The sequence below is a fragment of the Gossypium hirsutum genome, chromosome A09 (genome assembly GCF_007990345.1).
Source record: "Gossypium hirsutum isolate 1008001.06 chromosome A09, Gossypium_hirsutum_v2.1, whole genome shotgun sequence".
In the NCBI taxonomy this organism is placed as follows: Eukaryota; Viridiplantae; Streptophyta; class Magnoliopsida; order Malvales; family Malvaceae; genus Gossypium; species Gossypium hirsutum.
Window position 1 is genome coordinate 25,750,263 of NC_053432.1, and position 72,089 is coordinate 25,822,351.

The 72,089-nt window shown below is 35.2% G+C and overlaps 1 protein-coding gene, 1 non-coding gene and 7 pseudogenes across 3 annotated transcripts; 7 read left to right on the forward strand and 2 right to left on the reverse strand.

The window, feature by feature from the left end:
• The first annotated feature begins 15,184 nt into the window (after positions 1–15,184).
• Positions 15,185–15,303, forward strand: LOC121207139 (uncharacterized; annotated as a pseudogene).
• Positions 15,304–15,472: 169 nt separating this feature from the next.
• On the forward strand, positions 15,473–15,591 carry LOC121207135 (uncharacterized; annotated as a pseudogene).
• A 181-nt stretch (positions 15,592–15,772) lies between these two features.
• LOC121207129 (uncharacterized) lies at positions 15,773–15,891 on the forward strand (annotated as a pseudogene).
• Positions 15,892–21,868: 5,977 nt separating this feature from the next.
• On the reverse strand, positions 21,869–21,975 carry LOC121207246 (small nucleolar RNA R71). Its single transcript, XR_005902337.1, has one exon. It is a non-coding gene; the product is annotated as a small nucleolar RNA R71 (small nucleolar RNA).
• A 7,063-nt stretch (positions 21,976–29,038) lies between these two features.
• LOC121207146 (uncharacterized) lies at positions 29,039–29,157 on the forward strand (annotated as a pseudogene).
• A 180-nt stretch (positions 29,158–29,337) lies between these two features.
• LOC121207157 (uncharacterized) lies at positions 29,338–29,455 on the forward strand (annotated as a pseudogene).
• A 465-nt stretch (positions 29,456–29,920) lies between these two features.
• LOC121207184 (uncharacterized) lies at positions 29,921–30,040 on the forward strand (annotated as a pseudogene).
• Positions 30,041–30,678: 638 nt separating this feature from the next.
• LOC121207180 (uncharacterized) lies at positions 30,679–30,795 on the forward strand (annotated as a pseudogene).
• A 2,074-nt stretch (positions 30,796–32,869) lies between these two features.
• On the reverse strand, positions 32,870–45,397 carry LOC107888745 (probable transcriptional regulator SLK2). Of its 2 annotated transcripts, none has more exons than XM_016812935.2 (10): positions 45,273–45,397; positions 43,695–44,696; positions 43,249–43,380; positions 42,905–42,953; positions 42,105–42,319; positions 41,950–42,018; positions 39,587–39,687; positions 39,146–39,239; positions 38,990–39,059; positions 32,870–34,028 (listed from the first exon to the last, which is right to left on the reverse strand). In XM_016812935.2, the coding sequence occupies exons 2-10, from the start codon at positions 44,589–44,591 to the stop codon at positions 33,130–33,132; spliced, it is 2,526 nt and encodes an 841-aa protein (XP_016668424.1). In that variant the 5' UTR covers positions 44,592–44,696; positions 45,273–45,397; the 3' UTR covers positions 32,870–33,129. The 2 variants fall into 2 exon arrangements, with proteins under 2 accessions (XP_016668424.1, XP_016668423.1); XM_016812934.2 differs by lacking the exon at positions 45,273–45,397 and adding an exon at positions 44,792–45,204.
• Between the last annotated feature and the right edge of the window lie 26,692 nt (positions 45,398–72,089).

The following is a 72,089-nucleotide window of genomic DNA, read 5'->3' on the forward strand; positions in this document are numbered from 1 at the left end:
GTAGTCTGAGAACTGACTAAACCTGTTCTGATACCACCAAATGTAACGCCCCCACGCCAGAGACCGTCGCCGGAGTCGAGTATGAGGTGTTACTAAGCTTAATTTAACATTTTTAGAACTTTGGATTATTTGTTTCTACATTCACAGCTTTTAAGCTACTTGCGTCACAGTCACAATAAAAATCATATCTCGAGTTACGAAACTCGAAATCAAGATCTGTAAATTTTCCCTGAATCTAGACTCATATACCTATCTACTAATTGTTTTATAAAATTTTTGGTTGGGCCAATTAGTACAGTTTATTAGTTAAAGTTACCCCTATTTCAGGACTTGACTGGTCTGACCTCTGTTTACTACAAACCATATTTCTCTCTGTACAAAATTCATATCAATATGAGGTTTGTTTCTACTAAAACTAGACTCAATAAGGATTCTGAGGATATAAAATAAACCACCTAATTATATCTTTACAATTTATGGTGAATTTCTAAAGTAGGAACAGGGGATTTAGAAACTGCTATGACCCTGTTTCACTAAAATTCAAATATCTTCTAACATATAATTCCTTTACCTGTTTCATTTGTTTCATGTGAAACTACACATAATAAGCTTCAATTTGGTATGTATTCCATCACCAAATTAAATTGATATGATTTTTAGTAAATTTTCAAACTCGCGTTAGTGTTGCTGTAGTATTGTGTTTATGGCAAATTTCATCCCTCTTATGAGTTTTTATGCACTAAGTATCTTAATAATTTTCCTTAACATCAAACATAATCTAAACTTACCATTTTCATAATTTATCATTATCAAATATTTTCTCAACCATTCTGTCACCATATGATAAGATCATTTACACAAAATAAGTATATTGCTATACATGCCATACTTAAATTTACAAGCCATTTACCAAAAATCTTCCTGATAGTGTGACTGAGCCTTCGACCTATCCCGACTCCTGAACTGGCTTGTCCAAAACTACAATGAGTAAGAAGGAGGGAGTAAGCATAAATGCTTAGTAAGTTCATATGTAAATAATAAATAACATAACAAACAATCAAACTAATCAACATTAGCATATATCATCAACACACTTATCACATTTTTTAATCATTTTTCATCATCTTATTACCTTATTGTGGTTGTAATCAACACTCAACCCGAGGGTTAAATACATACCTGTCCAAAATATCCATTTCTCATCACTTACCAATACGTCTCTTTTCATCTCAAGTATTCTTCCATTTTAGTAAAACTTTACCCGTTGAACACATCGGAATATAATTCGGATACATGGATAATTTGCATATAAGTGCCACATATTCAATCAAGCAATCATGTAACCCGCCCATAAGCGAACTCGAACTCAACTCAACGACCTTGGGCGTTCGCATCCATAAGTGAACTCGGACTCAACTCAACGACTTCGGATGCCTAGTTACATCTCACGAACTCGGACTCAACTCAACGAGTTCGGACATTCGCATCCATAAGTGAACTCGGACTCAACTCAACGAGTTCGGATGCTCAACCATCCTAGTGACATGTCACTTGTATCCTAATCTATTCCTAAGGTTCAAACGGGCTTTTTCCCTCGATCTCACATTTGCCGTCTTCCATGGAATATTGGAACCGATACTCGGTAGCAATTCATATTTATCAAGTAGTAAACATAATATGCATATTACTCAACATTAACCACAAAGCATAATATTTCACGATTAAAAATCAGCATATCATATAATTAACATTAATAACTTAAAAATAACATTTATGCTACATTATTTACACATGAACTTACCTTGGTACCAAAATACAAAGATTTTGCAATTTAGTCCACAATCTTTTCTTTTCCTCGATTGAGGTCGATTCCATGTCTTTCTTGATCTAAAATAACACATTTAGCTCATTTAATACTCACATTATCAAATTAATCCTTAACTCAAATTTTGTAAAAATTACAATTTTGCCCCTAAACTTTTGCATATTTACATTTTTGCCCCTAGGCTCGGGATTAAACTTTATTCCTTATTCTTATGTTTTACAACATGCTGATCACTTTTCTCTTCTATGGCAACATCAAATTCACACTCTAACATGTACTTGTGACTATTAGGTATTTTTACCGATTAAGCCCTTTTACTCGTTTTTGCTTAAAATCGAGTAGTACAAGTTGTCTAACATAATTTAAAACCCCATATTCTATCATAAAACATCAAAATACACAAATTTCACCTATGGGTATTTTTCCAAATATAAACCCTAGGTTGAATTATTGCTAACATAAGCTTAATCGAGCTACTGGGATTCCAAAAACGTAAAGAACATTAAAAACGGGGCTTGGAATCACTTACTATTGAGATTGGAAGCTTGAAACAAACCCTAGCTATGGAGAACCCTTGAAATTTCGGCCTAATGAAGAAGATGGACAAAAAAATTGGCTTTTAATTTTGTTTTTAATTCATTTTAAAAACTAAATGACCAAAATACCCTTACTACTAAACTTTCCAAAAATTCCTTCCATGTCCTAATTTTGTCCATGAACTTAAAATTGGTCAAATTGCTATTTAAGACCTCCTAATTAATATTTCAAAACAATTTCATACTAAAAACTTCTAGAATGCAAGTTTTACAACTTATTCGATTTAGTCCTTACTTTCAATTTAAGCACTTTAGGCATAGAATTTCATCACGAAATTTTCACACAATCATGCAATCATATCATAAACATCAAAATAATTGTAAAATAATTATTTCTATCTCAGATTTGTGGTCACGAAACCACTATTCCGATTAAGCCCTAATTCAGGATATTACACGTGGGGCTAGGCCGTGTCCTCCACACGGTTGAGACACACAGTCGTGTCTCTACCCGTGTGTTTACTACCATGCATTCTGACTTAAAATTTTAGGTGCAGGGGACACACAGTCGTACCACATGCCCATGGAGCTAACCGTGTGTCACACACGACCTAGACACATTCTCGTGTGTCTACCTGTGTGGACCCTTTTTAGGCTATAATTTCAAGCCAATGGTCACCCTCATCATTTTCTCACATATAAGAACCCCAATTGCATTTAACACAACCCGAAAATACTCAAAGGCTATCATATGAATCTATTGCATGTTAACCCCATCTCCTCGGTTAAGTACATGCTCAATTATCCCCTTTTTGGTATTGAGGATTTCCATCCCATTGAAACACATTTAGACTTGGCTCATTATTATAATTCATTGCCAATTATGGCCTACTATCTCCAATTGTTTTGGCCCCATTACAAATGCCTATCTACGAAATCCCACATTCAATCATCATAAGAACATTTTTTTAACATAAACATGCATGGTTGGTAGGTCATAACCTACAACAAAATTGAGTCATGTCTTATGGCCATATGCAAAAAGGATAAGTTTAATATTTACGCCTTTACATTGGCCAACCAAATGACACACATAGCAAAATAAACAAAAGCCCTACACATGCCATTAAAAAAATAAAAGTATCTATATACCAAAGCTAGACAAGATGATAGTGTGTTGATTCTCCAACCGTCTTCCAATCTCTACGAATCCTTGAGCTCTGTAAGACAGGGAAAAGAGAGGGGTAAGCATTTACATACTTAGTAAGCCCGAATAACTGGAAAGTAAACTTACCGATTAATTAGCATAGAACCATGTTAGGCAACCAATCCAATAAATATAGAATAGCCTCCTATTACATACACTCAAGCATCAAGTTAGTCCCATAATAATTCATCATGTAATTTATCTTAAATGAGCTCATCATCCAACATTTTCATTTCTATATCTCATGTTAATCCTGTTGAGTACCTTGAAAATCCCGATGGATTATCCACTCCACGAACCTCACATCTTACGGCGGGATTACTAGTCCAGGCTAAATGCCCCGTAATATATGTGACAACCCGAATTAGGGCCTAATCGGAATAGTGGTTTTGTGACCACAAATCTGAGATAGAAATAATCATTTTATAATTATTTTGGGGTTTATGATATGATTTCATGATTTCATGAAAATTTCGTGATGAAATTCTGTGCATTTCGCGCTTAAGTTGAGAATAGGGACTAAATCGAATAAATTGTAAAACTCATTTTTAGAAGTTTTTAGTATGAAATTGCTTTGGGATATTAATTAGGAGGTCTTAAATAGCAATTTAACCCATTCTTAAGTTATGGACAAAAATTGGACATGGAGGGGATTTTTTTGAAAGTTTAGTAGTAAGGGCATTTTGGTCATTTGTATATTAAATGAAATAAAATGGGAAAAATAACACAAAATTGGTTATCATCTTCATTAGTTGCTGCCGAAAATTGCTCTCCTCCATAGCTAGGGTTTCTTCAACTTTCAAGCTTCATATTAAGTGAATTCAAGCCCCACTTTTAATGTTCTTCACATTTTTGAAATCCTCGTAGCTCGGTTTAATTATTTCTACCATTAGTTCGAATTAGGGTTTATGTTTAAAAATTTACCCATGAATGATAGGCATGTATTTTGTTGTTTGATGGTAGAATATGAATGTTTGAAGTTAGGGGAACGATCTTTTCTAAGCGATTTTTAACGAAAACGAGCAAAACTACATAATCGATAAAAATACCTATCGTTAATAACTATGTGTTAGAGTGAGAATTTGATGTTGCCATAGAAGAGAAAAATGATCAGTAGGTCATTAAACATAATAATAAGGGCTGAAATTAAATTTCCGAGCCTTGGGGAAAAATCGTAATTTTGTAAAAGTTAGGGGGCAAAAATTTAATTTTTGTATAATGTGATTTTTGGATTAAAATAAATAGTTTGAGTGTTAAATGAGCTAAATATGTTGTTATAGATCAAGAAAGGTGTGGAATCGACCTCGAACGGGGAAATGAGAAAGTTTTGGACTAAATTGCAAAATTCCCATATTTTGCACCGAGGTAAGTTTGTATGTAAATAATACATTAATTTCATTTACATTTTTATATTTCAGCCTATTATATATATATTAGCTGATGTTGAAGTATAAATAGACTATTGAAAGAATGGAAATAAATAATAGAGAGAGAGATCCCGGTTGAACATTCGGAAAAATCGAATAAAATAGAGGGAGCGTAGCTAGGTCACATGTATGGTGCCGAGTGCACATCATGTGTACAAGAAGGCTACGAGATACTATATAGTAGCTAGGTCACATGTGTGATACGGGATGTATCCCATGTAGAGAAGAGAGCTACGTGAGAGATAAATGTAGCTAGGTCACATGTGTGATACGGGATGTATCCCATGTAGACAAGAGAGCTACGTGAGAGATAAATGTAGCTAGGTCGCATGAGTGATTCCAAGTGAAGGACACCATGTAGACAAGAGAGCTACGAGATAAATCGGCTAGGTCGCATGAGTGGTACTAAGTGTTCACCATGTGTACAAGAGAGCCGAATTAAATGAGATATGATGGTGGGGCTGTGTGCTGAAAATATCAAGTATCGAGGATTATTCCGAATTGTTCAACGGGATGGTTTTGTGGTGACATTGTAGTCATAGACCTACACTTGTGATGTATGAAATGTGATGAAAATGATTTGTAGTATATATATGTAAGTTAAAATGAGGTTAGTATAAAGAATGTGTGAAAGAATGAAATTAGCATTAAAACTGTTTTGGACAGTAGCAGTGACGTGAATTTGAAAATTCACCAAAAATAGAAGGAATTTAATTAGAGGTTTAATGAGATGTGAAATTAAATCTTAATGAGTCTATTTTCATATAAAAGAAACATAGCAAGCAAAGGAATTCTATATTTTGAGATATTTACAATTGTATGAGACTTGTTCAGGATGACTATGTAATCCCCTATTTCAACTTTGAAAAAACATTAAAAATTTTACAAAACAAATTAAGGAATATAGTTTATATGCATAAATTCCTTATTGAGTCTAGTTTTAAATGAAATAGGTTTCATGGTTATTTGAATTGTGTACTGAGAGAAATTCAATTCGTAATGAACAGAGGTCAGATCAGTTGATCTGTGTAACAGGGGAAACTTTAACTAATAAACTGTACTAATTGGCTGAACCAAAAATTCTAGAAAAAAATTAGTAAGAATTTTTATGAGTCTAGATTCAGGGAAGTTTTACGGATTTGAATTTCAAGTTTCGTAACTCGAGTTATGATTTATTTAGTGATCATGATGCAGGAAGGACAGCTTGATCAAATTGGAGTAAACAATAAAATTAAAAATATGATATAATTGAGTTATGTTGTAAACATACTACATTTCTTATTTGTTATTTATATACTTACTTACTAAGCTATAAGCTTACTTTCTTTTCTCTCATTTGTCTTATAGTGTCGTCCAGCTAGCACAGGAGTCAGAGATCGTAGAAGATCCGCCCGCACTATCAATACTCTTGGTATCTGAACTCAACATTTTGAAATATGGCATGTATAGCAGACTTAGTTATTTTGTTACGTGTCAAAATTGTCTAGGTTCAAATTATTACTTATAGTATCAAACTAATCATTTTGTACGAAGCCTTTGAAGTTGGTTTGTATTGTTAATGGCATATGTTATAATGATCAAATTGCACGCCATATTTTTGTTGGGTTTTGTTTAATAGTATATACTATAATTTTTTAATACCTCGTACCCTGTTTCGACGACGAATACGGGTAATGGGTGTTACATTTAGTGGTATCAGAGTTATGGTTTAGTCGGTTCTCGGACTAATAAAGTGTGTGTAAAAGTCTAGTTATACATGCCATAAAAATATTGTGATAGTGTGGTGACTCCTGATTATTCTAAACTGTGTTTTGTTTTAATATAGTAATGGATCCTGAAGGAACTGCGGCTGATGATGCTGCTAGTAATGCGCCGGCTCCCGCACAAGGGACCGCGCCTGTGGAAAGTAGACCTGAGACATTGAGACAGGGAGATGAGGCTCGGGATGCCTTTCTCCAAATGATGAACAATTGGTATACTGAATTTATTCGAGCAAATCCAAATACTCAATCTCCTGCACCCCTCCTATACCTCAGACGATTCCTGTAGCTGCTCAAGGCATAGATTTGGTAAGAATGAACAAGCCTCCGGTTGACAAGATTCGAAAACAAGGGGCCGAAGAGTTTAGAGCAAAGGTAGATGATGATCCTGAGAAAGCGGAATTCTGGCTTGAAAATTCTACCCGTGTTTTTGATGAGCTCTCATGTACACCCGAGGAGTGCTTAAAGTGTGATGTATCACTTTTGAGAGATTCGGCCTACCACTGGTGGAAGACTTTGGTAACAGTGGTGCCAAAAGAAAGAGTTACTTGGGATTTCTTCCAGGAAGAATTTAGAAAGAAATATATAAGTCAGCGATTTATTGATCAAAAACGGAAGGAGTTCCTTGAATTGAAACAGGGCAAGATGTCTGTGGCAGAGTATGAATGCGAATTTGTGAGACTCAGCAAGTATGCCCAGGAATGTGTGTCCACCGAGGCCATTATGTACAGAAGGTTTGAAGATGGGCTAAATGAGGACATTAAAGTGCTTGTAGGAATTTTGGAGTTGAAAGAATTTGTAGTATTGGTCGATCGAGCTCTTAAAGCCGAAGAATTGAACAAAGAAAGAAGAAAAGCTGCTATTGAAGCTCGAGATGCCAGAAAAAGGCCGATAAGCAAGCCATTTCAATCTCAATCAAAGAGGTCCAAAGAGACAAACCCTCGAATGACAGTTTCAACTGGGATTCACACAGAGATCGTGGTAGAGCATATCCGGGGTCTAAAGCTCAAGCTACTTTGGTGGAAAGTGTGGGTAATGTGCGACCTAGAAAGCCAGAGTATCAGCAGTGTGGCAGGCAACATTATGGTGAGTGTTGGGGAACCGAGCAAGCTTGTTTCAGGTGCGGTTCTCTCGAGCATTTTATTAGAGATTGTCCGGAGAAAGTTAAAGAAGAAAGATTTCAGAGTGCTAGACGGAATACCACCGCTAGCAGAGGTAGACCACCGAGAAATACTGGAGGTGGGACTAGCAGTAAAACTGCGATGAAAGATTCAACGGCAAGATCAGAAGCTAGAGCACCTGCTAGAGCTTATGCTATACGTGCCCGAGAAGATGTATCATCTCCCGATGTCATTACTGGTACATTTTCTCTTTATGATCTATTATTATTGCATTGATTGATCCCGGGTCCACTCATTCCTATATTTGCATGAATTTAGTATCTAATAAAAAGTTACCTGTTAAGTTTACTGAGTTTACGATTAAAGTGTCGAACCCCTTAGGCCAATATGTGCTAGTTGACAAGGTTTGCAAGAATTGCCCATTAATGATTCAAGGTCACTATTTTCCGGCTAATTTGATGCTGTTACCATTTGATGAGTTTGACGTTATCTTGGGAATGGACTGGTTGACATTGTATGATGCCAAGGTAGATTGTAAACAAAAAACACTATAGTTGAAATGTGAAAATGGAGAAATTTTGTGGGTTGAAACAGATGAATCAAATAAATTGCCTATGGTGATTTCGCACATGTCTGCACAGAAATACATGAGGAAAGGGTGTGAAGCGTATCTAGCTTATGTAATGAATACTGAGTTGCCTCAACTGAAGTTTGAATCAGTACCGATAATCTGTGAGTTTCCAGATGTATTTCCAGAGGAATTGCCTGGGTTGCCTCCGAACAGAGAGATAGAGTTTGCCATTGATTTGTTGCCGGGTACTGCACCGATCTCAATTGCTCCATATAGAATGGCTCCGACTGAATTAAAAGAATTGAAGGCTCAGTTGCAGGAGTTAACAAACAAGGGATTTGTGAGATTGAGTTTCTCTCCCTGGGGTGCTCCTGTATTGTTCGTAAAGAAGAAGGATGGTTCAATGAGACTTTGCATTGAATACCGTCGGCTTAATAAAGTGACTATAAAGAACAAGTACCCATTGCCGAGGATTGATGATTTATTCGATCAGTTAAAGGGGGCCACAGTGTTTTCAAAGATCGATTTGAGGTCTGGTTACTACTAGTTGAGAGTTAAGGAGTAGGATGTGCCGAAAACCGCCTTTAGGACAAGGTATGGACATTATGAGTTTCTTGTGATGCCTTTCGGCTTAACAAATGCTCCAGCTATATTTATGGACTTAATGAATCGGATCTTTTGGCCATATTTGGATAAGTTTGTAGTAGTGTTTATAGATGACATTCTAATTTATTCTCGGGATGAGTCTGAACATGTCGAACACTTGAGAACCATATTGCAGATTTTGAGAGAAAAGAAATTGTTTGCTAAGTTCAGTAAAAGTGAGTTCTGGCTTCGTGAAGTCGGATTTTTGGGACATATAGTCTCAGGTGATGGTATTTGGGTGGATCCAAGCAAGATTTCTGCGATCGTTGATTGGAAACCGCCCAAGAATGTATCCGAGGTTAGAAGCTTTTTAGGCTTAGCCGGGTATTATAGACGTTTTGTTGAGGAATTTTCGATGATTGCCTCTCCTATGACTAAGTTGTTGCAAAAGAATGTTAAGTTTGAATGGACTGATAAATGTCAGCAGAGTTTTGAAAAGTTGAAAGCACGATTGACTGAAGCACCAATTTTAATACAGCCCGAGCCAGGAAAGGAGTTCGTAATTTATAGTGATGCATTATTGACAGGCCTTGGATGTGTGTTGATGCAAGAGGGTAAAGTGGTAGCTTATGCTTCGAGACAGTTAAAACCGCATGAGAAGAACTATCCTACACGTGATTTGGAATTGGCCGCTATTGTCTTTGCCTTGAAGATTTGGCGACATTATTTGTATGGTGAAAAATGCCGAATTTTTACTGATCACAAAAGTTTGAAGTATTTGATGAATCAAAAGGATTTGAATCTGCGACAGAAGAGATGGCTTGAATTATTAAAGGATTATGATCTAGTGATTGATTATTATCCGGGAAAAGCAAATGTGGTTGCTGACGCCTTGAGCAGGAAATTTCTTTTTACTTTGAAAGCCATGAATACGGGGTTAGCATTGTCTGATGATGGGTCAATCTTAGCAGAGATGAGGGTTAAACCGTTATTTCTCCAGTTGATTTGTGATGCTCAAAAGAACGATAGTGAGTTGCGAACCAAGAGAACTCAATGCGAATTAGGCTACGACTCAGATTTTCGAGTTGGACCAGATGACTGTTTGATGTTTCGAGACAGGATATGTGTACCGAAAAACGATGAATTGATTCAGAAAATATTACATGAGGCGCATAGTGGCTGTTTATCAGTTCACCCTGGTAGCACAAAAATGTATAATGATTTAAAGAAGTTGTATTGGTGGCCAGGTATGAAAAGGGACATTTCTGAATTTGTAACCAAGTGTTTGATCTGTCAACAAGTAAAAGCTGAACATCAAGTGCCTTCAGGATTACTTCAACCGGTAATGGTGCCTGAGTGGAAATAGGACAAGATTACCATGGATTTTGTAACTGGTTTTACCTTTAACTCCTAAAAAGAAGGATGCTGTCTGGGTAGTGGTTGATAGATTAACAAAGTCAGCCCACTTTATACCAGTACATACCGATTACTCACTTGATAAATTAGCCGAATTATATCATGCTGAAATTGTGAGGTTACACGGAGTACCTATGTCTATAATATCAGATAGAGATCCGAGATTTACCTCGAGATTTTGGAAAAGTTACAAGAAGCTTTGGGTACAAAATTGAACTTTAGTACCGCGTTTCATCCACAAACAGATGGTCAGTCGGAAAGAGTAATCCAGGTACTCGAGGATATGCTTAGATGCTGTGTCTTAGAATTTGGAGATAGTTGGGAGAAATATCTATCTTTGATTGAATTTGCCTACAATAACAGTTATCAGTCAAGTATACAAATGGCACCGTACGAAGCCTTGTATGGTCGTAAGTGTCGGACTCCTTTATATTGGACCGAACTTAGTGAAAAACAAATTCACGGAGTTGATCTAGTTAAAGAAACCGAAGAGAAAATAAAAGTAATTCGGGATTGCTTGAAAGCTGCTTCAGATCGACAAAAGTCATATGCAGATTTAAAAAGAAAAGAGATTGAATTTTAGGTGGGTGATAAAGTGTTCTTGAAGGTGTCACCATGGAAAAAGATTCTGAGATTTAGCCGAAAAGGCAAGTTGAGTCCGCGTTTTATTGGGTCGTACGAGATTACTGAGAGGATTGGACCAGTGGCATATCGGTTGGCCTTACCGGGAGAGTTAGAAAAAATTCATAACGTGTTTCATGTATCAATGTTGTGATGTTATCGTTCTGATCCTTCACATGTGATTTCTCCAACAGAAATTGAGATTCGACCGGATATGACCTATGAGGAGGAACCAATAAAGATTTTGGCTCGAGAAATTAAACAGTTAAGAAATAAAAGTATAGCCTTAGTGAAAGTATTGTGGCACAGAAATGGGATAGAAGAGGCTACGTGGGAACTCGAGGAAGCTATGAGGAAACAGTACCCGAACCTCTTTACCGGTAAGATTTTCGGGGACAAAAATCTCTAAAGGGGGGAGAATTGTGACAACCCGAATTAGGGCCTAATCGGAATAGTGGTTTTGTGACCACAAATTTGAGATAGAAATAATCGTTTTATAATCATTTTGAGGTTTATGATATGATTTCATGATTTCATGAAAATTTCGTGATGAAATTCTGTGCATTTCGCGCTTAAGTTGAGAATAGGGATTAAATCGAATAAATTGTAAAACTCTTGTTTTAGAAGTTTTTAGTATGAAATTGCTTTGGGATATTAATTAGGAGGTCTTAAATAGAAATTTAACCCATTCTTAAGTTATGGACAAAAATTGGACATGGAGGGAAATTTTTTGAAAGTTTAGTAGTAAGGGCATTTTGGTCATTTGTATATTAAATGAAATAAAATGGGAAAAATAACACAAAATTGGTTATCATCTTCATTAGTTGTTGCCGAAAATTTCTCTCCTCCATAGCTAGGGTTTCTTCAACTTTCAAGCTTCATAGTAAGTGAATTCAAGCCCCGTTTTTAATGTTCTTCACATTTTTGAAATCCTCGTAGCTCGGTTTACTTATTTCTACCATTAGTTCGAATTAGGGTTTATGTTTAAAAATTTACCCATGAATGATAGGCATGTATTTTGTTGTTTAATGGTAGAATATGAATGTTTGAAGTTAGGGGAACGATCTTTTCTAAGCGATTTTTAACGAAAACGAGCAAAACGGCATAATCGATAAAAATACCTATTGTTCATAACTATGTGTTAGAGTGAGAATTTGATGTTGCCATAGAAGAGAAAAACGATCAGTAGGTAATTAAACATAAGAATGAGGGCTGAAATTAAATTTCTGAGCCTTGGGGAAAAATCGTAATTTTGTAAAAGTTAGGGGGCAAAAATTTAATTTTTGTATAATGTGATTTTTGGATTAAAATAAATAGTTTGAGTGTTAAATGAGCTAAATATGTTGTTATAGACCAAGAAAGGCGTGGAATCGACCTCGAACGGGGAAAGGAGAAAGTTTTGGACTAAATTGCAAAATTCCCATATTTTGCACCGAGGTAAGTTTTTATGTAAATAATACATTAATTTCATTTACATTTTTATATTTCAGCCTATTATATATATATTAGCTGATGTTGAAGTATAAATCGACTATTGAAAGAATGGAAATAAATAATAGAGAGAGAGATCCCGGTTGAACATTCGGAAAAATCGAATAAAATAGAGGGAGCATAGCTAGGTCACATGTTTATATAGTTTATATGCCTAAATTCCTTATTGAGTCTAGTTTTAAATTAAATAGGTTTCATGGTTATTTGAATTGTGTACTGAGAGAAATTCAATTCGTAATGAACAGAGGTCAGATCAGTTGAGCTGCATAACAGGGGAAGCTTTAACTAATAAACTGTACTAATTGGCTGAACCAAAAATTCTAGAAAAAAATTAGTAAGAATTTTTATGAGTCTAGATTCAGGGAAATTTTACGGATTTGAATTTCAAGTTTCGTAACTCGAGTTATGATTTATTTAGTGATCATGACGCAGGAAGGACAGCTTGATCAAATTGGAGTAACAATAAGATTAAAAATATGATATAATTGAGTTATGTTGTAAACAGATTAGATTTCTTATTTGTTATTTATATACTTACTTACTAAGCTATAAGCTTACTTTCTTTTCTCTCCTTTGTCTTATAGTGTCGTCCAGCTAGCACAGGAGTCAGAGATCGTAGAAGATCCGCCCGCACTATCAATACTCTTGGTATCTGAACTCAACATTTTGAAATATGGCATGTATAGCAGACTTAGTTATTTTGTTACGTGTCAAAATTGTCTAGGTTCAAATTATTACTTACAGTATCAAACTAATCATTTTGTACGAAGCCTTTGAAGTTGGTTTGTATTGTTAATGGCATATGTTATAATGATCAAATTGCACGCCATATTTTTGTTGGGTTTTGTTTAATAGTATATACTATAATTTGTTAATACCTCGTACCCTGTTCCGGCGACGGATACGGGTAAGGGGTGTTACAATATAAACTCATGGAATGATGTCAAGATTACCAGTCCAGGCTAAATCCCTTATAGCGACAAACACCCTTAATGAGCTCGGATCTGAATTACCAGTCCAGGTTAAATTTAAACCCTAATCAGATTACCCGTCCGGGCTAAATCCTTAATGCACACGTATTCTTCAGAAGGCTCGATCATTCAAGGAACACCCGTCCGAGCTAGATCCTTTCTATATTCAAGATCAACGGATTACCCGTCTGGGCTAAAACCTTTTATGCAGCACATGCAGGATCTCAAGTCACGTAAGCCATGGTTTATCAATCGAGTTTCCCTTTTAACTTCAACTATGACATTTATCATCTTGTCGTTATTATTATCAACACATTTCATGGATTTTCATGCCATCACTATATACAATTATCACACATTCATAAAACATGCATTTAGGCATATTATGGGTTTATTTTAAGTTATTCAAATGTACCTGGTATTTATGTCGGTTTCGCATTTCGGTTACTCCGAAACCTTTTATTTTCCTTGATCGACCTCCAAAATTTGTTCCTCGAGGTTATTGAGCTTGAAAATGTTGAAAACCCTAGCTATGGAGGGCTTGAGAATTTCAGCTGGTACAAGGGAGAAGATGGCTGATTTTTGCCTTCATTTTCCCTTTTTATTGATTTTATTACCAAATGACCAAAATGCCCCTCCTTACTAAACTTCCAAAATTTTCCATGCATGCCCATTTTTGTCCAAAAACTTAGAAATTGGGAAAATTGCTCTTTAAGGACTTCTAATTAATTTTCCAAAGAAATTTCATACAAATTGCTTCTAGAATCCAAGTTTTGTAATTTATTCAATTTGGTCCTTCTTTTCCAATTGGATGCCTTACTCATAGAATTTCTTCATGAAACTTTAACACATGCATATTTTCATATTCTAGGCCTCATAATAATGATAAAACAAATATTTCAACATCAAATTTGTGGTCCCAAAACCACTGTTCCGACTAGGCCCTTTTCGAGATGTTACACTAATTACTCAAATTCATCAAAAATTCCAATACAAAACATATTAATCCAAAACATATCTTTCATAATTCATCAACTAACATCACAAAACTCAATTATTCATCAATGGCATAACTCAAAATATTCATCAAAATTAGAAATTCAAGCATGGGCTTTGTACATTACACTGCAACGATCTCAAAAATGTAAAAATTATCAAAAACTGAGCTAGTTAAATACCTTGATTAAGATAAACAATGGTCGAATATGGCTTTCTTTTCCTTTTTCTTTTCCTTTAGCTAATTTCAGCTACCAAAAAATGAACATGCATGGCTTTTATTATTTTATGATTTATATTATATAACATTATTATCATTTTACCTATTTAACCTTGGTTATAAAATAATAAACCATCATAAACCATGTCTTTAACCATCCAACTGATTTAGTTATGGCCTAATTACATTATAAGTGCTTCATATTAATAAGACAAGTTCAATTAAACACTTTCATATTTAACAATTAACTTTTCACTTTACGGGATTAAGCCCTTTTTACTAAATCGGCATCCAAACAGTAAAATTAAAACACGAAAAATTAACACATATAAATTCACACAAAATAAACACAGAAAATAATTTTTAAATATTTTTCTGACTCGGGCTATTACAGATAAGGGGTAGCCGTTATATAAATAGATTGCGAAAGGGTTGACGGGTGTAATCATACCAACACTAATGCATCGGATCCCATCAGAATTTCGTAGTTAAGCGTGCCTGGATGAGAGCAGTAGTAGCATGGGTGACCTCTTGGGAAGTCCTCGTGTTGCACCCCTCCCATTTTATTTTATATAAATTTTTTTGAACATTGTTTAACTAATTAGTTATTTGCGTTTTGCGAAATAAATAATTTGAAACGTTATTTGGTTGAATTTGCATTCAAATTCATGGCGCAAGTGCAATAAGGGGTAACGTTTATATAAATAGATTGCGCAAGGGTTGACGAGTGTTATCATACCAGCACTAATGCACCGGATCCCATCAGAACTCAGCAGTCAAGCGTGTTCGGGCGAGAGTAGTACTAGGATGGGTGACCTCCCGGAAAGTCCTCGTGTTGGACCCCTCCCATTTTATTTTATATAATTTTTTTATTTGCGTTTTCTAAACATCATTTATTTAATTAGTTATTTTTGTTTTGCGAAATAAATCATTTGAAATGTTCTTTGGTTGAAATTTCATTAGAATTCGAGGTGCAAGTGCGATAAGCGGTAGCCTTTATGTAAACAGATTATGCAAGAATTAACAGGTGCGATTATACCAGCACTAATGCATCGGATCCCATCAGAACTCCATTGCTAAACGTGCTTGGGTGAGAGCAGTACTAGGATGGGTGTCTTGCTGGGAAGTCCTCGTGTTGCACCCCTCCCATTTTATTTTATATAATTTTTATTAATTGTGTTTTTTACACATCATGTATTTAAATAGTTATTTGTGTTTTGCAAAATAAATCAATTGAATGCCATTTGGTCAAATTTGTATTCAAATTTGAGGCGCAAGTGTGATAAGGGGTAGCCTTTATGTAAATAGATTGCACAAGAATTGACGAGTCCGATAATACCAAAACTAATGCACCGGATTCCATCAGAACTTCATTGTTAAGCGTGCTTGGGAGAGAGTAGTACTAGGATGGATGACCTTTTCGAAATTCTTTGTGTTGCACCCCTCTCATTAGATTTTATATAATTATTTTTATTTGCATTTTCTAAACATCATTTATTTAATTAGTTATTTACGTTTTGCGAAATAAATCATTTGAAACTTTATTTGGTCGAATTTGCATTCAAATTCGAGGCACAAGTGCGATAAGGGGTAGAAATGTTATTTGGTCAAATTTGTAATTAAATTCGAGCCGCAAGAGCAATAAGGGGCAGCCTTTATGTAAATAGATTGCGCAAGAATTTATTGGTGGAAACACAAAAATTTACACACTTTTTCATGCCCTTTTTAACTTAAATTCATGTAGTTTCCATAAAATTCCAATTGAAAAAGAATTAATTTTTATAAAATAATTAAAGTGTACTTAAAATATGAACATATTGAATTTTAATTAATTTTATAATTAATTTTTGGTGAATTTTGGTTATTTTAAATATATTTGCACAAAGGGCGAAAAATGGCTCGGCAGACATTGCTAGAAGCACAAAACCGAGAAGCAATTTGAAGTATCAAGGTGAACTAATTTTCAGCCTAAGACGGTCCAAAATTATGTGTATTAACTCATAATATAATTAATTTTAATTTCTATCCAATTTAATTTGGGTTAATAAATTATTATTAATAAATTATGAAAAATGGTCCAGTTGAGCCGAACTGAGTGAACCGAACCGAGTAATGGACAGCCCAAAACCACCCATGTGCTGTTCCAAATAATCTTATTGGCTGATTATTTATGTAACACCCCAAACCCGGCCTGGACGTTATGACCGGATCTGATGCGCCACATCGAAGCGTTCAAAACATTCCGTATTACTTAGTTTGGAAAAACTTAGTTGGGGTTGTAAAAGACACTTTTAAAAGTAGGTTAAAGTGAATGGAAGCTGTGCACCAGGTAGGAAACCAGGAAGGAGAGGAGGTGAGTCCGTCGGACTGCTTAAGTACCAAGCTCCCTTCGGATCCAATCCTAGACATGCACACCGCCATTGCCACACTCTAACATCTCATATAATTTGGAGAAAACCGTTTGGTTATGTCCATCTTAAGAAAATGATTAAGGTTGAAAACATTTGCTTAGCGGAAGTCTTACTTGTATTCGTGTTATTTTGAAATCACTTAATGTTTTTGAAAACGCGTCCTAGAGCTAATCTATCTCGTTAGTTATCATAGATCTGTTTTATCATAATAGAATTAAATAATAAAGAAACAACCCAAACCATAAAAATAATTAGCGGCCTTATTACAAAAACCCAAAAACATAAACGAAAAATATGGAAAATCTAGTTCACCAGAAGAAAACAAATTTGCAGAAAACGTGTGGCATCTCCGAATCCCGCCCAGCTCCAAGTCCACCAACTAGGGCTCACCTGCAAGGATGGAAGAGGAAATGGGTGAGTTTGGGAAACTCAGTGCATACAGAAACCCATCCAAAGCCCAAATCAACTCGAGCCCATTGGGCCTAAGCCCTATTTAGATAACAGTACACAGTGGACCGAAGCCCTTTTCAGAATACAGTAGCAAGGCCTTAGCCCCTTTTTACATAACAGTGTGGCCCATAGGCCCAGTTCAGTAACATAGGTAACAATAGTAGTAATGCATGCAAACCCATCTGGGGAGACTACTCAACCCACCAACCGCTACACTGCCCCGTACCAGCCCTACACTCCATGTGGGGAATATCTCAACCCACGCAACCCTACACTCCACAGTGGCAGCAACGCTGCTCAAATATCAGTAAGTTGAGGCAAAGCCTCCAGTACGTGGATGAACCACTTTCAATACTTCCTCCATCAATACCCCAATCCCATGCAACAGATATTAATAAAAGCATATCATGTAAAATGCAGTATTAATCAATCATGCAGTTTAGCCAATTTAAACCTTAGGGGTATATCGGTAATTTTGCTCTTTAGGGGTAATTTTCGTAACTTAGCAACTACACAAGCTACTTCAGTAATTTTCAACAGTTTTATGCAGTTTGGTTCCACCATCTAACTAACATGCTACTTTGCCCCTCTCTTACCCATATTGGTCCGTAAGCCCATTGGGCCCAGTTTTGGCCCATCGAGGCCCTCTTTTCCCGAAGTACGTTCAGTCATCACACAAACTTACTTACCACCTTGCGATGCTAGATCTAACAATTACTCCACGTCTTGAGAGCATTCGCATACTCACAAGCCCATGAAATGCCAGAATTTTGGTATTTTGGCTTTTTGCCGAATTGAACTAAGAAAGGGTGTTCAGTACACACATGATTCGCGACGACTGCTACTGAGATCTCTTCTGATGTCCTACAATTGATTAGCATAGTTCTTATTTACAACCCATAATCACTAAACCCACAACCTACTTATCCATGATCGAACCATGTCCCTAAAAGCCTTTGAAACCTTACCTTTTTGCCAAAATCGATAGCTAGCTCCGAATTCGATTGCTCCAACAACCCACGCCTTCAATCCAACACTTAAGAAGACACTAATCATTGACAGAAAACATCAGTTAAAAACCCTTGGAGCCACATGCCCAAATCGACAGCCTCCCTAGATTTTAGGGACTTCGGCTTTTCCTAACTTTGTAAAATATGACAAGATTTGAGATGATGAACACTTACCCCTTACTCCTTTTTGATCTCCACGCAATCTGATGCAGATTTACCTTTCAAACGACGGTAGAACTCGACTCCCGGAGTTTGGAAGTTTCGGCTATAAGCCCCCAAATCTATGGTTTTTCGGCTTTTGGGTGATGAAGGAGATGACAATATGAAACTATAACCTGGATGTAGAATTGCCGACAGGTCTCTAGAGTTTAGAAAGAATAATCGTTGATTAATGGAAACACAATGTTAAAGGGTTTGGCTTTGAAGAAATCGGTACCTGTAATGTGTGTTCAAGATTTCGGCTTTTATGGATTCGGCAAAAGTATTGATGAACAGCAGAATTGATGAATGGTTTTGAAGAAGAAAAATAGAAAAAGAAGAATAGGGGAAGTGGTAGTTTCGGCTAGAGAGGAAAAAGAGAGAAAAGAAAAACCTGAGCAGAAAAGAACGGCACCACTCAATACCCTAGGTGACGAAATACTAACCTCCTAACCCTCTGCCGATTTTTCCCCCTTCAATTCCCAAAATTTGGCCAACTCCTAACCTCTCTCCTAATCCCTTAAATCTCTCACCTTATCACTCCTTAATCCAAGCGTTTAGACTGATTCAAACTCTCCTCTAGCAGAATCCACTTGGACTCCAACACTTACGCCTCTAGCACTTAAAAATAAATGCATCTATTTGTCAACACTGGGAATCAATCCCATGCCTCCCTCAAAGCACCACACGCCACCTTTTTAGGAGCCTAGTGGCGTCACCCTTGCCACTTTACTAAGGCTCTTTTTGTGATGCAATTTGCCCATATCTCTATACAAGGGCCATCTAGCCAGAACCCCTAACTCCTAAGTCCAAAAGTTCAAAAATTCAACCAGGTTTTGACCAACACATGGGCCTTCCATAAAGCCCATTTACCTACTCAAAATATTAATTCGACATCCAAATACAAAATTTTAAAAATCTTTACAAAATATTGAAAAATCGCGAATAAATCCGAAAATCAGGATGTTACAATTTAGCTTGCAAAGAGGCCCTTGAAGACATGTTCAAATAGCATTCAAACCCTTCCACAAATGGTGGCTTTCTAGATTTGCCCCCAGCTTAATTTAGCAAGTTTGAAATCATCAAACTTGCCACATGTGTGGATGGCCAAGGGAGGGCTCTTTGGATGCTAACTTTAGCTATTTTTAGCGGCCCTCTTCAGTTATAAAAACCCCCTTAAGTTGATCATTTGAAACACACCTCATTCATTCACATCTCTTCTCTCCTTTCTCACTTTCTCCTCTCATTTTCCCATTCAAAGTCCCTTGCTCTCTTGCCAATTTCTCCTCTTGGAAAGGGGGCATTCATCAGCCATTTTGGAGCAACATTGAAGTGTTCATATCAACCTTGATTGGCGAGGACAACAGAAAGCGAAGACGGAGCAAACTAGTCAAGCCACGGAGAAACACTGAATTTGATTCTTGTTTCCTATCTCCTTAATTTTTTTTGTTGTTATGATGAACATATCTATGAATATTTATGTTGTTGGAATGGTTAATCTAATCAGCTTAGATTGAATTTAATTCGTGTTGGCTTGATTTCATTTCATCTATTTAAATTATTAAAATTGTGTTTATGCTGTTATAGGCCTCGGTAAAATGCTTGATTAAGTAAAATCATGCCTAAGTTATTCTTGCATTATGATTGTGAAGTAACTAATGAATTATTTATTTAAACGGATTGAAATTGTAATTAATGGACATAGTACTTAATCAGTGCATGTTTGTTCTTCTAAGGTAGCTGAAGGTTAAATTAGCATTGCATCTGGCGATACACTTGCCTTGCATAACTTGCAAGATTATTGTGGTTTAACTGTTCCAAGGTAAGGATACCTTGTTACCTCACATAGTCTTTTATGTTCTTATTAGATTTAATTAATCATTTGAATTAACATAGGAATATGCATGAGATTAGTTCAATTTAATGAGTATGTATGTGCAATAACATGTTTGCTTGTTAAATTCTGTTTAATCATTTGAATTGAAATAGTTATATGTTAAGAGATGAATGGATTTGTGTAGGTGAGTATGTTCATAAGTTAGGAGCTGCCGTGAATTTTTTCGTAACAACATAAACATAAGTTTAATAATTCTAAGTTAAAGAAATGTAATTAATCCAACACAATTATGTCATCATCATTAAATCAAATTTTCAAATCATGCATTAGAACTTTTATTTTTATTTAGTTTAAAATATTATTTTTCTTAATCACCCTTTTCAAAACAAAATATTTTTCTTCACCAAAGTGTTTTAAATAGCATTCATTAATAATTCTTTTCACAGTCCCTGTGGGTACGATAACTCGACATTTACTTGTCACTTTATTACTTGTTGCGATTGTGTACACTTGCACATTTCTGTCGTTCCAAGTTTTTGGTGAGGTTGTCGAGGACTTTTTTAAAAAAGATTATTTGTGAAATTGTTAATTTTGCATTTTGGTCTATTTTTTCTGTTAAATTTTAATTGCATTTTTTGTGTGTGTTTGTTTCATGTGTTTATGAGTATTTATCAAATCATTGACTTACTCCCTGTAAATCCTGAAATTGGAAGGACTTTCTAACAAAACAGAAGACAAGCGAACCATAGAAGGACCAAAGATATGAATTACAAAATTCCAAACCAAAATCCAGGAGGAACATTCGCTTATAATACTCACAATCCGATCATTGTTGCTGATGATAGAAACTGTGCCATCCAACAATATGCCATTCCTCTATTCAACAAGCTCAATTCGAGTATTAGGAGACCCAAAATCGAGGAACAACAATTCGAGCTGAAGCCGATCATGCTCCAAATGTTGCAAAATATGGGTCAATTTAGTAGGATTCCTACTGAAGATACACATCTTCATCTTTAGCTACTCATGGAAGTGAGTGACTCATTTAAACTAGTCGGGGTAACTAATGATGCCTTGAGACTAAGATTATTTCCATACTCCTAAAGAGATAGAGCACGAGCGTGGTTGAACTTCCTGCTGTCCGATTCCATAACTATATGGCAAGAGTTGGTTGAACGTTTCTTAATGAAATATTTCCCTCGATCTTTAACCGCCAAGATCCGATATGAAATCACTTCATTTCAACAACTTGATGAAGAATCTTTATATGAGGCATGGGAGCGGTTCAAGGAGTTACTGCGAAAGTGCCCTCATCACAGCATTCCTTGTTGCGTTCAAATGGAGACGTTCTATATTGGTCTCAATATTCATACTAGAATGATGGTGGATGCTTCGGCAAATAGAGCCCTTCTTTCTAAGTCTTATAACGACGCTTACGAGATTATTGAAAGAATTGCCAGTAATAAATATCAGTGGCCAACCGACTGAGCAGCCTCAAAAAGACGAGCAGCAAGAGTACATAAAGCAGACACACTACCTTCTTTGGTAGCCCAGGTATCCTCTATGTCTTCTATGCTTAAGAACATAGATGTTAATGGTTTCAATGGTAATCTGACAAGTCAGCAATTGAACCAGTTCGATAATATTTCTTGTGAATACTGTGGAGATGGCCATTTCTTTGAAAATTGCCCATCGAATCAAGAGTCAAATTATTACATGGGAAATTAGAATTGGAATGGTCCGCAATCAAATTTTTACAACTCTTCATGGTAGAATCATCCAATTTCTGCTTGGAGTAATCAGTGGGTGGACCATAGTGACTCTGTTATGCCATTTCGACCAAATTATCCGTCAGAATATTCTCAACTAGTGCAACAACCGCCACCAACTGAATCTTTAAGTGATCTTGAGAATCTGCTAAAGGCATACATAGTGAAGAATGATACCACTTTAAGAAATCTGGAGAATCAAATGGGTCAGATAATCGATGAACTTTGAAATAAACCCCAAGGTATTTGGCCAAACGACAAAAAAAATCCAAAAATTTTGGGCAAAGAACATTGCAAAACGGTCTCTTTCCTAAGTGGAAAGACATTGGAGCCCAATGTGGTTGAGGTTCAAGATGAGCCTATTCTAGCTCAATACAAAGAGGAAGTTCAACGAAATGTTAAAATTCATGTATCACAGAAGTTAGATTCAGTGATCCTTGATAAGATAAACTCTAAACCAGTTAGTTCTAATTATCTAACACCCTTGTCAGATGCAGAAAAATTTCCACGGAAGAGTTGTCTGGTTAAAGCTAAGATTCCACCATTGTCATATCCTCAACGATTCCAAAAGTAGCAGCGAGATACTCAATTGAAAGAAATTTCTGATAACAAGGTGACTTTTAATGACTTCGTTGCTGCTAAATCCCCAGATGTAGTTGAAGACTGTTCTGCTATTTCCAAGATGGAATCACTGGCTTCTACAGAGTTGGAGCTCAATTCTATAGATGATCCGTTAGAATGTATTCTGCTAGCGGATTCACCAAGTGATGATGAAGACGAGAATGTTTGGCTGTTAGAAGCTAAAACGAAGGGATTCACTCAGGAAGTTCCACTGGAATCATTGGAGTTATTATCTCGGGAGTACACACAACCAAAAATGTTGATTGAAGAGCCAGCCAAATTGGAACTGAATATTTTGTCTCCTCATTTGAAATATGACTATTGGGTTTTTTTCAACTTTGCTTGTCATTATTTCAATTTAGTTCACCAACGATCAAGGCAATTGTGATTTTGGAAAGGCACAAGAAGGGTACTAGATGGATTATTTCATAAATTTGAGTCACCGGTTGGAGGATTTGTAGGAATTACAAGAAGTTAAACAAGGCCACCAGGAAAGGTCATTACGGCTTTTCTTTCCCTAATAAGATGTTGGACAAATTTGATGGGAATGAATATGATTACTTCCTAGATGATTATGGTTGGTATGAAAATGGTCATTTGATACCACCATGGTTAATAACGATCCTAAATAAAATAAAGGGACTTCTCTTCACTTTCTCTATCATTATTTTAAATCTTTAGTTTTTTTTCCTCATTTGAATAAAATGGTAGACTTAGATAAAATTTTCTTTAGTTTATTACATTAATTAAGACTCTGTCTAGAAGATTAGGACTTAAGCGGGACCATCCGTAACCCTTCTAGTCTTTCTTGGGAGTTTAATTTAATGTAAATTTTCAAAAAATATTTTTTCTAAGTAGCCCAAAGAATTTAAGTATTTGTTTTGTTAAATAAAGGGTCAACTTTTAACCCAAGCACTAATTTCTTTGAGTTTTTATTTTATTTTAGTATAGGAGCTTAGGATCCAAAAGGAGCTGCCATTGGGCTCAAGACACTACTAAGAAGGGAAATATTCAACCCTTTTCCACACAAATCTATAGCCCTTACCTTGCTCCACCACAACTCCCAAGTAGCCCAAAAGTGCGTCTCACTTAACCCCTTAATGTTGTATCCCTTAACTCCCTGAATCACCACCCCAAACACCTTCATTCGAAGTCACCAACTATCACACCTAAACTATCCTTAAAACTGTCACCCTCTTCAACTCTAAAGCTACCCTCAACTACTCACCCACCTGCCCAAAATTGAAACCACACTTTTCCTAAGTTTGACACTGAGAGTCCCTTTATTTAGCACCATTCCACCAAATGAACAGTTTGGTATAATGGTTATGCTGCAACACATGTAGTTGCAGTAACAAGATTACTAGAGATACTCAATAATATCGGATAACTCAATCAGAGATGCATTTAAATATATATATTTCATAACCCGTTTATTTTTGTGCATGAATTTCCAGACTTTATACTTGAACCATGGACTCCAATGTCGAGGAAGGAAAAAATGAGTCAGATTCTAAAAGATCTACGAATAAATAAAAATGGGGGATCTTTACTTTATTTCATTTTCTTTCCTAGGTTATTTAATGTTTTAGGATTAGGTTCTATTATGATTTTTATTTTTCGCATAATAAAACAAGATGTGGAAATAATAAATAAAAATGAACAACTTGCAAAGTACAAAGTATAGCAATAGATATATACATGCCTAGGAATGGATTTTAAAGAGAGCTTGGTACTTAAGCAGTCAAATTGACTCACCTCGTCTTTTCTAGACACCTACCTGGTGTATAGTATCTATTCACTTTTAACAATGAGGACATTGTTTGTCTTAAGTAGGGGGATCGAAAAATTGAAATTATTTCCACTCAGAATAAATTTTTCTTTTAGTTATGATTAGGTTATATTTTGTTCAATAATTTGAAATGTTGTTAAGTATGCTAAACTTTAGTATAAATAAAGTTTGATTATTTCAATAATTGTTATGTTAGCTTAATAATGACATAAATGTATTTTTAATAAAGCATGCAAATCATACCATAAAATTTTAGTTCCTTAGAAAAGTTAGGCATGCATGAAAGTTAAAGTCTTTAGAATTGACTTAGTAGTTTCTTGATGTGGAATCCTAGGAAGCATAGAGCGTTGAAAATGATTTAGGCAACTGTTGTTTGGACAGTTTGAGCCTTTCAAGCCAACCATGATGAAATTTTTATCCTTTGAAACCTAAATTTGAGACTATATAGCCTAATTTTATTTGAACCCTTGCAAATTTAGCCATCACTTCTCTCTTAACTATCTTAAAATTGTCCCAAACACTAGATTCAGTATTATTCAAAGTATTCTTTGAAAATAAGTTTGGGGGAGTTGAAAAGAAGTATCAAATGCTCTAAAAAATATAGTACATACAGTAAAATGCTCGAATTAAAAAAAAGAGCATGAGTTCTTAAAATAAGATGTACAAAAAAGCATGTAAAAGCATTGTAGGTAATTATTTCGAAGGTCTGATGCAAGCCGAGTCTAGGGTTTTTAGCCTAAATTTATCTATCTTTTACCTACCCCTAAGCCCAACCACGTTACAACCTTGTTAAAGACTTATTGATTCAAGTTCCAATGCTACCTACATTAATGGAGAGAAATTGCTACGTGCAACATATGAAGGCATAAGTTAAACTTAATGATTGCAGCTTAATCTTGAATAAGGGAGTAAAATTAAATTGGTAAGGGTTAACATGACTTTATTAGGAAACATTTAGTCTAATTTTTGGCTACCATAAGAATGATTGAGATTAATTTGAATGATATGTATACTTAGACAGCATAAATATTGAATTCCTTGTTCTTGAGCATAAGTATACCAAATTCATGATTGTTGGGAAGAATGTCATTCTGAAGGAGTTTTTCAAAGGTGTTTTTGAAAAATTCTTTTCAAATTTTTGCATTACTCGGGGCAAGCAATGAATTAAGTTTGGGGGTGTGGAAACACGAAAATTTACACACTTTTTCATGCCTTTTTTTAACTTAAATTCATGCAGTTTCGGTAAAATTCCTATCGAAAAATAATTATTGTACTTAAAATATGAACATATTGAATTTTAATTAATTTTATAAATAATTTTGATGAATTTTGGTTATTTTCGACAAATTTGCACAAATGGCGAAAAATGGCTCGGCAGACACTGCTAGAAGCACAAAACCGAGAAGCAATTTGAAGTATCAAGGCGAATTAATTTTCAGACTAAGACAGTCCAAAATTATGTGTATTAATTCATAATATAATTAATTTTAATTTATATCCAATTTAATTTGGGTTAATAAATTATGAAAAGTGGTTCAGTTGAGCCGAACCGCGTGAACTGAACCAACCAAGTAATGGACAGCTCAAAACCACCCCATGTGCTGATCTAAATCAGCTTATTGGCTGATTATTTAGCTTGCAAAGAGGCCCTTGAAGACTTGTTCAAATAGCATCCAAACCCTTCCACAAATTGTAGCTTTCTAGATTTGCCCCAAGCTTAATTTAGCAAGTTTGAAATCATCAAACTTGCGACATGTGTGGTCGGCCAAGGGAGGGCTCTTTGGCTGCTAATTTTAGCTATTTTTATCAGCCATCTTCAGTTATAAAAACCCACTTAAGCTGATTATTTGAAACACACCTCATTCATTCACATCTCTTCTCTCATCTCTCACTTTCTCCTATCATTTTTCCATTCAAAGTCCCTTGCTCTCTTGCAGATTTCTCCTCTTGGAGAAGGGGCATTCATCAGCCATTTTGGAGCAACATTGAAGTGTTCATATCAACCTTGATTGGCGAGGACAACAGAAAGCGAAGACGGAGCAAACTAGTCAAGCCACGGAGAAACACCGAATTTGATTCTTGTTTTCTATCTCTTTAATTTTTGTTGTTGTTATGATGAACATATCTATGAATATTTATGTTGTTGGAATGGTTAATTTAATCAGCTTAGATTGAATTTAATTCGTGTTGGCTTGATTTCATTTCATCTATTTAAATTATTAAAATTGTGTTTATGCTGTTATAGGCCTCGGTAAAATACTTGATTAAGTAAAATCATGCCTAAGTTATTCTTGCATTATGATTGTGAAGTAACTAATGAATTATTTATTTAAACGGATTGAAATTGTAATTAATGGACACAGTACTTAATCAGTGCATGTTTGTTCTTCTAAGGTAGCTGAAGGTTAAATTAGCATTGCATCTGGCGATACACTTGCCTTGCATAACTTGCAAGATTATTGTGGTTTAACTGTTCCAAGGTAAGGATACCTTGTTACCTCACATAGTCTTTTATGTTCTTATTAGATTTAATTAATCATTTGAATTAACATAGGAATATGCAAGAGATTAGTTCAATTTAATGAGTATGTATGTGCAATAACATGTTTGCTTATTAAAATCTGTTTAATCATTTGAATTGACATAGGGATATGTTAAGAGATGAATGGATTTGTGTAGGTGAGTATGTTCATAAGTTAACAAATTACCGAGTTGCTGTGAATTTGTTCGTAACAACATAAACATGAGTTTAATAATTCTAAGTTAAAGAAATGTAATTAATCTAACACAATTATGTCATCTTCATTAAATCGTGCATTAAAACTTTTATTTTTATTTAGTTTAAAATCATATTTTTATTAATCACCCTTTTCAAAACAAAATATTTTTTTTCACCAAAGTGTTTTAAATAGCATTCATTAATAATTCTTTTCACAGTCCCTGTAGGTACGATAATTCGACATTTACTTGTCACTTTATTACTTGTTGCGATTGCGTCCACTTGCACATTTTCGTTGTTCTAATTGGTGCTATCATACCAGCAGAATTGCATCGAATCCAATCAAAATTTTGTCGTTAAGCATGCTTGGACGAGAGTAATACTGGGATGGATCACATCCTTGGAAGTCTTCTTGTTGCACCCCTCACATTTGATTTTATATAATTTTTTTTTCATTTTTTAGTTTCCATTTCTAAACATCATTTATTTAAATATTTACTTGTGTTTTGTGAAATAAATCTTTTGAAACATTATTTGGTCAAATTTGCATTAAAATTCGAGACACAAGTGCGATGAGGAGGAGGCTTTCTGTAAATAGATTGCGCAAGAATTGACGGGTGAGATCATATGAGCACTAACGCGTTGAATTTCATCAGAACCTCATAGTTAAGCACGCTTGGACGAAAGTAGGACTAGGATGGGTGACCTCCTATGATGTACTCGTATTGCACCCCTCACATTTTATTTTATATAAATTTTTTAGTTGCATTTTCAAAACATCATTTATTTAAATATTTATTTGTGTTTTCTTAAATAAATCTTTTGAAATGTTATTTTTTCAAATTTGGATTAAAATTCGAGGCGTAAGTGCGATAAGGGGCTGCCTTTATATAAATAGATTGCGCAAGAACTGACGGGTGTGATCATACCAGAACTAACGCATCGTATCCTATCAGAACTCCGTAGTTAAGCATGGTTGGGCAAGGGTAGAACTACGATGGGTGACCTCCTAGAAAGTCCTCGTGTTGCACATCTTACATTTTATTGTTTTATTTTTGTTTTCAAAACTTTATTTGTTTATTTATTTGCGTTTTACGAAAGAAATCTTTTCAAACGTTATTTGGTCAAATTTGCATTCAAATTCAAGGCGCAAGTGCAATAAGGGGTAGCCTTTATGTAAATAGATTGCGCAAGAATTAACGGGTGCGATCATACCAGCACTAATGCACCAGATCGTATCAGAACTGGCAATTAGGCATGCTTGGGTGAGAGTAGAACTAGTATAGGTGACCTCCTAGGAAGTCATCGTGTTGCACCCCTTACTTTCTTTTCTTTTTTTTGCATTTTCTAAACATTATTTAATTATTTATTTATTTGCGTTTTGCAAAATAAATCTTTTGAAACGTTATAAATTTGCATTCAAATACGAGGTGCAAGTGCAGTAAGGAGTAGCTTTTATGTAAAATAATTATGCAAGATTTGATGGGTGAAATCATACCAGCACTAATGCAACGAATCTCATCAGAACTCCGCAATTAAGCGTGCTTGGGTGAGAGTAGTACTAGGACGAGTGACCTCCTGGGAAGTCCTCATGTTGCAACCCTCCCATTTTATTTTATATAATTTTTTTAGTTACGTTTTCTAAACAGCATTAATTTAATTAATTATTTGTGTTTTGCAAAATAAATAATTTGAAAATTATTTGGTTGAATTTTCATTCAAATTTGAGTCGCAAGTGCGATAAGGGGCAGCCTTTATGTAAATAGATTGCGCAAGAACTGATGGATGTGATCATACTAGCACTAATATACTGGATTCCATCAAAACACTATAGTTAAGCGTGCTTGGGCAAGATTAGTACTAGGATGGGTGACCTCTTTGGAAGTCCCATGTTGCACCCCTCACGTTTGTTTTTTTTTATTTCTGTTTTGTGGAATAAACCTTTCTAAACATTATTTATTTATTTATTTTTGTTTTTTGAAATAAATATTTTGAAAGGTTATTTGGTCAAATTTGCATTAAAATTCGAGGCACAAGTGCGTTAAGGGGTAGCCTTTATGTAAATCAATTGCGCAAGAATTGACAGGTGCGATTATACCAACACTAAAGCATCGTATCCTATCAGAACTCTGCAATTAAGCATTGTTGGGTTAGAGTAGAACTAGGATGGATGACCTCCTGAGAAGTCCTCGTGTTGCATGCCTTACATTTTATTTATTTATTTGCATTTTCTAAACTTTATTTATTTATTTGCATTTTGTGAAAGAAATCTTTTGAAACATTATTTGGTCAAATTTGCATTCAAATTTGAGGCGCAAGTGCAATAAGAGATAGCCTTTATATAAACTGATTGTGCAAGATTTGTGGGGTGCGATCATACTAGCATTAATGCAATGGATTTCAATAGAACTCTACAATTAAGCGTGCTTAGGTGAGAGTAATACTAGGATGGGTGACTTTTTGGGAAATCGTCATGTTTGCACCGCTCCCATTTTATTTTATATAATTTTTTTAGTTGTTTTAATTTAATTAATTATTTGTGTTTTGCAAAATAAATCATTTGAAACATTATTTTCAATTAGGGGTTGCCTTTATGTAAATAGATTGTACAAGAATTGACGAGTACGATCATACCAGCAATAATGTAATGAATCTCATCATAACTCTGCAGTGAATCATGCTTCAGCAAGAGTAGTACTAGGATGGATGACCCCCTGGGAAGTTCTCGTGTTGCACCCTTCTCATTTTATTTATTTATTTATTTGCATTTTACGAAATAAATCTTTTTAAACTATCTGGTCAAATTTACATTCAAATTTGAGGCGCAAGTGCGATAAGGGATAACCTTGATGTAAATAAATTATGTTGGAATTGATGGTTGTGATCATACCAACACTAATGCACCGGATCCCATCAAAACTCTACAGTTAAGCGTGCTTAGACGAAAGTAATACTAGGATGGGTGACCTCCTAATTAGTCATCGGCAATCATTCTTTCTTTTTTTTTTTGCGTTTTGCAAAATAAATCATTTTAAACATTTTTTTGGTTATAGTTGCTTTCAAATTTGAGGCGCAAGTGCGATAAGGGGTAGTCTTTATATAAATAGGTTGCGCAAGAATTGATGGGTGTGATCATACCAACACTAATGCACCGGATCCCATCAAAACTCTAGTCAAACGTGTTTTGGCAAAAATAGTACTAGGATGGGTGACCTTTTAAGAAGTCCTTGTGTTGCTCTCCTCTTATTTTATTTTTTATTTTCATTTTGCGAAATAAACCTTTTTAAACATTATTTATGTAATTCTTTTTTTATTTGCGTTTTGCGAAATAAGTTTTTTTTAAACATTATTTGGTTGTAATTGCTTTCAAATTCAAGGCACAAGTGCGATAGGAGTAGTCTTTAAGTAAATAGATTGCACAATAATGATGGGTGCGATCATACTAGCATTAATGCATCGAATCCTATTAATCTGTAGTTAAGCGTGCTTTGGTGAGTGTAGTACTAGGATGGGTGACCTCCTTCTTGGGAAGTCAACATTATTTAAATATTTTTATTTGCATTTTGTGAAATGAACCTTTTTAAACACTATTTGCGTTATTCATTTTTTTTGTGTGTTTTGTGAAAGAAATCTGTTTAAACATTATTTGATTATATTTTATTCAAATTCGAGGCGCAAGTGTGATAAAAGGAAACCTTTATGTATATAAATTGCGTAAAAATTGATGGGTGTGATCATACCAACATTAATACACTAGATTCCTTTAGAAATATGCAGTTAAGCATGCTTGGGTGAAAGTAGTACGAGACTGGGTGACCTTTTAGAAAGTCCTTGTGTTGCACCCCTATTTTTAATTTATTTCTTTTGCGTTTTGCGTAATAAACATTTTTAAACATTATTTTCATAATTCTTTTTTTTAGCAATATTTGACCATCTAAAGTTGACATGTCAAAGCTGATTGAGTATTAGTTCGATTGGCATGTGCATTGTTGCCAATACAAGAGGACATGGGTGCGTTAAAGCGCATTATCCTCCTATTTATGGTTGAGGAGGGATTATGGATAGTTCTAGACATTTTCTTGTATAAAAAAGAATAGATATGATTAGAACCTATAATGAAATTGTTCAAAAAAAAAAGTTTACATGTCAAAAGAAAACACTTTTTGTAAAAAGCGTTTTTTAAAAAATGCTTTTCTCAGGACATATTTTTCACATCTGCGAAAAAGCAACCTATTTCACTAAATAATCAAAATTTCAGCCTATATTTCCTTGTTTTTCTTGAAATCGGCATATAATCTTAATTTTCCCATATATGTCACCAGAAATTCCAATTGCTTGGTTATATTTTAAGGCTTTCTTTTGTTCTAACTCATGAGAGGATAATAATCAGTCCTTACAGTGCAAGGTAGCTCTTCCATTGCTGCAAAGTAAGAATTCATTCTAAAGTTCAAACTCACTCCCAGTCTGGTTCATTTTAAACACTTTCTATTACTCATTGACATGAAAACTCCTTACAATTTTTCAATCTATGAGTACTCTTGTCTTCAAATTGAGTTGCTAGATAAGAGCCCAGACCAAAAAAATAATAATAGAGGTTAAATTATTCGGCAAGTCAACTATAAAAGCAAGTAATTTAGTTCTAGTATATATAAATATGATGGAATAATTGCTATATATTTAAACTTTTAAACGGGATTAAAGTTAAATATTAAAAAAATTAACTTGTCAATTAAATTTTTTAAGTCAATATAAAAAAAATGAGCAATTGAAGCACTATCGCGTTTTGAATAATGTTGAATTTAATTCTGTTTTTTTTTCTTCATGTAATGTTTAAGCACAATAAACAAAATTTTCTAAGTTCAAGGTTATGCTCAAGTAAAGTTTATTTGGATTAAATTGTTCACTTTTATAAAAGATTAACTTACTCTCCAACTTATAATCGAGAGACCCACCCACCAACGAAAAATGGATGCTTTATATGAACTTTCTAGGGAATATCTAGGACAACTTTAAAATAATTATAAATACAATAGAAAACGTTATAGGAACCGTTAGCTAAGGCATCAAGCATCAGCATAACAAATTGGTGGGTGCGTTTTTCTATTGGTATGCTTGTGAGGTAAGCTGAAACGGCACATGATGCCCACTTCTTCTGTCAGAAGAAATCACTTAAGACTTTAAGCCATGCCTATAATTGAAGCATTGCTAGAGTTGTAAACTGTTTGCCATCCAGGATATCACAGCTTTTCTTCGTTGAAATGTTTAATTGCTTTAGATATTCTCATACAAGCGAGGCAAGGAATCATGAAAGTGGGGCAGTGAAACAGGCAAATCTTATATATTAATAAGAAACAAAATCTCTTCTCAAGTTCGTTCAATAGAGTACACTTGTTGAAAATGATACAAAGATCCCCAAATACCAAGTCAAGCACGAAGCAAGTGATGTCGCAACAATGCCATGTTCAAGAGGCCCGGATACTAGAAAGAAAAGAAAAATACAGCTATTTCCAATATCCTATACAATGATTTGCCCGACTCTCACCCAACCGGAAGCCATTTATTAGACCAAACTAAGTCATGCCTTCCACCCATAACTCGTATGATCATTTAAGTCACAGTTAAAAAACCCATTTTCCGTTAACTCGTGAGATATATCCGAAATAATATCATCTTGCAAATGAAGATTCTGAGGCAAATCAGGTGCTCTCTGGGAAGATACATTGTTGCCACCAGCTGGGGAAGAGTCACTGTTTGAAGCGGCTCGGTAACTGTTGCTTTGACTTGGTGGAGCCCTTGCAACACTTCCTGACATATTAGAGGTAGCTGCAGCAGTGGTGTTGCTTGCTAAGCCTATTCCATTTCTACCCAAGCTCGCATTCTCACTCTGCCCACTCCAGGACTGCTGCTGAACTCCCGTATTATTATTTGGCATCTCATGGAGCAGCTGTCGTACCATTTTATGTTGTAAAGCCTGATTACTCTGAGAGCGTAGCAGATGGTTCTGTTGAATTAAGTTATTGGCTGTTAATGTATGCCTCTGCAGTTGAGGCTGCTGAGCTAGTACATGCGGACTTGATAAGCCACTAACAGGCAGGGTATGCATGGATCTTGGTAACAATGCAGCAGGACCTTGGAAATTTGAGGATGGACTTCGGTTAGAATTATTGAAGGAAGACGAGGCTTCCTGATGAAGTGGGCTAGGCTTTGAATTCATCGAATTCTGCCTAACAAGCAGATTCTGGTAGTTAGTAAGTGCCAAAGCAGTTTGTGCTGAACTGCTTAAAGCTTCCCGACCAACTATGTTATGGTTGGTGCCTGTTTGATTGTTTATTCCAGGATGCAATGCCATCAGCTTATTGAGTATATTCCTCTTTGTTGGCAGACCCTGAACGTTGGCTAGTTGCTCCATTTCCAGCATTTTTTGCATTTGGAGCTTGGCTGCAGTGGCATGTCGAGGATAGTTTTTCAAGCCATCTGCAGATTTTGTGTTTAAGCAAACAGAACAGTTAGAACCAAAGCTGTAATGGTTCTCTCTCAATTCACATTAACTAAACTGTAGAACCACTAAGATTTTAGCAGATTAAAATTCCAGATACATGGTGATGTTAAGTCTAAAATGAGAGTAATTCGCCTCGAACATTTTCTTTTCCCAGTGGTTGCAAAATCCTAAGTGGTGAAAACAGAAGGGCTTAAGAAGTTTATTGTGAAAGAATCAGGGGATGAAAACAAAGGCTATCTAGAAAGTTCCCATGAAAAGCAAAGCATGCAAGCTTTCTCCTTAATAAAGGGAACTGTAGGAATATTCTGTAAATATTTTAGGAATATTTTGTAGATATTTTCTTTATTAAAATCCCTTATTTTAAGGGATCATATCTCCTATTTAGTATCTTTCCTAACTTAGAGTTTCCTAAAGTAGTGTCATAGGTTGTATATAAAAACTCTGATTTATGTTCTATTTAGTATCAAATACTCTGATTTCTACATGGTATCAGCTTAGGTTACGATTTCTTTTTCAACCTAGACCATGTCCGAAACTCCTTCTCCTACTTCGGAGATTACTTCAAATCCAGAAAATTTTTCTGGTTCCGATGCTCCATCAGATTCGTCTGGTCTGACTATCACCTGCCATCGATTGAATGGCAACAATTTTCTTGAAGGGTCTTGTGAAGGTAATCTGGTCATAAAAGATCCAGAAGGTAACCTTTCTTCTACTGCATTTTTCTCCTCCCAGTTAACTCCTAATTGGATCCTCGATTCTGGTGCTACGGATCATATGACTGGTAACAAGGCATTGTTTCACAATTTTTTCCATACCTTTGGTAAAGCTGTCAAAACGGCTGATGGTACCTTGTGCAAAATAGAGGGACATGGCACTGTTATTCTCAATGAACAGATTGCACTTAAAAATGTTCTCTTTGTACCAAATCTGGCGTGCAATCTCATCTCTGTTAGTAAATTGTCCACAGGCTTGCACTGCTCTGTAATTTTTAATGATCGTGATTGTACTTTGCAGGCACTGAACTCGAAGAAGATGATTGGTAAGGCCAGCTTGCATAATGGTCTCTACATCCTCCCTACCTCTCCTAAAATCGAGATCTCCAAGTCATTTACCGCTTTAGGAAAAGTTGATACTGTTATGTTATGGCACTTTCGTTTAGGCCATCCTAGTTTCCAATACCTTGCAAAATTGTTTCCTGCTCTATTCATTAATAAAAGGCCTAATTCTTTTTCTTGCAAAGTTTGCTCTCTTGCCAAACATACTAAATCATCTTATTTTCCTTCTACATACAAGCCTTCTTACCCTTTTGCTTTGATCCATAGTGATATTTGGGGCCCTTTTCGGGTGAAGAATGCTGATAATTGTAAGTGGTTTATCACTTTTATTGATGATCACAGTAGGATAACTTGGACTTATTTGCTGAAAGATAAATCTGAAACTGCTAGTGTTTTTGTGCAATTTTATAACATGGTTCTCACTCAATTTGGGTCTAAAATCCAACTCTTTAAATCTGATAATGGCAGTGAATTTTTTGCTAGGTCTTTAGGTGATTTTTTTAAGGAAAAGGGCATAGTTCAGATTAGTTCTTGTGTTGGAACCCCAAGCAAAACGGCGTTGCCGAAAGAAAAAATAGGCACCTTCTTGAAGTTACTCGTTCTCTTCTATTTACTACTAATGTTCCTAAATATTTGTGGGGGAAGCCTTATTAACTGCCACATATTTAATCAACCGGATGCCTAGTAAGGTTTTAAAATTTCAAACGCCTCAATCTATATTTTTGCAGCACTTTCCTCATTTTAAGCCTATCTCCTCCATTCTGCCACTTAAAATTTTTGGCTGCACTGTTTTTATCCAAAATATTGCTCCTAATAAGTCCAAGTTAGATCCTAAGTCTTTAAAATGTGTATTGGTTGGGTATTCTTCACTTAAGAAGGGTTATAAATGCTATCATCCTCCTTCTAAACGATTTTTCACCACTATGGATATAACATTTTATGAGCAGGATTCCTATTTCACTCAGGCTGAAATTCAGGGGAAACATGGAGTGATTTTCAGCCACAACAGGTATCTCCTTCTAATCTTCATTCTCAACCTTCAGAATTGCCATCTTGTTCGCCATTACCTGCAGATCTGTCACCTGTGAATGCTCCCATTGATTCTCCTGTAGTACCTATGACTAATTCACCTACACCCACTTTAAACACTCTTCCTGAAAATACACCTACTCCAATTGACAGTCTTCAAAAAACACCATCACCCAAACAGCTTCGTGTCTACATAAGAAAAAGAAGACATATCCCTGAGACTGTTTTGCAATCTGATTCTTGCCGAGAATTGGATTTGGGTCCAGCTGCCGAAATGGAAGAAGAAATCAGTAAGTCCACTACTCTAGATGACTTTCCTATTGCTATTAGAAAAGAGGTTAGACAGTGCACCAAGCATCCTATTGAAAAATTTACTGGTTATAATTCATTGATGCCGTCTTTTCAAGCATTTACAGCAACTTTGGATAAAGAACAGGTTCCCACAAGCATAGCTGAAGCTCTAAAGGATCCAAAATGGAGAAGGGCTGTTGAAGAGGAAATTTGTGCACTAGAGAAAAATGCTACTTGGACCATTACAGACCTTCCTCAAGGAAAAAAGGCTGTCGGCTGTAAATGGATCTTTGCTGTAAAGTATAACTCCAATGGCAGTATCCAATGATACAAAGCTAGACTAGTGGCCAGAGGTTTCACGCAAACATATGGGATAGACTTCACAGAAACTTTTGCACCTGTGGCAAAGCTTAACACTATTCGAGTACTCCTAAGTTTGGCTGTAAATTGCGATTGGAAATTACACCAACTTGATGTAAAAAACGCATTTCTTAATGGCAAGCTTGAGGAAGAAGTCTATATGCAATTGCCACCTGGCTCAAAGTCTATTGAAGGTAGCAACAAGGTTTGCAAGCTCAACAAGTCTCTATACGAGTTAAAACAATCACCCAGAGCTTGGTTCGAGAGGTTCACTAAAGTCATTCTTCAAAATGGCTACAAGCAGTCCCTTGCCGATCATACGCTTTTCATCAAGGTAACTTCTACAAATAAGAAAGCTATCCTAATTGTGTATGTGGATGACATCATTCTTACTGGAGATGATGAGGAAGAGATTAGCAATTTGAAGAAGTTGTTAAACAGGGAATTCGAAACCAAGGACTTGGGAAAGCTAAGGTATTTCCTAGGAATGGAGGTGGCAAGATCAAAAGAAGGACTTGTGATCAACCAGAGAAAGTATGTACTTGATTTACTCAAAGAAACTGGTTTTCTTGGCTGTAAGCCGGCTGATACACCAATGGAGGCAAACTTGAGATTCAATAAAGAAGATGAGTCCTTAGTAGACAGAGAGAAATTTCAAAGGTTAGTTGGGAAACTAATCTACTTATCCTTGACAAGGCCAGATATAGCTTTTCCCGTAAATGTGATAAGTCAACACATGACTAATCCTACTGAAGAGCATATGGCAGCAGCAAATAGAATTCTCAAGTACTTGAAGAAAACTCCAGGACACGGCTTAATGTTTAAGAAGACACAAGACAGAACTGTTAAGATTTTTACAGACTCTAGTTGGGCTGGAGATCTCACTGAAAGAAGATCCACTAGTGGGTACTGCACTTTTGTTTGGGGTAACCTTACAACTTGGAGAAGTAAGAAACAATCTGTTGTTTCAAGAAGTAGTGCTGAAGCTGAATTTAGAGCACTAGCTTTGGGGATATGCGAAGGAATTTGGCTACTTAAATTACTAAAAGAACTTGGCACAAATCAGGAGGATCACTTTGAAGTTTTGTGTGATAATCAATCTGCCATTCAGATTGCCAAGAACCCAGTTCAACATGACCGAACAAAGCATGTTGAAATTGATAGGCATTTTATTGCTGATCAAGTCAACAAAAAGACAGCCACTCTTTCTTACATTCCTTCAGAAGGACAGATTGCAGACATTCTTACCAAGGCTTTGCCAAAACCTGTGTTCAATAAATTCCTATTCAAGCTGGGATTATACAATGTATATTCTCCAGCTTGAGGGGGAGTGTAGGAATATTCTGTAAATATTTTAGGAATATTTTGTAGATATTTTCTTTATTAAAATCCCTTATTTTAAGGGGTCATATCTCCTATTTAGTATCTTTCCTAACTTAGAGTTTCCTAAAGTAGTGTCATAGGTTGTATATAAAAACTCTGATTTATGTTCTATTTAGTATCAAATACTCTGATTTCTACAGGAACAGTAACCAGGTGATGGCCACAATCTTTACAAATCTGATGATTTTCTTAAACAGCAAGAATGAAGCAGCTAAATATTATTCCCATGCTACATAAAAGTAGTTACTTCCTCTTTGATCTCTTAACTAATACCTCCCAATCGAATAGAAAAAATTCTTTAGAATAATTTTATTTTGTTTTTAAATAAAGCAAGTATGCCACATTATATGACAGTTATTATAATACAATTCCATTATTGCCCGTCAGTAGATGAGATGAACAAAAGAGAATCATCTATTTATGAATTTAATCTCTCTACTTTATGAAAACTGAAAAGTTAGCCCCTTTATTTTAGTTTGTCAGGATTTGGTCCTCCTACTTCTCGAAACTGAGAAGTTAGTCCAATGGGGTAACACTCTTACACCTTGCTGTTAAATAGTTAACTTGGAAATTAGCAGTTTAGCAATTTATATGTAAGAAAGTAGCAAAAATCAGTAGCAGTTAAGTGATTTAAATACAACAAATTAGCAAAAATCAGCATTTCAAGTTCACGTGTTTACCGAGCAAACTAACTTTTCAATTTTCGTAATTCTAAAAATTTAGAGGAACTAAATTTTTGTCAAGTAGAGAGATGAATTTTATAATTTATAGAAAAAATATCAAAATGTCATAGGTCAGTAAGGGAAATAGTCACTTACCAATAGGCCCAACCTTTTGTTCTCGACAAAAATCTATCAGATCTTTCATGCTGATCACAACCTCAGCAATCTATAACAAATTACACAAAAACTGTAAGGAAACTCAAAAAAGAATATTTGTTTACAGGTATTTAATGCACAAAACCAAAACTGTACCTGCAAACATCTCACATATCTTTTTGAGAAACCCAAATCATTCAGTGATTGTAACTCCAAACTCTTGACAAGCTGCCGTCCAGCCATCAGGAACCTAAGAGAGCAATCAACGTTGCATCAGTGGAACCCTAGTATCCAGGTAATAGATCTGAGTAAGATGCAACTAAAATACTCACTGAAATCGTCACTAAATTAAAAATAAATAAATAAACCAGTCTAAGCTTCTATTACTAAATTAAAACTACACCACAAAATTGAACTTTTGGGGCTGTGCCCCTCAGGCTAAATTGCACACAAGAGAGATAACTTCACACAGGTTTCTTAGACAATGACTTGGAACAACTTATCTGCTTAAAATCTTAGAGGATCTAACCAAAAGAACCAGATAAGAAACACCAATTCATGGAATGAAAAACTTCTAATATTGTATGATTAACTGACATGTTGCTGTTTGTTTGCAAATCTTGCTGAGAAACGCTGTCAGACCCGCCTTCAGAAATTGAGCTATGACATTTTTGTGCCACCTGAAGTAACCGGTTTACCTGCATGATTTAAAAGTTCAAATTATATCATGTGTCTTTAAATAACTTGAACAAAATGAGCACCTGATCAGGAAATGGAAAGAAATATGTACTACAGGAGAGTTTCGAGCAGAGATAAGTTAAACTAAAAAGCACTCCACCTACCAAAGGAATGCAATTTTAGAAATTAAAGGATCAAAAGAAAAGAAGCAAAAATGATTCACATCTTTTGGTCCTCTTAAGGAGCACATAAACTGGTTAACACAATTTTGGGCTTTCTACGTTCTGCTCCCCATTATCAGTAGATTCAACACAACATTTATGGCATGTTTGGAAGGAAAGGAACTAATGCTTTACTTGATAGAATAGAAAGAAATTTTAAAAGATGGAAAATTGTAAAGGTAGAAAGATAGAAAGATAAAAACATATATATATATTTCTTTCTATTGGTGTGCTTGGTAGGAAGAAAAAATTGAAAGAATAAGTAATTTCCTTTTCATTTATTGCTTTGTAAAATTGAAAAATAAGAGAAAAGAAAATGAAACTTTAAAAAATTGCATAATATTGAACTAACATATACCCCACTATCATTTCAATCCTCTCATTTTCTATCCTCTTATCATTCCAATTTGGAATGATTTATTTTTATGCATTAAAATGAAAAATAGTTAGTTCTCTTATTTTCTTTCCTCTCACTTTTTTCCTTACCAAGTACACTCCATTTATTTTCTTTCTACTTTTCCACTCCTTCTATCATTCTACTATTCCACTCAACCAAGCACATCCAAAAAAATAGTAGAGCAGAAAAGATTAGAGTTTTTTATCCTACAATGTTTGAATTTCTTCTTTAAAAGATAGCAGCAGAGTAGAGGTTGGGGGTGAACTAAGGTTCTGCTTGGTATGAAGGATGGAAAAGAGTGGGGATGGAAATGTTGTTAAATTAATGAAGTCACGAAGTGGGAAAGCTATTATGAATATTAACCATTTAATTAACAAATTTTCCATACTCACTCTTTTCCATCCTTCCTACCAAGCAAAGCCTAAAAGATAGCATAGCAAAGATTGGAGGCAAGCTAAACCCACCTCATTTTTTAAATTACTTCAAGTTGAAAGGGTCTGAAATGTAATTATTTTCTTAGATATGCAAACAATAGCACATCAATTATATAGTTTGCTCTACTCCCTTCTTATCTCCATTCCTAAACTAGGTAGGGAAGACTTGTTATGTCTTCACTTCTCACCTTTCAACTCATTTATTTTGTCAAGTTCAGAACACACAACAAAAGAACTTCAACTCCCTTTAATCTCTTTCATAAGAATTCAAGTACTGCTATTATTTGAGCTCCATGCTGAATGCACCTCTCTTATTACATAAATCCCCGTACAAGGGCCAACAATCGATATCAATCACTTGTGAAACATAGCTACATAACTTGCATGCAAAGATTCCTCCCATGCATTTCATCTCTAAAGGATGAACCCAAGAACATTTATATGGTGGAAATATATGCTGGTTGAGGGATTATGTTATTCAAGTGTTTATTTTATGTTTTCCTGATTTGGTTGTAACCTTTACCTATATTTAGGTTCTTTCAGATTGAATAATATTTTATTTCTCTTCTAATTATTTCTTTTAGTGTTTTAATTGGTATTCGATTTTATTAGATTTTTTAATTTAGTTATAGATACTTATGCTAGTTTCAATTAGGTTTTGGATGATGAATTTTTGAGTTTTTGAAATATTGACTATTGAGATATTCTCCCACTATTGTTCTTTGGTTCTCACCCCTGATTCTTCCACTTCTCTCTTGATTTCCTTTCTTCCTTCCACCTTCCCTCCCTCATTTTTTTATTCAATTTCTGATTTTCCCTCTAAAATATATATCTTTCCCCTACTTGCTCTACATGAAATTACCATCAGAGCCAAGCAAACCCAAGTAAAGAAAACAAGGCAAGGTTATAATAATGTCACTTGAAATTAATATAGTAAAATGTTGGACATTGTTCACAACTTCCAATTGTCCTACTCATACAATTTCTATTCTTTAAAGACTCAAGTACAACTGTATGCTCTTTAAAACCATAATTATATCCAGCACTAGCACACATCTAGTTATCTACCAAAAAGAAGAACAGAATCATCTTAAGGAACATAAATTCTCATCCAATTGCAAGGTAAATTTATAATAGCAATGTCGTTAACTTTTGATTAGTAAGGAAGAAATAGAAAAGGAGTGCGACTGAGTTAAGAGCTTAGAGCTAATAAGTTACAAATTTTAATACCTGAGGTGCAACTAAACGACGAGGATAAAGTTCTTCATGTATACGTGCACAAAACTCCCAAGACAATATCTACATAAAAGAGAGTGCAATAGGTTATTCCTAGACTAAAGCAACATAACAACTCAAAATATGGAACAATTTCCATTTATGTTAACCTTTAAGTCCTGAGTAAATATGATGCGAAGCTGACCCTCACGCACAACACGAAGCTGCTCATATACACTCTCCTGAACTGCTTTTCCATATTCCAACATCATCATCCCAGAAGGAAATCTACACTCGCGTGGAAAATCCAAAAACAGAAGCTCATCAATTACTCCACTGCTAGATTTTTTTTCATTAAGTCTTGGTAGTACTTCAAAAGTTGCCTCTGTCAAAATGATAGTAATTAGTTAGTCAAAATCAAGTCATTGGTCAAATAGTAAGTTGTCAGAGCAATTATAAGTGACTTTTTAAGTAAAAATATATATTGAAGCTGCATCACAGTGCACAAGTTCTGTAACTAATGAGACAACGTGGGTATTAGACCTGGAATCTACAGTTCCAGAGAAAGTTATGAAACCTTTCATATAAATTTCAATTCACTGGTATATAACACATTGTCCAACTGGGAGAACAAGAAATGAAAAAGCTTAAATCAAGGAAGGTTTACACTGAGAAAAGAATACCAATGATTCTAGAGCCTATAAACCTAAAAATTCAAAAAAATCATTTCCCTCTACAATCTAGAACATCAGTGCACACAAGAGAAAAGAAAAAAACAATAATCATGAGCCTGAAGGAGATAAATCTGAAAATCAATGAAAAGAAGTAATGATTTAACTGCAAATAATTTTCTCCAGTAAACACTCAGTAAGGTCTATTTCCATACCCCATTTATAAAATGTGTTTCCTACCAAAATTAATTTAAAAGAATATTGCTCTACAACAAAATAAATGCTCATAAATCTCTTACCAAATCCCCTTCCAGACTTAGACCCACAAATGTCACAATACCAGGCATCCTGAAATTTTATGTGAAAGAAAACATGTTAGAAGACAATTTAAGAATCAAAGTGACATATATTATTATTGGTATAACTTAGGTATCCTTCACGTCTGTCTGTTTTACGGTCCATGAAGATAATTATCTCAGGGTTCGTGGTTGCCCCTCCAACAATGTCATTTCCGGGGTTCAAACCTGAGTGCAATGTGCTTTACCACTACTCCCAACACTTGTAGAACGGCCTAGACTTGGTCATATAAATATAATTTTCTTATGTTACAAACTACAAAATAGAGAGAAGCATAAAGGCTAACCATAGCTGCTTGAGGGAAAACACCAAGTGCATGACTGCCAACATTATTATACATTGATAAACACCATCTTTTCTTCGCACAGGTAGAATAATACTCTGCCACAAATTTCCTCCAGTATGCAATTGTATTGTCCTACAAAATTAAGTAGACAGGATAGGATTCAATAAAAATTTGAACTATAGCATTTACCAAGTTGAAAATTTGTTAATGTCAACACAAAAGACCGTGACAGAGTTCCAGAAAGATAATTGAGCATGCACAACAGCATATGGTATATTTTTAACTAAGTTAAACATGAGAATACTTCACAATCACACCAAGAAGATAATTGAGCAGCAGATCTCCACAAAAAATGCAACCTTAATAGGAATGAAATTGTTAGCTGAAACCATTTAAAATACAAGATACTTCGCCACAAGATGCAGCGGACAAAAATTTTAACTCACGTGTGGCCTTTGCCGTTGGTGATATAGGTATTGCATTAACTGGCGAGCACATACACCACTATCAAAAGGACGCTTCATTTCAGCTACTTGTTGCATGCCCTGTTGTTGAAATTGCTGCCTTAATTGAATTTGTTGCTGCTGCAAGTGGGCTCTCTGCGAATGTGGCATTGACTGCAACATTTGTTGCTGTTGCCTAAGTCTCTGCTGCTGAATCAAATCTTGTAATCGAGGGTTTCGACCTAGCAACTGCATGGAATCCGGCCTTTGCAGCAGCTGTTGCAACATCTGCTGCTGAAGAAAGTCTTCTTGCTTGACATCTACTCGAGGTTTCTTCCGCACCTCGGATAGATCACAAGAGTCTTGCATGAAGGACCCTTGGACCCATGGACCCATGGGAAGTGAAACTTGGCCAGTTTGTGATGTGGGCAAAGATGTAGCACTTGAGGCCCCTCGAAGTTGCTGACTCTGCTGCATGTGTTGGACACTTGGTTCTTGATGACCTCCAGATGATCCATCAATGACTGATGAACCTGACATATTGTTCGAGGAAAATGACATGGGCGATGCTGGTAAGCGCATATATGAATCTGTATTGAAGCTAGAACTTCTCTGCAAGTGGGGACCTCCTGACAATACCGAATTTGCATGTGTGACCAAGGAACTAGCCCCAACACTAGGTCCTGAGTTTGCCACACTGTTCAGCACTGTACAATTCATGTCCCTGGAAACTGGACCGAGATTATGACAACCAGTTCCAGGAATTGAATCAGAAGAGTTCTCATAAGGTGAGTTCATGCGAGAGTTAACAACTGCCTGGGACTGCCCATCTCCTTGGAAGAAAATTCCAGAACTAGCAGAGGACTGGGTTAACCCTCCAGCCCCCCGAGAAGGTTCCATTGGAGGCACCGCCCCCTGATGGCTGGAGTCTAAATAGGTATCCAGAGCCAGGCCTTTCTAATAATAAATACGGCCCCAACAATCTGTTACAGAAATCTAAAAACACTGTATAATAGAAAAAAACAAGATAACAATAGTTAGAATTCCAATTGCATGTGTTCCAAGAAAATAAAATTACTAATTTTCAAACAGTATTCCACCTAGATAAATCAATCAATACTGGAAACACCTTGGAAGATTTCCTAGACTAATCCCATTTTTTAAAACTAACTTCCTTAAATGTCTCCCCACCTGCACACACAACAGATATCCCTAATCTGACCCAACTCGCTAAACCAAGAATCTCTAAGTAGAATGTTAAAACCTAAAATCCTCCCGCTAGCAATCATATCACTTTTAACACTCGCAAAATTTTAGTGTGAAAGTTGAACTAAAAAAGTGAGAGAGCCCAAGTGGACCCAATAGAATAATGCTAATTAAAGCGTTACTAACAAGTTAAAAAGGAAGATCAAGAAATAGCAAGCAAGAACCACTTCAAACAAGAAATAGTAATCTTTCCTAATTTTGAAGATCGATCAAAGCAGATTCGAGATTAAACTACTGTAAGTAAATAAAAAGGATTAAACAAAAAAACTAGAGAAAATAAATTACTAATTAAGGAAATAAACAGAAGCTACCAACCTCAAAACCGCAGACTGAAAAAAGGAAAAAAGAAATACAAAAGCAAAAGGTCTTCTTTTATTTATTTATTTTTTAAAACTCAAATTGGAAAACTGAAAAAAAAAAAAGGGAAAAAAGACGAAATGGTAGCAAGAAAGCTTTCGAGAGGCGCATTGTATACCAAGCGCGAATGACAGAATGGGAATTACCGGCTGCAACGGTAACTTTTCCTATGTAATCGAAGGTGCCGTTTCGTAATGAAGGACACGTGTCGATGATAGTCTAAACGAATTCATTGTTCAATAGTGTGGATGACGTGATTAGATTTCATTCGTTGATCTTGAGGCAGTCTACGATAGGTGGCGGGGATGGAATATTTTGGGTAGATGTCTTACTTTAATGGTTCGGTACAGATTTTTGTTTAACTCGTCAACCTTAACCGATTTCGAGCAGAAAAAGTAAGTGGCAAAATTTTGATTGGATGCAGGAAGGAATGTTTTGAGATTTGACACTGCTAGGCCATTTTTTTTATTATAATAATACATGCCATTATTTATTTTACGATTTGAGTATAGTTTTATTTAAGTTTAAATAATATTTAATTAAAATTTTTTAATAATGTCGACTTTAAAATTCGTAATTGATCTAAATGCTTAAGAAAAAAATCTCATTTTTACTTTTTCCAATTACTTATTGATTGTTATATAGGTGATTTGTGCACGTGTATTTTCAATTCAATTTAAAAAATATTTAGGTTAAACTATCATCAAGTTTTTTTTTGTTGATATGTAGTTTTCTCCTTTAAAAGTATTTAGTTGGTATTTAATTTTTTTTAACCTAGTTTGTAACATCTCTAAAACCCTTTGGTCGAAAGTAGTGTAATTTTTGGAATATACATGTTAGTTTTATGAGAGTAAATAAAATGGGATTTATCAATGTTAGTAGAACAAGTAATTGGATACTAGAGGAAGTTGAAAAGACTGATGTGTTCATAGGAATTAATCTGGGTTATCGACTAAATCATAAGGTTATGAAAAGTGTTGGCGTCAAGGTGTGAGATTAAATATATAAAATGATTAAATTGAATTGGAGAGAAAAGTGGAAAGGCTAGAAGTGCAATATTACCAAAAGTGTATAGTGACAGAGAAATTTTAAAGATTTTCAAATGGCAAAAAGGTAATTTAATTAAATGTATAATTATTATATAATTAAATTAGACAATAGAAAAAATGTTGACATAGATTCTAGCCATTGGATTTAATTGGAAATTGAGATGAAATCTCAACCATTGAATTAACATTATGACATAAAGATTTTTATATTAAATTATAATATTTTATTAATTAATTAAAGAGATATTTTATTACAAACATGAAGAAAACTCTTCATGTTTTCATGCTTCATACTCATCTTCTTTTCTTAAAAAGAAAACTTTTCTTTTTCTTACAAATTAGTCCATTTTTATCATAACCATTCAAACTTACCTTGAAACCATTAATTTTTAATAAAAATTTTCAGTGAAATTAAGAGTAAAACAACATAGCAAGGTTAAATTCAAGTGGAGAGATAATCTGTGTATGTTGGAGTAGAGAGAAAATCAAGATAAGATGAAATAATAATGTGACAAGGTGAGAATTTTATAATCAAGTTAAGTTATTGTAGAGAGTTCTTTGATGGAGAGAGGAAGCATTGCAAACAAGTGGACAAGATGTATCGAAACAAAGTGGTGAGAAAGACTAGAGTAGATCTAATAACGCTGAGCACAACGATAGGTGGTGGTTACTAAGGAGGAGAAAGAGAATATGGCTCACGATAAGACTAAGAAAAGAAAACAAGTTGAGAGAAGTTTAGAGTGAGTTTTGAGAGTCAAAATTCCAAAGTGCCAAAAGTCCCTTCACTAGTTGGGAAAGGCTCTTATTTATAGTGTTTCAAGAATAGGAGTTACAAAGTTAGTAATTAATGAGAGTAATAATAGATATTTTTCAGTTACAATTGCATTAATGATTAAGAATGAATAGTGAAAGGTTTTGTTGGTGATGGTGAATAGTGAAGAAGAATTTACTATGTTTTAAAAAGAGGGAAAAACACTTAGTGTTTCAAGAAAAGATTAAGAGGAAAAGCTCTTAACTACATCCATATCTGATCCACTAAAACAAGCTTTCTGGAACATCCCAAGAGTGAAGATAACCCAAGAACCTTACCATATTCTGAGGTTACTTCCACTTCTTCTACTTTGGTGAAGCGGTACCATGTGAAACATCTTTCGCGGAACATGTTTGAAACATAAGATGATAATTGTTCTCGGATGAGAGTTGTTTTTGAATAATAATTATTTTGACTTGTTCTAAACGCAAGTTGTTCTCAACAAAGTTGTTCTTAATGTAGAGGTTGTTTCGAATAAGAATTGTTCTATGATGATGCTTTTCTTAATAAACCTCATTTTGAATAAAGGCTCTTCTAGAAAAATACAATTGCTCTAAATACAAGATATTCCAAACAATGGTTGTTTTAAACATAACAATTCTTGAACACCATTATTCTAAACAAGATTTGTTTCGAACTTTAGCTATTCTTAATAAGCGTTGTTCTCCAATAACAACTACACTAGATGACAGTTGTTCTAACTAAAGCTGTGTTCTGAACATAACTATTTTGGACATAGTTATTCTTGAACAACAGTTTTTGTGAACAACAACTATTCTAAACAAGATTTGTTGCTTCAGAAGAGATATTAAGTAAAATGACATTGCTAGTTGTTCCATGCCTGGTAGCACAATTTCCTGAAATATAATATTATTTATCTCAAGGAAAAGATAAAATTGTTAGTAGCCAAAATTGAGTATCTACAATTATCATGTTTATTTCAATAAAAAGTTCATAGAAGTAGAGGTGTTCATGGGTCAGGCTACCCGGCCCGGCCCGAAGGCCCACCCAAAATGTGGGAGGGTTTAGGCAAAAATATAGGCCCGAAAAATAGGCTTGGACAAAAAAATGAGGCCCGTTTAAAAAATGAGCCGGGCCTCGGGTAAGGTATTTTTAGCCCGAGCCTGGCCCTACCCGAATTCACTAAATGACAAAAAAATCTGCATTTTTTTTATTTTTGAATGTTATTTTCTTATTGTTTTCTCCCTATTTTGCTGCCATTTTACTATTATGTTGCTACTATTTTGTTGTTATTGTTTGGATATTGTATAAAACTTATTTTCTTGTTAATTTTGTTATTATTTTAAAGGCATTTGTTAATTTTTTATTATTTTAGAGGCATTTACTTGTTAAGTTGCATCTATCTTAGTGTTATTTAAGTCTATATATTTTTTAAGATTTATTTTCAATTTGTTAGGAAATATTTATTTTGATATTTTTAGTATTTTTGATGTATTATATATATTTAAAAATAATATAAAAATAATATAAAAAATTAATACGGGCAGGCCAGGCCGGGCTTAGGCAAAATTTTAGGCCCTTTTTTGGGCCCAGCTCGGCCTAGGCCCAATAAATGGGCATAATTTTTTAGTTGAGCCCAGCTTAAACCCGGCCCAGCCCGGCCCATGAACACCTCTACATGGAAGTGATGTTAGATATGTGTATTAATATGTATACTTTTTGTTCTTGATATGTTAAAGAAGAGAATGATAAGGAAGTTGATTCACTAAGTGCTGAAAATAAAAAAATAAAAAGCTAGATGTGAAGGGAACCATATTCAAGCAAGGAACAAGTACTCAAAGAATTCATATTGTTATCTAAGGAAATTTAAGTAGGAAAAATGTTAATTATATGAATTAAATGAGTTTATATGTATTCATGAAAGAACGATAATTTAAAGTTATATATGTAAAGTAATCAAGAAAATTAATAAAGAGATGAAAGTAATTCAAGTATTTATGATATGTGCTTTAGTGTTGTGAACTAAGGACTAAACTTTAAGAAATATAAAGTTTAACACTAGTTTACCATTGAGGTTGAAAAGTGCGGTGAAAAAAAACTTTTAAGAAGTGCTTTTGGAAAGTTTTATAGTGTAACACCCCTTACCCGTATCCGACGCCGAAACAGGGTACGAGGCATTACCGAACTTAAACACAAGCAAACATACACTTCCGAGCCATAAAAATTGGCATCAAATTCAAACTTTTTGAATTTAATCATAAGGTCCCTAATACAAGCTACGAGTTTCAAAACGTGCTTTGGAAACGGTTCGAGGCTAAACCGAGAACTTTAGGAAATTTTACGACACTTGGACAATTTTTGCTAAAATAGGGGTCACATGCCCGTAGGGCTTAGGACACGCCTGTGTCCCTAACCCGTGCAACTCTCTGTTTGTCACCCAAGAGCAAATTGAAGTCACACGGCCATGGCACACGTCGGTGTCTCGAGGCCATGTCCTTCACACAACTGAGACACACGGCCGTGTCTCATACCCGTGTGCTCGATACTGAGCATTCTATTTTGTAACAATTTAGGTGCAGGGGACACACGGCTGGATCACATGCCCATGGGGCTGACCGTGTGTCACACATGGCCTAGAAACATGCCCGTGTGTCTACCCGTGTGGACAAAAACAAGGCTATTTACCAAGCCATTTTTCCACCCTTATTCACACATACACTTACCTCAATTCAAAGGCACAAAACAATACATACTTGGGCAACCAAAACATCCACATTCATGGTTAAAACATATCAACTCAATGTGTTTATCTAACATATTCACTACATTTATTAAGCCCTAAATCAAACATACAAATTTCACATTCATTAGACTTTATTCTTCTAGTTACCAAATTATACTCAAATTCCTCATCTCATCAATAGGTCACATTTCCAAAAATTACACAATTATTCCATAAATCACATTTCCAAACATTTCATATTCACCAAGCATACCATGATCGTATCACCATAGACATTGACACATATATGAATATACTTAGGCTTGCAACCATTTTAGCCAATATAAGCCAACTTACATAGCCAAATAGCAAAACAAACATTTGACGATTACAAGCCATTGCATTGACTAAAATCATATGACGCATATAACAAAATGACCAAGTCCCTATACATTCCATAAACTTAAAATGGTTGAATTCATTTATATTCAAGATGATAGCTTGATAGTGTGATAGGATCTCCGGCGATCTCTAACCCGAGCTAGCTTGACGGTATTATAAAACATGGGAAAGGAAGGGGGTAAGCTATATAGCTTAGTAAGTCCGTATAAACATAATAAGAAACTCTTACCAATCATTTACCAAACCCAATGATATAAACACAAGATAATATAAATTGCATTAAAACTCACAGTTATAACTTATTCAGTCACATTGTTTGTTCTATCAATTTGCAAGCATAATTTAACATGTCTTGACATTAGCCTAATAATTGAAATCTCTCCATTATAACTGTTTACCACAATCAACCAATCATTTCAAACCTCATAATAAACATGCACATTAATTATGAGTGTTCACTTTTCAAGCATATATTCTAACACCTTTCAATTGTTTAAAACCCATATCTTCTCATAATCATTTTAATAGGCAATTATGCCAATCTTTCCTTTTCTCATATTTGATAAATCACAATTTGTGTGAATCAAACATGCTAGATCATAACTCAATTTGACTTGAAAGCCAATTACACGATTGCCAACTGAATTTACTATATATTTCGTACATCACTAGTATATATCAATAATCATAAGGCTTTCGCAAAAACATTCTCATGGAAACCATGAACTCATAATATCATGAAGTCTGTAACAGTCCGGTTTTGACCCTAGTTGGAATAGTGGTTTCGGGACCATAAATTCGAGTTTGAAAAAAATATTTTAATATTATGTTCTATGTCTGTGATATGTGAATTTACATTTGTGAAATTTCTGTAATTTAATTTGTCTGTTTCTGTGCTTAATTATGAAAAAAAGGATTAAATCGCGTAAAGTGTAAAAGTTGAGTGCTAAATGTTAAAGTACCTAATTGACTTCGCTTTTAAAATAAGGGTCTTTGCATATCAAATTTACCATTTGTATTAATGGTGGACAATGATGGACATTAGTAGGTGGATTTTCATGTGTTAATAATAAGGGCAAAATTGGAAAAAGTATTATAATATGTGTTAAATAAAATATAACATAAAATAATGGCCATTTTTTCATTCTCATGGCCGAATGAAGCAAGAAAAAGAGTAAAAATGGGGTTTTGATATTCGGCTAACTTAATCCTTAATTAAGGTATGATTTTTCGTCTATTTTTGATAATTTCTACGTTTCTGTGATTGTTGCTTCGTGTTCTTCAAAACCCATGTCTGAATTTCTGTTTTTGTTGAAGATTATGAAATGTGCCATTGATGATTATATGAAATTTGTGATGTTTTTATATGGATTATGAAAGATATATGTGAGATTATCATACTTTGTTCTTGAATTTTGATGAAAAAGAGCTATTTGAGCTAATTTGTAAAAATACTATTTTAAAGGACTAAAATGTGAAATAAAGGAAATGTATGGACTTGTATGAGAGTCATGAAAATTCGGCTAAGCTTGTGTACAAGCAAATTTTACATATTGGTGATTTTGTGAAAAATGGACTAAATTGTCAAAGTGTGAAAATGTAAGGGCTAAAATCTAAAGTGCCCTAAATATGTGTATATGAATTATTCTATGAAATGGTTATGAATCCTTATGGTTAAATTGTACTTATATGCTTTAGTAGTTAGACCAATTGTATTTGGCTTACTAAGCTCTTTGTAGCTTACTCTGTGTGATTACTGTCTGTTTTACATTTATTGTAGCTACTGAAGGCTCGAGGACAGTCGAGGATTGTCACCACACTATCAAACTCATTTTGGTACTTTTGGAAGTGTACATATTTTAAAGTATGGCATGTATAGGCTAGAAGGTCTATGTATTAAGTTTTGATGTGTATATATTATGCCATGAGAGTTGGCTAGCAAATGAAATGTTGTATATAGTTTTAGTATTTGGTTGATGGTGCCAAATGATGTATGGTGGTAGTGTTTTATGAGCTAATATGTTTTTGTTATAATGAAGCATGTTTTGAACATGGAATTGGTTGAAAATTGTTGTATGAATGTTGTTTAATATGGCTTGTAAGGATGACCTCTAAAAGGGGTGGCAAATTGGCTTAAATCAAGCCTGCATGGTGCCACACGGTCAGGGGACACGGGCGTGTCATATGGCCGTGGGCTAAAGTCAGTAGCTAGCTAAGTATCACACGGCCATAGCACACGTACGTGCCTAATGGTCGTGGGTGAAAGTCAATATGGTTACCCTGATTTGGCACGGCTAGTTCACATGGGTGTGTCTAATGCCCGTGTGAGGTATACAGCCTAGACGCACGGGCGTGTGACTTCAACAGAATTGGAAAAATTTTCTATGTTCTGAATTTTATGAATGTGTTCGGTTTAGCTCTAACCGTTCTTAAACGTATGTTTTAGGTCTCGTAGACCATATTTAAAGATGATTGCTTATGAAATGATGTTAAATAATACCTATGATTCTGAATTGGTCCAAAATGTTCTGTCTGTCTGGTAATGCCTTGTAACCCTAATCCGATGTCGGTTACGGGTTGGGGTGTTACAAAGTCAATGCTTATAAACTTTATGTACATACCTGTACAAATTCATAATACTTGCATGCTCTTTATCTTCTTCGACATACCCATTAAATTACCCGTTGAACCATTTGGAATACTAAAGGGTACTCGGGAATCTCGTACACACAGTATTGTACCAATGCGATATCCCAGATATGGTCTTACATGCAATCTCATATCGATGCCAATAGCCCAGCTATGGTCTTACACGAAGTCTCATATAGATGCCATATCCCTGATATGGTCTTACAAGTAAACTCAGTAACCCTAATGTCATGACATTTGTATCCTATCTATTCCTAAGATTCAACCGGGACTTTTATTGTATCGAATCTCTGTCGGTCATTTCTGTAGTATCGTACTTAATAGCATTCACATTTCATTTCAATAATATAGCATTTACCACAATTATATCAATTAAACATTTATACATATTTAATTTAATGCTTATTAAACATACGAACTTACCTCGACATAAAAATGGCAAAAAGGACCTAACCGTCAAATACTCGTTTTTCCCCCGTTCTAATTCCAGACCTCATTTTTCTTGATCTATAATATCACATTTAACTTATTTAATCATTATACTATTCAAATCATCCCAAAACCATATTATGGCAAAAATTACATTTTTACCCCTAAAGTTTCACATTTTTACATTTTAGTCCCTAGGCTCGTAAAATGAAATGTACACAATTTCTTCAATACCCATGCCTAGTCGAACCTTATACATGCTTATAGTACCCACATTTTTCTTTTATTCAAATTTTAACACTCATTTCACAACTTTTTACAAATAGGTCCTTTTAGGCATTTTCATTGAAAATCACTTAGCAAAAGTCATTTATCATACACCAAACATACATATCCTACCATTAGACATCAAAATACACAAATATTTATCATGGGTAAAATTTTAGACCTTGCTTATTTCTTAAATTAGTGGTAGAAATAAATAGATCATGTTACGAGGATTTCAAACACATGAAAATCATTAAAAACGGGGCTAGAATGGACTTACAATCAAGCTTGGAAGCTTGAAAAACCCTATGCATGGTTTCTTCTTGGTACATTCGGCCATGGCGTAGAAGATGAGCAAAAATTGGCTTTTAATTTGACTTTTTAATTCATTTAATTACCAAATTACTAAAATGCCCTTAATGAAAAACTTTAGAAACATACCTAACCATGTCCATTTTTGTCCAAAAACTTAATCAATGGTTTAATTACCAGTTAAGGACCTCCAATTTAAAATTTCATAGCAATTAGACACCACTAGCATGTAGAACTCAACTTTTGCACTTTTTACAATTTAGTCCTTTTGACTAAATTGAGTGCCCAAACGTCAAAATTTTCGAATGAAATTTTCACCAAATTATGTCATAAACTTGCAGACCATAAAAATATAATAAAAATAAAATTTTCTACGTCGGATTCGTGGTCCCGAAACCACTGTTCCGACTAGACCCAAAATCGAGCTATTACAAATAGTGTTTATCATTACTGTAAAAAAAGTGCTTTTGAGAAGATAAAATGTCAATTTTAAACATGATGTTGTAAAGTAGAAGATTTAACGAAGGATAAAAAGATAACTTCATTGAAAAACACTTTTCCAAAAGCTAAAAGCTAAAAAAATTGCCTTTTTGGCTTGGATTAAAATCCTAGTTCAAAATCAATGTTTGATTTGAAAAGCTACTTGTTTACCATATTTTTTGGTTGGAAATCAAGGTTTGGGTTGAAATGTGCTTTTCAACCTCAATGGTAAACAAAGTCTTAACTATGTTAAGTTCTGTGAGATTGTTAGTTATATGATAAGGTAATCAAATAAGTATGAACGAATATAAGCATAAGTGATTATTATGAAAAAAAATAAAGAAGGATAAAGTGGTGAATTAAAAAAAGTGATATAAGTGACCTAGTAAGTTATGAGACATGTGTAGTTATTAGAATAAAAGGACTTATTTGTAAAGGTGGTAAAAAATGAATAGAAAATATAGAAATTATGAAATAGTGATGTCTTTAATATTATTCTTGAAACCTCATATTAGTGAAATACCCATGTATACAAGCTTTGAACTTGTTAGATATAGTTGACATGTGATCTGCTATGACATATGTTGTTATTTACATATTTTTTCATGTAAATTTAGAATGTTTAACAAGATAAATAAAGTCTTTTTAGTAATAACTATTTTTTTATAATTATTTACTCGTTTTTTTAGTTTCTATTACATTTCTGATGCTTGAATAAGGTTACTTGGCTATGTAGATCAAAGCTTCCAGGGTGAAAACAAAGTTGAAGCCGTGGCACTGGGTTGTCAGTGTTGCGACACCAAACATCGAAGCTGTGAGGGCCAAAATAGGGTTGACATCACGATGAGGAGACCCTTGACGTCATGATGATTTCTTGGACTATTGGCACCACATTTTGACAGCCAATTAGGGCTTTTTTGTCCTATTAAACCCAAATTACTTCAAGGATATTTTAGGCACTTAAGTTTCCCAATTGTGGCCTATATAAAGAAGCCATTGTAACCATATTGGGGATTTCTTTTTAACAAATATTATTGTTTAGATTTCAACTTTTTATTTTAGTTTTTAGTTTTATTTTCATGTTTGCTTAATCGAAAGGTCCTATTCCAATGTTGGACTATCATGAGCGGAGAATGTTCCAGATCCACGCTTTTATCACCATATATATGAGTATTCTTTATCTCTTATTTTATTCCTTTATTTATATCTCTTTCTTTAACATTGTTAATTGATTGTTTGTGTAAATATTAGAATAAACTTGTGTTCTATACAAATCTTGTATGATTCAATTGATTAATCTGATTAATTAAACAAGTAATTAATAACCTGAAATTTAGTATTTATTCAAAATAACTTAATATACTATGATTGACAACCCTAGTAGAATATTTATACATGTGAGACCGAAAAGGTATCTTAAATGGTAATCCTTAATGAAGATGAGACCGAAAGGGTATTCCTAACTAAGGGTGGTAAGTACTTAATTAAGGGTGATTATTAATTTAGTTAATAATTAGGTAACACAATTCGATCTAGGCTAGAGTAGCTCGCACAGTCGAAACTAGGAGTAGGAGAAACCGATAATTTAACTTAGGTTTAGTTAATTAATTTTATTATTGTTATTTTAGTTTAATTTAATTATTTGTTACTATTATTTTAGATTCACACTACTAATTTGTGAATTGTTTAGATTAGCAATTATTATCAATAATTAATTTAATAGTAATTCTCTCCAATTGCTACTAGGATGAATAGACATGCTACTACTGTGTGAGCTTCTTGTAAAATCTTCTGGATGAGATCAGAATTTCTCAGGACGCAAGTTCTACCTTTAAAATACAAGCTATCATCAGAACCAACATAAAAATATGAATCAGATGTCGTCTCAATCTGCTCCCGTTTAGCTATCAACACATCGTTGCATTTCTGAGCTTCGCAAATTTGTTGCAAAAACATCGGTTTAGCTTTCAACTCAGCTAAAGTCAAACCATCATCAATTAATGTCAACCGCGTGTTCAAATCTCGCAAAGAAAATAGATACTTTCTACTCAAAGCATCAGCAACAACATTAGCTTTTCCCGGATGATAATCAATGATCAAGTCGAAGTCTTTCAATAACTCGAGCCATCTGCGCTGTCTCAAATTCAAATTTTTCTATGACATCAAGTACTTCAGACTTTTATGATCCATGAAGATATGACATTTTTCTCCTTACAAATGGTGTTGCCAAATCTTTAAAGCAATTACAATCGCTGCAAGTTCTAAATCATGCGTCGGATAATTCTTTTCGTGCGGTTTCAACTTTCTAGAAGCATACGCTATCACTTTTCCCTCTTGCATCAGAACACAACCCAAACCATTCAACGATGCATTACTATAAATCACAAATTCTTTACCCAACTCTGGCTGAACTAATACAAGTGCCTCGGATAAAAATGCTTTCAACTGATTGAAGCTTTGTTGACATTTCTCAGACCACTCAAACTTAACATCTTTTTGTAACAACATTGTCAACAGTGCAGCAATCATTGAGAATTTTTGACCTCAGATACATTTCTTGGAGGTTTCCAATCTACAACAATTAAAATTTTTCTTAGATCAACTCTAATGCCATCGACCAATAAAACATGCCCAGAAATTGGACTTCTCGAAGACAAAACTTACATTTGCTAAACTTAGCAAAAAATTATTTTTCACGCAAAGTTTGCAAAACAATTCTTAAATGCTCGACATGCTCTGTCTCATCTAGTGAATAAGTCAGAATATCGTCAATGAATATCACAACAAATTTGTCTAAGTACGATCTGAAGATTTTGTTCATCAAGTCCATAAATACTGTAAGTGCATTAGTCAAACCAAATGACATCACAAGTCATTCATAATATCCATACCTAGTCCTGAATGTAGTTTTTGACACATCTGAGTCTTTAACTCACAACTGATAATAACCAGAACAAAGATCGATCGTTGAGAACACTATCGCACCTCTTAACTGATCAAATAGATAGTCAATACGTGGTGAAGGATGCTTATTCTTGATCGTGACTTTGCTGAGCTATCAATAGTTAATACATAATCGTATGGACCTGTATTTTTTCTTAACAAATAACACTGGAGCACCCCAAAGAGAAAAACTGGGTCAAGCAAAACCTCTATATGTCAACTCTTGCAACTGTGCTTTCAACTCTTTCAACTCTGTAGGTGCCATTCTGTAAGGAGCTATCGATATCGAAGATGTTCCCAGCATTAGTTCAATAGCAAACTCAACCTCTCTGATCGTTGGTAACCTGGATCGTTAATACGTGGCAAAGTATACTTATTCTTGATCATGACTTTGTTGAGCTGTCGATAGTCAATACATAATTACATAGACCCATCTTTTTTCTTAACAAATAACACCGGAGCACCTAAAAGAGAAAAACTGGGTCAAGCAAACCCCTAGCTGTCAACTCTTGCAACTGTGCTTTCAATTATTTCAACTCTGTAGGTTCCATTCTATAAGGAGCTATCGATATTAGAGATGTTACCGGCACTAATTTAATAGCAAACTCAACATCTCTGATCGGCGATAACCTGGATAACTCTCCTGGAAACACATCTGAATATTTACATACCACTAGAACCGATTCTAACTTCAACTTAGTAACTCTAGAATCAAATATGTAAGAAAGATACACTTCACAGCCTTTTCTAACATATTTCTGTGCTGACATAGCTGATATAACATTAAATATACTATCTAGTCTATCTGATTCAATTCAAAGGTTTTCACCATTTCGACATTTCAACAAGATATGCTTTCATCTACAATTTACAACAGCATCATGTAGAGTTAACTAGTATATACCTAGAATCACGTCAAACTCATCGAAGGGTAGTAACATCAAATTAGCCAGAAAGATGCAACCCCGAATCATCAAAAGACAATTTTTACAAACTCTATCAACTAACACATACTGACCTAGGGGGTTCGTTACTTTAACCAAGAATTTAGTAGACTCAAAAGACAATTTCTTATCTGACACTAAAGTCATGCATACATATAAATGTGTTGACCTCGGGTCAATCAAAGTAGTAACATATGTATCAAAGATAGAAAATATACCTATGATAACATTTGGTGTTGAAGCTTCCTCTCAAGCATGGATCGCATAAGCTCTAGAAGGTGCTCATGCTTTAGATCTCATAGTAGAATCCTTTATCCCACTACGACTATTTCCTGCATTTCTAGTGTTCCGTGGCGGTCTACCTCTCATAGTAGTGTTACTTGGTCAATTTGTTTCAGTCTTTTTTTTAACCTTTTCGAGCAATCTCTGATAAAATGTTCATACGAACCATATTTAAAACATGCCCTGTCTTTTATCTTGCAATCACCAAAGTGACAATGTCCATATTTTTGAGATTTTGGCTTGTTGCTCTTAACATTTCTTACGCTCGCTACAGATGTAGCCTGAGGTTTTAAACTCACATGCTATTTTCCTCTATCTCTACCAGAGTAACCCACTGTAGCTAATGAACAACTATGATATTCTTTTGATTTTTTTGACGGCGATTGATATGATTTTGCCACTGATCTCTTACTTGAATCACAAGCCTTATAATCAACTTTTCTTTTAGCTTTACTCAATTCTACAGCTTTGTGCGCTCTGTCAACTAGAACAACAAATTCTTTCAATTCTAGAATCCTAGCTAACAACTTAATATCTTCATTCAACCCATCTTCAAACCGTTTACACTTTGCAACCTCTATTGGCATACATTCTTGGGCATACTTGCTCAATCAAACGAATTCTCTCTCGTACTTAGATACTGTCATCCGACCCTATTTCAACTCGAAAAAATCTTTACATTTCTTGTCAAGAAACCTCTAACTCACGTATTTCTTTTGAAATTTTGTCTGGAAAGACTCTCAATCAATCTGATCTCTCGACACAACCAAAACTAGAGTACTTCACCACTGATAGGTTGAGTATTTAAATAAGGAAACCACACATTTTACACATTCTGCCGGTGTACAAGATAATTCATCGTAAACTCTAATTGTATTTTCCAACCAAAACTTGGCTCTCTCTAGATCATCTCTAAACTCTTCAGCTCCATATTTACAAATTTTATCAACTGAGACCTTGAGAAACTACAAGGACTGGTTGGGGAATAGGTGAGGGTGAAGGTTGTTGAGCCATCGAGTTAGTTCGTACGAACTCGGTAAATCATTCATTCATCATCTAGAATAAAGCTCCTAAGTCTCTCTTCTCTAGCCTTCAGATACAAGCCTACTACCACTCAACGCTACTCTGTGAACATAGGCTTGCGTGTTACTTTCAGCCTCATCAAAATCAACTTGGTTTGATGACATTATCTATATAAAAGCATAATTCAAATCAAGTTAGGAGTTATCACACTATCACAAATTATATAATGGCATGTATTTTTAGACTCGTACACGCTACGTTCAGTCTGAGAATCAACTAAACCATAGCTCTAATACCACTAAATGTAACACCCCTAACTTGTATCCCCCGCCAGAATAGAGTTACAAAGCATTATTATAAAAATGTAACTTTAAAATATACATTTGTAAAATTTAATATAAACATGTCGTAATTCATACATAAACAGGCATATTGTCCCTTAATTGAGCCCTCGAGGCCTTAGAAATGCTTTAGAAATGATTCGAGACTAAATCGAAAACATTTGAGACATTTAAGAAAAAAGTTAGAAAAATTGAACTGTAGGGGTCACAAGGTCGTGTGGCAAGGCCATGTTACTCACACTACCGAGTGGCCAGGCCATGTGACTCATACAGCTAAGACACACACCCATGTCTCAGGCCGTGTAACAATCGAATTAGAGAGACATGGCCATGTCTCAGCTCGTGTCCGTGCCAGTATAACTCTCTGAGTTGGGTCACACTGCCAAGCCACACGTTTGTATGCTAGGCTTTGTAACTGCTTGACTTGTAACCGTTAAAAACTACAAGTGACACACGGCCGTGTGTCACACACAGTTGTGACACACGCTGTAACAGCCCGATTTTAGCTATATTAGAACAGTGATTTTGGAACCACAAATCTGATGTTGGAAAATTATTTTAATATTATTTTATGCGTTTACAGTATGATTGTATGTATGTACGAAAATATAGTGAGCTAATTTTATTGTTTAATAGCTCAATTTGAGAAAAAGGACTAAATCGCGTAAAATGCAAAAGTTGCATGCTATTAGTTAAAGGTGTTATTTGGCCTTGGATTTTACTTATGATGGCCTTAAATGGTAATTAGACCATTTTAAATGTTAATGGACATTAATGGACATCCATTATATAATTTTATATGTTTATTACTAAGGTTAAAAAGGTAAATTAGTTTATTAAGTTATAATAAATAAAACAAAAAAAAATTTGGCTTCATTATCATCTTTTTGAATCAATATTAGAGAAGAAGAAAACCAAGGGACTAGGTTTTCCATTCGGAACATTCATTGCTTGATTGAGGTAAGATTTTAGCTCAGTTTTTTTATAATTTCTACGTTTTTGAGGTTGTTGTTTTGTGTTTTAGCTAGCCCATACCTTAATTTTTGAAATTGTTAAAGAGTTTTCATGTTTTCATTGTTGAATACTTGAGTATTTTGATGATTGATGATAGATTATGAAAGTTTGTTGATAGTTAAACTAGTTTTATAAAGTGATTTTTGAAAAAAAATGTCAAAAAGGGATTAATTCGAAAAATGTGATAATTGTGAGGTTGAAACGTGAAAATGAAAGTTTTGGGCTACTAGGGGCCCTTATAAAATTCATCTAGCTTATATTTGGTTTGAATTATGTGAATTTTGTGTATTTGTGAAATAGGGACTAAATTGAAAAAAGTGAAAGTTTAGGGGTTAATACGCAAAAATGCCCAAATGTGTATTTTTGGACTAAATTGAATGAGTAAAAGATTAAATGTGTTAATTTTGAATACATTTAGATCAAGAAAAGAGGAATCTGGAATTAGATCGGGGGAAAGGCAAGATTATCGAGTAATTGACTAGTTCCGCCGTTTTCATACCCGAGGTAAGTTCGTATATGTAAATTTTATTATAAATGAATGTTAAATGCTTTGATATTGCATAAACTGTGATTATGAGATTACGAATAATGTTTGAATTGTGAATACGATTTTACAGATGTGTTCGATTATGAAATCGACAAGTGAAACTTCCCAGTTGAACCTTAGGAATAGTTTAGGATGCTAGTGACATGTCATTAGGTTATTGTGTTGGCTTCGGACCATGATATCGACACTTTGGGTGCATGCAATACCTCGATTTGACTACGGGCCATGGGATGGGTATTTCAAAGAGGAGTTACCTTGATTTGGCTACGGGCTATGGTATAAGTACTTATTGATTGAGATCTTTGAGTATACGACTTCTATTCAAATGTTTCAACGGGTAAACAAATGATGTGGTTGAGAAAGAGGTTAGTACGAAGTGAGACAGGTATGTACGGAACCTATTCGAATATTACATTGAGAAAGTTTAATGAGATTGTATTTGATCATGTTTTTAGACATGGGAAAGCTTTATGGTTAATGTGATTTTGATTTGGTAATCTGTAAATGGTTGAATTACATTTATTTGATGAATTGAGTTATTCACTTATGAACTTACAAAGCTATGAAGCTTATTTTGTGTTATTTGTCTATGTTTTATAGTGAATTAAAGCTAGTTCGGATCTGGGAGTCTTTGGGAGCATCATTGCACTATCAAACACCTAAGTTGGTACTTTTGAGTTGTGTATATATTTTATATGGCATGTATAGGCTAGTTGTAATACTTTGGTTGGGACTATAGCCATGAGAGTTGGCTTATAAATGTATATGTTTGTTTTGTATATATATAACCATGAGTGATGGCTTATTTTGGTATGTTTGGGTATAAATGTGGTTATGGTTTCTTAATTGCTCAAATGGTTATACTTTGAGTTTGGTAAATGATCTATATGGTGTGATTGAAGTTGATAAATTAAAAGTTATATGATTGTGGATTAATGCTTGATGATATAAGTATTTGAATAGGTAATTGGCATTGATTTGAGTATTGATTTTGGTTGAAATGGATATGGAATGAATTGTGTATACTGTTGATGATTTTGGCTGCCTATTGTTTGATGAAAGGGTATCATTTTGGTTGATTAAGTGGACATGAGTAAGGGTGGCAAATTGGCCTTACAAATGGCCTATTTTTGTCCACATGGGCAGAGACACGGGCGTGTGTCTCAGCCGTGTGTGACACATGGTCATGCTACACGGCCGTGTATCCCTGGTGTTGAAATTTTACTAAAGCCAGTATGCTCCATATGACCTGTCACATGGGCATTGACTGGCCATGTGGCACAGGTCAGTATGCCCCCGTAATTGGCACACGGTCTAGCACACTGGCGTGTGACTTGCCCGTGTTGCAAAAGTCAGTATACCCTACAGGATTGGCATGGCTGAGTACACAGCCTGGAAGACGGGCGTGTGTGGCCACTTCGAAGGGTACATGAGCTAGACACGCCTACATGAGCTGGACACACAAGCGTATGGTTGGCCGTGTGACCCAAGTCAGTATGTATGCCCTGTTTTCATATGGCCTGAGACACGAGCGTGTCTGGAGCAGTGTAAGGTACACAACCTGTTCACACAGGCATGTGACCCTTATATGTTTGAAATTATTCTAAGTTTCCAAAATTTTCATATGTTATCAGTTTAGTACCAAAACAAATTTAAAGCATGTTTTAGGCCTTATAGGCCCTTATAAGGGACAATGCGGTTGTGTTGAATGGTATTTGAATATGAATGCGTAAATGTATGAGTCATGTATGATAAATGACGTGCACTGATCGGTAATACCTTGTAACCCTATACTGACAGTGAATACAGGTGAGGGATGTTATATTTAATTGGTATAGAGCTATGGTTTAGTCGATTTTAGGACTAACGTAGCATGTGTGAGAGTCTAGCTATACATGCCATATATACTTTGCGATAGTGTGATGATTCTTGATAGCTTAAATTGTGTTTTCGTATAGCAATAGATCCCTAAAGAGCTGTAGCTGATGATGTAGAGAGTAACCCGTCTGCTCCCACTCAAAGAGCAGCGCTATTTGACTCTAAACTTGTAACAGGTAGCCAATAGGGAGAGACTAAACAAGCCTTCTTCCAAATGATGAACGAGTGGTTCACGGAGTTTGTTCAAACGAGTCTGGCTGCTTAACAACCTCTACACCTATTTGTTCCTCAACAAATCCCTGTTATTCTTCAAGTTATAGATCTGATACGATTGAACAAGACACCAATAGATAATGTTCAGAAACATGGGGCTAAAGAGTTTTGGCTACTGTTGATGATGATATGGAGAGAGCTGAGTTCTGGCTCAAAAATACGATTCAAATATTTGATGAATTGTGTGACAGCCCTAAAGTGACCCTAGTCGGGAAGTGGTTTTGGGGCCACAAAACCGAGTCATAAAAATAATTAGCTGTCATATTTGATGCTTATTATATGTATATATGCATGTGTGAAAATTTCATGTTTGAATTTTGTCAATTGTAAGTGAATTTTATCAAATAGGACTTATGTGAGAAAATTTAGAAATGTGCTAGGCAAATGTGAAATGGCCTATTAATGCATGTTGTGAAAATGATGGGTTTGCATGTCAATTTACCCAAATTTAAGCTTAGTGGCCGGCCATGCTATGAGTGGAAACATGTCACAAACATGTTATGTTAGTGATGTATGTTAGGAAAAATAAAATAAGGAGTATGGGTAATAAAGAAATGGAAAAAAAAAGGAAAGAATGTGTGTGATTGTCTCCCCCCCATTGCCGTGAGTGGAAGAAAAGAGAACAAAAAAAAAGTGTTCATCCTTTGGTTCATCCTTGGCTGAAAATTCTAAGGAAGAAGGAAGGAGTTCTTGCTTCATGTTTGGTTTGGAAGAGGATTAGGAGGAGGTTCGGCCATACTTGTATCTAGATTAAGGTATGTTGGTGTTGTGCCATGAGATTCATGCATGTTTTTAGTTGCTAGCTTGAGTTCTAATTAGCCATGGTTCAAATCTTTGCTATGTCATGGGGATGATATTCGGCCAAGGTGGATTTTGTGTTAATGTCATTGCATGCTAAATGTGAAGCTTGTTAATGATACATGTGATGGTGGATTGATTAACTCTTGGATTTTCTTTTTAGCATTTTTGAGTGAGACATTAAGTTCTTTGTTTAACCATGATCAAAATTGAATGGTAAGGTGTTGTGATGTATTCGGCCATGGTATATCCATAAGTATGATTTATGCTTATTGCATGGTAGGTAAGATTTGTGTTTTGGATTTATGTTTATGTTTGGTTATAATCAACCTTGTGATTCGGCTCTTACACATATATATATGTTTGCACATGATGTATTGGCATGACATATATAATATCTCAAGGTATATATTTTCATATGATGGTGTTTCGGTTATGGAGTAAATGATCGATGCGTATTGAGTTATAATATGTAATGCATTAGTTAGTAAAATGTATGCCATTTGTGTGTGGTATTAAGTATATAATTGGCCTCAACATAAACATGCATATTCGGCCACATGAATGAGTACATAGGTTGATGTGTTTGTTCGGCCATAGGTAAGCATATTGAAGGATTTATCTTGACTTAGAAAATTCGGCTAAGGAGAATACTAACTAATGTGTTGAGTTTGATTCATGATTCCGTACATATGTGACTTTGATGTCTAATGAATTATATATGGGCTAAGTACCTTGAGTTCCTCTTTTCGATGCTCAAATGATTAAATCAATTTATTTGTTAAATTAAGCTCAAGAGCAAAGGGGAACTAAATCCGATAAAGGGAAGGAAAAAGTGGTCGAATAGCCATCGAAATCGTTCGACAACATCCGAGGTAAGTTTTCGAGTAATGGAACTTAGATTATGATTTGATTAGATCATATTTTAAGCGAATAAAAACCATGCTCTTTGTATGTGGCTATTGAGCCGAAATTGCAAGAGTGATAAGTGTCTTGTGTTTGAGTTTTGCTAATGAAAATGAAATACGAATGTGTCATGATTTATTGTTAAATGTGCATGGTTATTCGAATGATGTCCGGGCTAAGTCCCGAAGGCTTTGTGCTAAGTGACCATATCCGGACTAAGATCCGAAGGCATTGGTGCGAGTTACTAATTCCGGGCTAAGCCCGAAGGCATTGGTGCCAGTTACTAAATCCGGGTTAAGTCCCGAAGGCATTTGTGCGAGTTACTATAACAGAGCTATGTCCCAAAGGCATTTGAACGAGTAGCTATATCCGGTTAAATTCCAAAGGTACGTGATTCGGGAATGAACGATCTTGCTGTAAAAATTTTAGTTAATACGCTTGTAACATCCCAACATTGAGGTATGTTTCGTATGTGCTTTGAATTAGTTGAGCCCTTACAAATAAGTATTCGCTCAGTTGATAAATGAGCTACCGGCCTTTGGCTAAGTTGATCTTTGTGTATGAATATAAGGGTTGGTAATGTGAAGTAAGTATGATATTGAAAATTTGTGCAAATGAAATTATCTGTTTAGCTACATGAATGCTATACTTTGGTTGTGTCTAAATTCTTTGCTCAAAACTTACTAAGCATTTAATGCTTACTCCGTTTCTTTGATTCTCTGTTTTATAGATTTTGGTTCTTCAGCTATCGGACTCGGGATTTTGAAGTCGAAGTCGCCCACACTATCAAAGCTCCTTTTGGTATACTTTTGGTTGAACTTTGAAATGGCATGTATAGGACCACCCTTTTGTTGTTGGTCATGAACCCTTCGGTATTGTGTAAATTTGGATAGCCATGCGAAAATGACTTAAATATACTTTGATCATAGCATTATAGTCGTTTTGTATGTTGTCCGTCGAGAGGTATGGAAATGTTGGCAACGGTTAGCCATGGGAATGGTTATTCATGATCACTTTTGATATATGTATGACAAACTCTAGTTGATCCATGAAGGATCATGCAATAGGTAAAGTTTACCTTAAAAATAGATGCTGGCAGCAGCAGTGATGTGGATGTGAAAAATCACTAAAAATAGTACGAATGGAATTAAATAGTGAATAAATTATTTAATCGAACCTTGATGAATCTATTTTCATAGGAGAGTAACGAAACGTTCATATGAACAGTATATTATGAGATACTAAAGTTTTCGTGAGACAGGGTCAGAACGATTTCTGGATCCCCTGATCTGACTTTGGAAATTCATTATAAATTAACCAGAGACATTTAGAAGTCATGCCATATATTTATAGATTCCTCTTTGAGTCTAGTTTCTATAGAAACAAACGGCATCAGTATTGAAGCCCTGTACAGGGGAGACTTTAACTAATAAACTGTACTAATTGGCCCGACAAAAAATTCTATAAAAAAAATATGTAGATGGACATATGAGTCTAGTTTCAGGGAAAAATTACGAAACTGATTTTTGAGTTTTAGAACTCAAGATATGATTTTTAAGGTGACAGTGACAAAGTTAGCCAACTGCCTGGAAATTTTTAAAATGGACTGTAAAGGTAAATGAATTAAGTCGGTTAGCACCTCGTGTTCGACTCCGGCAACGGTCTCGGGTACGGGGTGTTACAAATTGTCTTGTACTCCTGATGAATGTATCAAATGTGTTGTATCTTTGGTGAGAGATAATGCGTACCATTGGTGGAAAACGTCGATATCTGTGGTTCCTAGAGAACAGGTTACTTGGGAGTTTTTCCAACCTGGATTCTGAAAGAAGTACATCAGTCAAAGATTTCTTGATCAGAAGCATAAAGAGTTTCTAGAGTTGAAACAAGGTCAGATGACTATCACTGAGTATGAAAGAGAATTCGTGCATTTAAGCAAGTATGCTCGAGAGTATATGTCTACTGAGGAGATTATGTGTAATCAGTTCGTTGATGGGTTGAACGAGGATATAAAACTATCAATCGAGATTCTTGAATTGAAAGAATTTGTCATTTTGGTTGAAAGGGCTTGTAAGGCCGAGGATCTTAGCAAAGAAAAGAGAAAAGCAGATTCAGAAGTTAGAGACTCGAGAAAAAGATCAGTGAGTAAACTGTATCAATCTTCAATAAAGAAATCCAGATATTCGTACGCTTGCCCAAATGCATCAAATGAATATTCGAATAGGGATCGGAGAAAATAATACTCAGGTTCTAAAGCTCAAGCGACATCAGTAGCGAGTGTTGGCAGTGTGAGAGACAACAAACCTGAATGTCAACAATGTTGTAACAACCCAATTTTGGGCCTAGTCGGAACAGTGGTTTTGAAACCACTAACCCGAGGTCAGAGAAATTATTTTTAATATTATTTTATGTGTTATAGCATGTTTATTTGAGTGCATGAAAATTTCGGTGAAACAATTTTAGCGATTGCATGCTCAATTGCGAAAAAAGACTAAATCGCATAAGGGACAAACGTTTTGTTCTACTAGCTAAAGGTGTCAAATAGCTGTGGAACATTAAATTAGAGATTTTTATTGAGTAAATAGACCACAAATTTGTTAATGTCTGATCATAGGGACAAAGAAATTGAAAGGACAAAGTTAGGTAAAATTGGGTGACAAAATTGACTAGATTTATAACAAAATAAAAATAAAAAGATATCACCTTTCATCTTTCTCTCTCCATAAAAAATACCGGCAAAAATAGGGGTTTTGGAGCTTCAAAATTTTGGCCACTCTTTACCCATACAAGTAAGTGATTTTGATGGCCTTTGTTGATAATTTTTGTACTTTTGGGACCCTTGTAGCATAAGCTAACTAATGAGGGGACTATTTTGCAAAATGGTTGAGGGTCTATGGTTTTTCTATGAGAGTATTCATGTTTTTTGCTGAATTTTTATGGAAGAAAATGAATCTTGGTTGTTAAACAAACAACTTTTGTGAAGTAGTTTTCATGGAAACCCTAACTAAGGACCATTTTGCATAAGTTATAAATTATGAGGTAAATATAAGAAATAATGGGAATTGTGGGTTGATTCTAGTATAAAAAGAATTTGGCTAGGCTTGGGTAGTAAGAAAATTTGATAAAAATATATTCACGAGCCTAGGGGTAAAATAATAATTTTGTGAAAGTCTAGGGGCAAAATGGTCATTTTGCCAAAATATGATTTATGAAATGCACTAATTAATATGATGATTAAATTAGTGAATTTTTATCATTTTAGATCAAGAAATACGAAATCCAGACCTAGACTGGGAAAAGGCCAAGTAAGTAGACTAAATCCAAATAGTCGTCCACTTTTTGTATGCCGAGGTAAGTTGTATGTAAGCAAGACAACTTTATCATTATTATGTGTTGAATGATTAATTTTACGTAATATGGTTGAAATTGCTTATGAATAATGCAAGATGAAATTCAATGTAGTAGAGTCTCGATTGGACCTAGGAATAGATTGGATATCTATGCTATGACATTTGGGTGATACGTGTGCCAGTGTAAGACCATGTCTGGGACATGGCATCGACATTGATATGTACGTTAGTGTAAGACCATGTCTGGGACATGGCATCGGCCATGATATGAGAGCCAGTGTAAGACCATGTTTCAAACATAGCATCGACGATATTGTGAGAGCCAGTGTAAGACCATGTCTGGGACATGGCATCGGCATTGATGGTTGTGCTAGCGTAAGACCATGTCTAGGACATGGCATCGGTTACCTTATGAGAGCCAGTGTAAGACCATGTCTGGGACATGGCATTGACAATGAGACGAGAGCTAGTGTAAAACCATGTCTGGGACATGGCATCCGCCTCAACATGTGAGCCAGTGTAAGACCATGTTTGGAACATGGCATTGGCAATTCACCCTTTTGTATAAAGCTTTTAGTATTCCAAATGGTTTCATGGGTTATTTTAAAAGCTTATGACAATGATATAGAATGATATAATCATGTTGTGAGTGGTACAGGTTCGTTCTTATGACAATGATATGGAATGATATAATCATGTTGTGAGTGGTACAGGTTCGTATTCGAAACTCATGAGATATGAGTCCAGTTATGTTGCCTTCATGGTAAGAATGACATGAATAAGTTCTAGCTATGAAAATGATCTGGGTACGATATTGAAATCTTTGGTTTATGCTTGTGATATATATAAGCATGTAGTGATATTTACCTATGTTCACTCAAGAATGTTGTGTTGATTTATAACATGCGTGGTTGATGTTATTACTTATTTATATGCAACTTACTAAGCTTTATGCTTATTCCCCCTCTTTTCCATTTTCTTATAGTGCTACCAAGCTAGTATCAGGGATCCAGGGACGTCAGAGGCATCAACCACACTATCAACTGAAGCTTTCGTATAGCTAGTTTAACATTTGATTTTGGCATGTATAGGGACTTGAATATTTTGTTTAGTGTCTTGTTAGTTTAGCCACAAGAGTTGACTCATATGATGGACGTGATATTCATTTTGTATAGGCCATTAAGGTTGGTTAATATTGATTATTATTAAATGCATTCGATGGAAATTTCTTATGGTTTTGGTTGTTTTGGTTATATGTGTTATGCTTGGATTGGTTTTGGTTGATGTTGCGTAGGTTGGTGCAAGTAAGGGTGCCAAAAAGGCTTGGTAAATAGCTTTGTTTTTGTCCACACGAGCAGACACATGGGTGTGTGTCTAGACAGTGTGTGATACACGGTGTACCCCACGAGCGTGTAGTCCGGCCGTGTATCCCCTACACCTCAAGTTTACAAGTCAGTGTACATGGTAGTAAACACACAGGTAGAGACATGGTCGTGTGTCTTAGCCATGTGGAGGACATGGCCTAACACACAGGCGTGTGCCTTGGCTGTGTGCCCTTAAGGGGTTGCTGACGCCAGAAACAGAATGTCAAGGTTTTTGCACACAGGATGAGACAAGGGCGTGTCATGGCCTTGTAGGGGACACGGGTCATGGACATAGGCGTGTGCCAAGCCTTGTGAAAACCCCTATAGGTTTGAATTGAAAAATAAATTCGCACAGTCTAGAGACATGGGCGTGTCCTGATATGTTCAGGCCGTGTGAGTCACACGAGCCTTCAACATGGCCATGTTAAGAAGATACACGGGTGTGTTGCCCTTGCACACGAGCGTGTGCCCCTGTCAGCTTGAAATTTTACAAAGTTTCTAGAATGCACAGATTAGTCCTGAATCAATTCCAAAGTGTGTTTGTGGCATCGTAAGCCCATAGTAGGGACATTAAGGTATTGTGAAAGGTTTTAATTTGGAGCAAAATTTCATATCTAGGAAATGTATGTTTGTATGTGTTTAAGTCTGGCAACACCTCGTATCCTATTCCGGCGTCGAACTCAGGTGAGGGGTGTTACAAATGTGGAAGATGATATTTCGGAGAATGTTGGAATAAAAAAAATAAAGTTATAAATGTGGTTCGTTAGATCACTTTATCTGGAATTGCCCTGAGCCAGATGAGAAAGATAAAGTTCAGAATGTGAGATCAAGTAATATGGCTACTAGAGGGAGACCACCCTGAAACACTGGAAATACGAGTGGTAACAAAGGTGTTACGAAAGACTCTGCTGTTAGATCTGAGGCACGAGCACCTGCCCGAGCTTATGTTATCTGTGCACGAGAGGAGGCATCATCGCTAGATGTTATCACCCGTACTTTCACTCTCTATGATACTAATGTGATTGCATCGATAGATCCAGGATCAACTCATTCTTATATATGTATGAATGTAGTATTTAGTAAGACTTTGCCTGTAGAGTCTACTGAATTTGTGATTAGAGTATTGAACCCCCTTAGGCAAATGTGTTTTGGTTGACAAAGTTTGTAAGAATTATCCGTTAATAACAGGCCTAACCTAAAGTAAAGGCTCCTCCCTCTCTAGATGGCGAATCTTGATTGATTGACACTAGGAACCGATTCGGAGAAACAAGAAGCATGACATGAGATACGCGGCGGATAAATTTCCGATAGCGAATTACTTGACTCAATGGATGGAGGGGGGCCTCCAACTCAAGCACGAAATCAATGTTGAGTCCATAATCATCGAAAGGGGCACCACCAAGTGAGATCGAGACCAGCACCTTGCATAGGGTTCCAAACCCGTGCTTCTTAAAATATCCCATAAAAAAAGGTAGGGGCTTCAAAGCACAAGCGCGAAACTTGACTTTGAGAAAGAAGGGTGGCACGCTATTTATAGATCGGGTGGACAAAGGAATAGCAAGCCTTTGGAAGGAAGAAAAAGCTAACATATGGATGAAGATCGGGTGAATGAGATAATTCCCTGTTTCATTTCAAAAACCTCGAGATTAGCCTTAGCCGAACACAGGTAAACCGTCCAGACCCCACTCAAACCATATTCGGGATTTCTGTTTTATGGCTAATCTGATGTTGTTGCCATTCGATGAATTTGATGTGATTTTGGGTATGGATTGGCTAACGATGCATGGTGCTATAGTGAATTGTAGACGAAAGACAATCGAACTGAAATTCCAGAATAATGAGTCTATTAGAATTGAATCTGATGATTTGAACAGTTTGCTAGTTGTGATCTCGTCTATGTTAGCTCAGAGATTTGTGAGAAAGGGGTGTGAAGCTTACCTTGCTTATGTACTTGATACGAAAATGACAGAAACAAAGATTGAATCAGTACCAGTTATGTGAGAGTATCCAGATGTATTCCCCGAAGAGTTACC

Coding starts and splice junctions, on each gene's coding strand:
- LOC107888745 (XM_016812935.2), bottom strand. CDS start 44,591: ATGGAACCTTCTCGGGGGGCTGGAGGGTTAACCCAGTCCTCTGCTAGT. Junction 42,320..42,904: donor TAAGTCTGGAAGGGGATTTG/GTAAGAGATTTA, acceptor TCATTTTGACAG/AGGCAACTTTTGAAGTACTA. Junction 39,688..41,949: donor GTCGTTTAGTTGCACCTCAG/GTATTAAAATTT, acceptor TAAATCATGCAG/GTAAACCGGTTACTTCAGGT.